The 68052-nt window shown below is 38.3% G+C and overlaps 1 protein-coding gene across 16 annotated transcripts; it reads left to right on the forward strand.

The window, feature by feature from the left end:
* Positions 1 to 18140: 18140 nt before the first annotated feature.
* On the forward strand, positions 18141 to 60679 carry UBE2D3 (ubiquitin conjugating enzyme E2 D3). Of its 16 annotated transcripts, XM_021710164.1 has the most exons (9): positions 23586 to 24014; positions 24807 to 24958; positions 44907 to 44970; positions 45058 to 45089; positions 52229 to 52306; positions 53963 to 54068; positions 55804 to 55897; positions 56554 to 56555; positions 57648 to 60679. In XM_021710164.1, exons 2-9 carry the CDS (start codon positions 24935 to 24937, stop codon positions 57713 to 57715), a joined length of 468 nt encoding a protein of 155 aa, XP_021565839.1. In that variant the 5' UTR covers positions 23586 to 24014; positions 24807 to 24934; the 3' UTR covers positions 57716 to 60679. The 16 variants fall into 16 exon arrangements, with proteins under 16 accessions (XP_021565845.1, XP_008051692.1, XP_021565840.1 ...); XM_021710170.1 differs by lacking the exons at positions 23586 to 24014; positions 56554 to 56555 and adding an exon at positions 18141 to 18155; XM_008053501.1 differs by lacking the exons at positions 23586 to 24014; positions 56554 to 56555 and adding an exon at positions 23260 to 23488.
* The last annotated feature ends 7373 nt before the right edge of the window (positions 60680 to 68052 follow it).

Here is a 68052-nt window from a genome sequence, read left to right on the forward strand (position 1 = left end):
TTCCCTTTAATCTCTGATGGGTCTCCCCCTTGTTCTAAATCAAGTACTCTACCTGTATTTTTTACTGAGAGTCTCAATCTTCTGAAGAAATTGGCTGCATCCATTAATTCCTCTGTCCTAGATTTTGTTGTTGTTGAAGTCTGGGTCTCACTTTGTTGCCCAACCTGGAGTGTAGTGGCACGATCATGGCTCACCACAGCCTCTACTTCCTGGGCTCAGGCGATCCTCCCACCTCATCCTCCTGAGAAGTTGGGACTATAGGCACGTGTCACCATGCCTGGCTAATTAAAAAAATTTTTTTTGTGGAAACAAGGTCTCACTATGTTGCCCAGGCTGGTATTGAATTCCTGGGTTCAAGTGATCCCCTTGCCTTGGTCTCCCAAAGTGTTGAGATTTCAGGCACGAGCCACACTATGCTCGGCCTTCCTCTGCCCTATATCTAATCTCTCTCATGACTCCCTCTGGACTGTAAACTTACTCAAATATCTCCCATTCTTAAAAGATATCCTCCTTTGACTTTAAATTCCTTTAAGCTAACACCCTGGCTTCTAGTTTCTCATCACAGCCATGCTTTCCATGTCCCACCTTTCACTCCCAAACCTACTTAAATTTAAAATGTCAATACCACCTTACTGAAAATCTGAGTTATCAATGACAAAATTTAGTTGACAAAAATCAAGACTTCTTTCTAAGCCTTAGTATATTTAAACTTTTTATTTAAATGTTTTAAAAAATCACCTCTAGCCGGGCTCGGTGGCTCAGCCTGTAAGCCCATGCCTTTGGGAGGCTGAGGTGAGTGGATTGCCTGAGCCCGTGGGTTCGAGACCCGACTGGGCAGTGAGACCTCATCTCTACAATAAATCAAAAAATCAGCCGGGCGTGGTAGTGCATGCCTGTAATTCTGGCTACTCGGAAGGCTGAGGCGGAAGGATCGCCAGAGCCCAGCAGGTGAGGCTATGGTAGCCAGGAGCGGCCACTACACTCCAGTCTGGGCGACAGAGTGAGACTCCAACTCAAAAAAGAAAAAAAAAATCACCTCTAGATTACTTATAATACTTAACACAGTCTAAATGCTATGGAATCATTGTTGAGGGAACAATGACAAGACATAATTTGATATTTTGAGTAGGTCATTTGATGTTCTGAGTAGGTAGTCAAATGGCTTTTGGATGAATAAAGTGGGAATGTGGGAATGTGATGGAGGGAAAAGAGGAAGATGTTCTTAAACTCAAAAGACTCTAATAAATTACAAATAGCTGTTGCAGGCAGAATAATGTCCCCCTCCCTCTACCCTGCCAAAGATGTCCATATCCCAGTCCCCAGAACCTATTACTATGATGCAAGGCAAAGAAGAATTAGGGTTGTTAATAACCAACCCTTGAGCTGGGGAGATTATCCTGGATTATCTGGGTGGACCCAGTGTAATCACAAGGATCCTTAAAAGTGAAAGGAAGATGCAGAAGAGTGTGTTAGAGTGATGAGCCGTGAGGAAGACTCAATCAGCCATTGCAGCCTTTGAAGATGGAAAGGGGTCGCAAGTCAAGGAATGCTGCAGCCTCTAGAAGCTGGAAAGGGCAAAAAAAAAAAGATCCTGTCCTAAAATTTCCAGAAAGAAATGCAGTCCTGCTGACAACTTGAATTCAGCCCACTGAGGCCTATTTTCAGATTTCTGATCTCTAGATCTGTAAGGTAACTGTTGTTTTTAAGCCACTAAATTTTTGCTAATTTGTTACAACATCAAAAAAATGACTATAATAACCATTTCCTATTTTTCTTTATAAAACAGTTGAATCTTTGCCTTTGGGTTAAATTAGTTGAGTCTAATTTGTTAGGCAGTGGGTGACTGGAGGTGGTAGAAGGAAGGAAGAAACCAGGATCAAATGAGAGTTTTTTTTTTAATCCTTTACTCATGCTCTCACTGACCTTTATACAGCTAGCTCCTGCTTATAATCATATATATGCACTAAAGTCCTATTTCCAGAAATATAAACTCTTATGAAAACTTAACAGGCTAAATGCTTTTTTAGGGTCATAAGTATAAAGAAAAGAAGACTCTTGTAAAATTGTCTTTTTCCACAGAAAAGGATAGAAAAAAAGGCTTGCTGGTTCCTGTTAGGAAGCAATTGACAATGGCAGTGAAGAGGAATGTGAATGAACCAATCTGGTACTAAAAAAATAAAAATAAATAAAAAAGGGATCCCAGAGCCAACAAAGAACATATAGTGACACTCAAGAAAGTTAAATATACAAATTCCTTGACCACCATTCTCCAACTTTTCAAAGCTTTCATCCAACCAACTACATATGATTGTATCTTGAGTCAGTTCTTCCCTCTCTGCTTGAGTAATTGCCCTAAACTACAGAAAGTAACTCCTGCTGTTTGAAGTTAAAATTTCTGGCCTCATTTAATGGGTAGAAAGGTAGGTGGGTCCGGTCCTGCTATATCAACCTGGAACTCTATAGAGCATTTTCTCATTGGTGTAGCACATACAGGGAGGTGGATTTGAAAGGGTTTTGTGGGTGGACCTGCAGATATAACTACTTTTCTATAAGAAGTTATGTCCTGAGTTCCAGAATAGGAATGAACCCTAAAATGCACCTAAACTCTTTAAAGCTTTCTTCTTTTACTTCCATTTTAGAATTAGGTTTATTAACTTATCTGTGCTACCTGCCAAGCCTTTATTGACTCTACTCAAGTTACAAGGTCAAACTCAACAAATTCCAGTTTAAGTATGACAAAAGGATTTTTTTTAATCATCTCTATATCAGCCTCAATTCTAAGATTTTTTTCCAATTTGTGATTTCAGTAATCTACAGTAATTATTGTAAGCATAGTCCCAATCACACTGATGTGCATTTATCACTAAGTACTAATATGTGATTTCAGAGACTGAGTTATATTTAGGTTTATGGTCTTGTTAATAACACATAATAGTACTTTGTCTTAGGCAAATTGAAAAGAAACGTAAATTCTTCCTTCTGGCCATGTGAAAACCAAATAACATTAGTCAAAGGATAAACAAATATCTCCCAAAGGTTTCAGAAGAGAAAGATGGAGAGAGAATTGAGACATAAGAAACACAGCAGTTAGTATAGACATGCCAAATTTACAAGAAACTAAATTATGGCAGTTACTTCTATATTTATGTTCCAAGAAGGGATTTAATTTGCAAAGAATAAAGACCATGCAGCACATAGATATTAATTAGTGTATATTCTTCTACATTTAATATGTATACTTTAGTTTCATAGTTCTTTAAGAGTTAAGAACATATGGAGCTCATACCAAGTATTATGTCTTATTTTTATTAAAGTATTATATTTTATTGTAATGTTTTATATGTATAACTTCACTGTAACATTCTAAAAAAAGTAACTGGAAGTGGAATCCTCAAAAAAAATGATTTTTAGATAAGTTCTATCCAGTAAATACAGTAAATGTACTTCTATCTCTTTTCTTTTTTTTCCTGCCTCGGGTTTATTTGTACAAATAGCACAGGGGGACACCAGCCCAATGGAGACAGCAGCCTGGGGGTCAAACCAGTCCTTCTGTCCTCACGTTGGCAGACAGAGGCCTCTACTTTGGAGCCTGTGTGGGGGTCTGGGCACCTTTGGAAGCCTGAGCAGGATTTGGAACTGAAGTTGGAGCTGCAGATGAAGCTGCAGCCTGGGCCTTAGTTTGATCCTTGGCCTTTGGCCAGCAGAGCCTGTGGCCCTTGGCAATATGGGCATGAACACACTTCCCAAGTTTGGGGTGAACAATGTAGGCAGGTTGAGTAAGCTTGTGGCTAGGATGCTTTGGGATCTTGGGCTGAAACTTCCTTGGGCTTTACAAGGGCCTTGATAGCCTCACCATGTGCACTCATGGCCTTGGCATTTTTGGCTTGCATCTTCTTCAGGTCCTTTTTGTTGTGCTTCTTGGCAAAGTGCATGTGCTTCAGGAACTTGGGGTCCATCCCCTTAAGAGACTAATATCTTTGTGATCAAGGTTTCTTGATGCCATTTCTGTGCCATTTTCAGAACTGGTTGTGTGTAGTATGGTTCTTGGACTTGGCCAAGTCTACATCGTAACCCACAGCTCCTGAAGCGGCTGGGACGGGAAGAGCTATTATCTCTTCTAAGTATATCTACCTCAGACCTTTCTCACAATCTCATTTTTCTAGATTACTACATTAGCATCCTAACTGACCTCCTTGCCAGTAGTCTCCATCCCAGTACACACTCTGGATACATGCTCTGACATTGCTATCATAGTTATCTTTTTGGCATTAAAATCTAATCAAGTCTTTTTTTTCCCTTGAATTGGAGTCTCACTCCGTTGCCCAGGATGAAGTGCAGTGGCACGGTCACGGTTCACCACAGCCTCAACCTCCTGGGCTGAGGCAGTCCTGCTTCAGTCTCCCAAGTAGCTGGGACCACAGTAGGTACACCACCACCAAGCCTGGATAATTTTTTTTTAAATTATCTTTTTGTAGAGATGAGGTCTTGTTGTTTCCCGGGCTGGTTTTGAACACCTGGGCTCAAACAGTCCTCCAACCACAGCCTCCCAAAGTGCATGAGCCAGATCAAATTTTTTTTAATGTTAAAAATTCAATACTCCTGTTCCATCCCCTTCAGAATAAATGTCAAGTCCCCCAGTCATATTTTTCAACTATCTTGTCTCTTCTCATCTTTTCTCATGTCTTCCAATTCTCTCCCCATCCTCCTACTTCCCCATCTCTCTCTCTATCTCTCTTATTCACAGGCACACATACAAAATATGCAGCCAAAGTACTTGTAGTTTTCAAAACTTACCAGGTCATCCTCTCTGAGACTGCATGTTGTTCTCTCTGCCTACCCTTCCTCATTTTTCTTTTTCTGACTTTGCCTTGCTTCCTTTTTTTCATTTAACACAACTCTTCTCAGAAAAACTTTCTCTGACTACCCTCAGCTGAGTTAGGTACATAAATATTGTTCTGTTCACATATTTATGTCATTGAACATACTCTATGGTGTTGTCTGATACTTACTGGTCTCCCACTTAAAAGACTCTCTTACAGGTTTCTGAGCTATGGCTGGCCACGTTTTCTTAGATTTGATCCCCTCCTCTACCTTGGGAATTGAATCTCTTCTAATTTGCTTTGTAAATAAACTATATTTTTTCAACCTAAAAAAAAAAGACTCTTATAAATGGCACGTGGGTATTTTATCTATGTCTCTTCACCACCTAGCACAATGCCTAGCATATGATAACCATTCAAAATTTTTAAATAAATGTTTAGGAAATTAGGAGTGATTCTATCAACAGATCTCTACTACATTCTTTGGCCTATATCTGAAAGATCCCAATTAGCCTATTCAGACCTAACATCACTGGTTGACAAACTGAATGTCAGTCTCTTTACCTTGCCTCACCCTACATTAAAACAGTCTCATATTACAAATGGATTTTTAAAAACTGTGTGTATAAATAGGTTTTTTGGAAGACAAAATGTGCTATTATATTACAGTAACTAGATTTCAAGCTAGAAGTATAAAAGAGCCAACTAAGCTTTTTTTTTTTTTAAAGATGTGGGGTATAATTCAGGGTTTGGCACATAAGTGGTCATCCTACAGATGAAGTTTGGGCCTCCCATTGGTCCTCACCTTGCCTGGTTTGGCATCAGGCATCCTTATTAATGTTATGTACCCCCCTTCTCTGGCAGTGATCTGCTAATGCCAATCTCTTTTGTGTAGTATTATGATAAATGTTCAGGATCCACTTATGAGTGATTCCATGTGGTACTCAGTTCTTTGCTTCTGTGATAGATCACTGAGTATGATGGACTCTAAATCCATCCAAGTTGCTGTGAAGTCTTTAATATTTTCCTTCTTTATGAAGAGCCAAGCAAGTTATGTGAAACTGAACCACTATAATGGTGCTACCCTGAACTCTGTACTCTAGGGTAGGAGACCTTTTAGGACTTGAGCAAAGTAGAATATATTATTAAGAATTCTCTAGAGAAACAGAACCAATAAAAGATTATGTATATTTACGTGTGTAAAAACTATAGGAATTGGCTCATGCAATTACAGAGGCCACAAAGTCCCACAATCTGCAAAGTGGAGAACCAGGAAAGAGAGTGGTTTAACCCAGTTCAAGTCCAAAGGCCTGAGAACAAGAGAGAAGAGGGAGTAATGGTGTAAGTCAGGCTGAGAACAAAGGCACAAGAACATGAAGGGCTAATGACAGGAAAAGATGGATGTCCCAGCTCAAACAGGAAGCAAATTCATCCTTCCTCTGGCCTTTTGTTTTATTTAGGCCCACCATGGAATAGATAATGTCCATTTGCATTATTGAGGGCAATCATCCTAATTAAAGGCTAATCTCTTCCAGAAACATCCTCACAGATAACAGAGAAATAATGTTTTACAAGCCATCGTGGTACTCTGTAGTCCAGTCAATTTGACACATTAATATTAACCATCACAAGTCAACCCCTTGTCAACTTGGCACCCATACAAATCTCCTTAAACCATATTTAATCTCCAAATAGAGAAAATAACACGTCTTAATTCCACCTAACATGATACTGTTTTTCACAAACCAAAAACACACTAATTCCTTTGCCAGAAGAGGAGATAAAGTCCTTAGAGTGATGTTTACTGTTCTTCTGATATCCCATAACTTAAACACTACGATGTAAAATTAACAATTCTTAAATACTGATATGAAGTCAACACAGTTTATGTTACATGACAAGGGAATGAGAGAAAAGAAAAGAAATGTAATATATATTTGTAGTATATATACTTGTAGTATATACATACAAGTATTCATAATAAAATGAGGAAATATTCATGACAAGGAAGAAAAAAAAGGTTTCCTCCTCATTCCCAGTTCACAGGACATACCAAGAACAGTTTAAGTTTACCTTTGACATTTTCTTTCCCACTTCTTTCTACACTTCTCTCCATCAGGCTCTGATGTCCTTACCTTGCCTTTTGTCCCTAATTATAGCGTTATCCAAGCCAGGGGTGGACATTTAGCCCTTCCCCTAAAATACTCCAGAAATCATCTCCTATTCTCCATTAGTATAGAACAGTAAGAAGGAAAACAAAGAAAAGCTAAATTCACACAAATCTATGAATGTCTAATAACTTTTGTTTTTTTGTCAAAATTTCTCTCAAAGAGTTGAATCTCAAGCATTGTAAGGTCCAAGGTTCTTTTTGTATGACCAGAAATCTGTATCATACTATTCTCTTACCAGGTATGTATGGGAAAGCCCAATCTCATTATTAATCATTAACTTTGAGATTTGAAATATATTATTTTTTGATGATGGGGTATCTGAAATTGTCACATCTCTTTACCACCAAATGAGCCAAATTCTTTGAATAAGGATTTTTTTAGATGTGGAGGAATGTTTCTCAGTAAATTTCATTCTTTTAGTGCCATGTGTTAAATTACTGCTTCTGTGTTGAAAAAAATCTTCAACAGGTCCTAGAGAATATGTATTAGAAAGTAAATGCCTCACAAAAGTGGCTTAATCAGTTCACTTAAATACCATGTGTTCTTCAGATATCACTATGATCCTTTTGATCATAGATCCATCAACTGATTCTTTTGAGCCACTATGTACAGCACTGCCATAATCACTCCTAATCTGAAGTAATTTAATGGAATAAATTTTAGATTTACCATTATTATATTAAAGAATTATAACAAGATATTTAAATAACCAAATCCAATACTACTAAAATGGTGATCATCTTTGGTATAAATCACACTCTAGCTCCATTTACTTTAGATTTTTTGAAGCAAGAAAGACAATACATATGGTACAAAAGTAATTTTAATTTGAATTTCTCATTTTTAGTTAAGTACCTACATCCCTAAATTTTAGGTGATTTTCTCCACATTTTTAGCCTAATTCCATTTGAAATTTTAAAAAAAATTTGTATTTACAGTATACCAAAATAAGATATATTCTATTTCTGGCCATAACTATGAACATTTATTTCCAATAAAATATATTTTTTTTCTTTTTAAAATAACTCAACTTTTATTTTGTCTCTATATTTATACTCATTTTTAAAACTTTTAAATTTGCATTTTAATTGACACATTGTAATTATAGATATTTATGGGGTACAATTTGGTGTTCTTATACATATATTGAATAATGATTCAATCAGCATAGTTACTGCATCTATCCACTCATATGTTTATTACCTATTCATGGTGAGGACTTTCAAAAGTTTCTTTTCTGGCTATTTTGTAATATACAGTATTTTACTGTTAACCAGTCAGTTTCAGTACTGCAAGGATGCTATATTTCCTTTATCATCAGTAACTTGAAAAGCATTATGAGATATTTAAAACAGTAACTGGCTAAGCATGGTGGCTCTTGCCCATAATCTCAGCACTGGGGAGGCTCAGGTGGGAAGACTGCTTGAGCCAGGAGTTTGAGACCAGCCTGGACAACATAGTGAGACTTCATCCCTACAGAAAATAGGAAAAATCAGCCAGGCAGGAGGATGGCTTGAGCTCAGGAGTAAAGGTTATAGTGAACTGTAACTGTGCCACTCACTGTACTCCAGTCTGGGTGAGAGAACGAGACCCTGTCTCTAAAACTAATAAAAAATTAAAAGTTACTAATACGCTTCTAGACTGATTTCACACTTAGTTAAAAAAATCTATATTGAGATAATTCACATACTATAAAATTAACTATTTTAAAATGTGCAATTCAGTGGGTGTTAGTATATTCACAGAGCCATGCAACCATAACCACCATCTAATTTTAGAAACATTTCATTCCCTCCCCCCCAAAAACCCAATCCTCATTAATAGTCACTCCCCATTTGCCCTGCTCCTTGTTTCTGGCAACCAGTAATCTACATTCTGTCCCTGTGGGTTTGCCTCTAGGGCAATATATAATATATGAAACATATAAATGGAATCTAACAGTACGTAGCCTTTTCTTTCACTTGGCAAAATATTATTTTCAAGCTTCAAGATGTATGTTGTAACATGTGTCAGTAATTTGTTTCTTATTAATACTGTTCCATTATGTAGGTATACCATATTTTGTTTATCCATTCATCCACTGATGGACATTTCAGTTTCTACTTTTTGGCTATTATGAATAACCTGACTCTGAACATTTGTGTATATATATTTTTGATTAGAAAAATGCTCTATTTATTTTTATCTCAAAGATTTGTGCATAACTCATTACATGCTAAAACCCTTACTAATTTATGGTCAAATGATGTTTTTAGCATGGAATACAGTACAGTTCTTAAACCACATCAATATGACTTAACAGGCTGGGTGTGATGCTCATACTAGCACTTTGTAAGGCCAAGGAGTTTGAGACTAGCCTGGGCAAAATAGTGAGACCTCATCTCTAGAAAAAAAAAAAAAATCTAAAAATTAGTTGGATGTCATAGCATATGCCTGTAGTCTCAGTTACTTGGGAGGCTGAGGTAGAAGGGTTGTCTGAGCCCAGGAGGCTGAAGTTGCAGTGAGCTGTGATTATGCCACTGCACTCTAACCTGGGTGACTGAGTAATGCTCTGACTCAAAAAAAAAAAAAAAAAAAAAAAGACATTAAAAGTAAGATTCTGAGCCGGACTCAGTAGCTCAGCCTGTAATACCGTGCCTTGAGAGGCTGAGGTGAGTGGATTGCCTGAGCCCGCGGGTTCGAGACCTCATCTCTACAATAAATCAAAAAAATTAGCCGGGTGTGGTAGCGCACGCCTGTACTTCCAGCTACTTGGAAGGCTGAGGCGGATCACCGGAGCCCCAGCAGGTTGAGCTGCGGTGGCCGGGAGGGGCCACTGCACTCCAGTCTGGGTGACAGAGTGAGACTCCAACTCAAAAAAAAAAAAAAAGTAAGATTCTGAACTGGTAAGCATAAAAACTAATTTTATTTTTATACAAACAATATGACATTTAATTGACCTGGGTTCCAGATGACTTATTCCAGACATAATATGTAAATGTGCATTTTGAATATAAAATCTGGACCATAGCATTTACATTTTAATTAAACTGATAAAATGGTATATACTGTATTAAAGACAGTGTCCTTGGCAAGTTATAAAATTCTATGACAAAGTTACAAAGATAAATAAAATTAGCTGGGCTTGGTGGCTCAGCCTGTAATCCCATGCTTTGGGAGGCTGAGGTAAGTGGATTGCCTGAGCCCGCGGGTTTGAGACCCGCCTGGGCAACTTGGCGAGACCTCATCTCTACAATAAATCAAAAAATTAGCTGGGCATGGTAGCGCGCACCTGTAGTTCTGGCTACTTGGAAGGCTGAGGCGGAACTCAGTAGCTCGAGGCTGCGGTGGCCAGGAGCATGCCACTGCACTCCAGTCTGGGCGACAGAGTGAGACTCCAACTCAAAAATAAAATAAAATAAAATAAAGATAAATAAAATTATAAATACAATACTAATAGCATAAATACTTATACTAATCTATGTTAATTACATATATATGTACATTTTAATTAACCCCGTTCTCAAGTTATTACAATGATATGGTCTCACTGAAGAATCCTCATATTAGGACGTTGGCAAACCATTATTCAGATTAGTAGATTAACTGCCAATTTCACAGCAATTTTCTTGATCTTTTATATTTCCCTCATGTTTTATGCCACTCATGCAAGAAAATCTGGTCTACTATGACTAGAAAGTTTTGGGACTCCAATACAATATTCATTAGGGAAGAAATTATTTTTACTTTTCAACATTTTTTACCTTTATTAATTTCTGAATGTAAATGTTTAATATTTAAAACCAGTCAGCCATGGTGGCTAACATCTGTAATCCCAGTACTTTAGGAAGCCAAGGCAAGAGGATTGCCTGAGTCCAGAGGTTCGAGACCAGCTTGGGCACCTTGGCGCGACCTCGTCTCCACAATAACTCAAAAACTTAGCCAGGTGTGGTGGTGCACACCTGTAGTTCCAGCTACTTGGAAGGCTGAGGTGGAAGGATCGCCTGAGCCCAGCAGGTCGTGGTTGTAGTGGCCATAAGTGTGCCACTGCACTCCAGCGGGAGACAGAGTGGGACTCCTATTCAAAAAAAAAAAAAAAAATTGAAACCAGAATCTTTTTTTTAGCTTATCACAGAACTCAATATAAAAAACATTATTTTCTTTTCTTTTTTCAAATGGAAACATTTCTACTATTGTAATTCAAATAAGTGCATGAAAATATTTTTACTTTATTTGCAATGATAAAGTGGGTTGTCTATATAACACTAGATATATGAATGGTGTCCAAAAGTTTGAGTTAATCCTAGCCTGCTTTTTCCTAAGGTGTCAGAATACTTCTCAGCTATGTTCCTTTCAACTTTGGCAAAATGTGAGTAGAAATATAAGTCTACTAATGTACAACCAAGTACTGTAAACAGAAAGCCTAACCAACTAGCAAATATACTTCAGTATCTAACAATAATGAATTTAGGATTACATAATCACTGCTTTCATAAGAACGGACAATCCAGAACTCCATATAGTAGAATTTATGAGTCATTATTTCTTATATAGAACCTTCACAATGTAACCGAGAATTTCCATTTCAGCTTTTGGTCTTAAGAAAGTTTTAAGGCCTTTTCTCTCTTAGCCTATACTTTGAAGATTTTTTTCCTTCTTTCTAATCTGTACACTTGCTTGAGAAATTCCAGAGGATTAACAGAGTATAAAGATTCCTGTAGCAGAACTGGTGAATCACTGTTTAGAGGTCACCTGAAGGTGATTAATCTACAACCTGGCCACAATCCAACAGCATCTGCCAGCTCTTCAACAATTCAAGATAACCATCAATGCAAGATCTGCTTCCTGTACTGCTCCCAGATACTCCACATTCCATTCTTTCCCTTTAAAATTCCCTATCCTCAGCCTAGTTTTTCTCTCCCTTTTTTGTTTGAGGCATCTGCTGGTTTCAAGTGAAGAGCAGATGAGTTTGCTATCGGCAACAGATTTGGTGGCCCTTACAGAGAGCTGCGTGTTGCAGGTGGCTTAGCCTGTCTGCCTGGCTTCCACCAATGGGGCAAAGGCCACCAGTAAGTGCTAGCTGCTGGTGGTTAGCTAGCCCCATGGCTGGGACTTCAAGCACTTCCCAGTAGCTGCTGAGACAGACACCTTTGTCTCGGGGAACCTCCCTCCTTTCTCACCCTGTGGCACCAGCTGTCCACGATGCTATCCTACCTTAGTGCAAGAAAAGTGATCTCTGAGAAGCTGATGAACTTGAGACTGGGTAAATCAACTGAAAGGTGTACCTGGAAACACTCTGTCTCCTCTGTGATGTCAATTTGGCTCTGCTCCATTTAGTCACCTGGGACATCATCTGGGAATTTATGCTGTCCGCGGTACCACTTGAGCTTTGTTCCATTTAAACTTAGCTGCTTGTGGGGCCATATGTGTTTGAAAGTACGTCTCAAGACTTTTATCCAGTTCCCTAAGTGGGAATCAATCTGAGAGCACCATAAGAATCTGTAACTGTGTTTGTGTCTGTGTTCTCTCTCTTCCTTGAAAATGATTGACATGATCCCTATTCTATTCTATCTGTGACCCTGGAAGGCACGCGAGGTTTTCTGGAACTCCAGGTGGTTACTTATTATGGCCTGTGTGTGTGTGGAGAGAGAGAGAGAGTTGGAGTGTCACTGTCACCCGGGCTGAAGTGCAGGGGCATGCTCCTGGCCACTGCAGCCTTGACCTGCTGGGCTCAGGCAATCCTTCCACATCAGCCTTCCAAGTAACTGGAAGTACAGGTGCGTGCTACCACGCCCAGCTTATTTTTTGATTTATTGTAGAGATGAGGTCTCACCAAGTTGCTCTCGAACCCCTGAGCTCAGGTAATCTTCTTGCCTTGGCCTCACAAAGTGTTGGGATTAAAGGCTCGAGCCACTGTGCTCAGTCTTTGTTCACATTTCAAAGCTGACTGGCAAATTACACCAAGGAAAATCCAGAGCTCAAATGGTTAACTTACAATTATAGAGTTAAGCAGAATCTTCCAAAGCTATTTTTCTCTTTTCTTTTTTGCCTGCTTTGAATCTGGTGCTGTTAAGCTACTAGTGTTAACATAAAATTTATTATTGCAAGGTTACTTGGAAGTTTTTTCTTATACAGTTCAGTCAGTTCTAGCTAAAATGTAAACACTAAAAACTCATTTGAAATTGAAAAAGACAAGAGATAAAATAAGGCCGAGCTTGGTGGTTCTGCCTATAATCCCAGCACTTTGGGAGGTCGAGGAGAGTGGATTGCTTGAGCCTGCAGGTTCGAGACCCACCCAGGCAACTTGGCAAGACCTCATCTCGACAATAAATAAAAAATTAGCCAAGCATGGTTATATGGTGTGTATTGTGTCTAGTCCTATAAACAAATTAGTATACATAGTCTGCCAGCATACATTTTTGTCTGGGTTTACTAATTAAATAAGTTTTATATTTGTCTCTGACATACATTTTAAGGTGTCAGGGTTTGATACAAAGGTTATATGATTTTAAACCTAGCCAAAACCAGAATAACCTTTGTATGAGTTTTCTGACAAATAAAACTAATTTAAGATTGTTCATTCCAGCTGGGCACAGTGGCTCAAGGCTGTAATCCAGCACTTTGGAAGGCCAAGGTAAGGGGATTGCCTGAGCCCATGGGTTCAAGACCAGCCTGGGCTACTTGGTGAGACTTCATCTCTACAATAAATCAAAAAATTAGCCAGGCATGGTAGCGCATTATTTAGAAAGCAGAGGTGGAAGGATTGCTGGAGCCCCAGCAGGTCGATGCTAGGGTGACCATGAGCATGCCATTGCACTCCAGCCTGGGCAAGAGTGAGACTCCAACTCAAAAAAAAAAAAAAAAAATGTTCATTCTATGAAAACAGCTGAATCTTATAAGTTATTGGCAAAATGTCATGTATTTAAGGTTCTTACTTAGATGAACATCTGGTATTCATAGGTTTTGAAAATGGTTAACCAGGAAATAACATAAAATTATGACTAGCTTTGTTGAATACTACAGTTTTCATAAGTAATCTAAGTAAACTGCTAAAAATGCATGGATTGAACAAATATGAAATAAATGCTTATGGGTAAGCTTTTTGTCATTTAAAATCTTGGAATTGGCTGGGCTCGGTGGCTATTATTTTTTGATTTATTGTAGAGATGAGGTCTCACCAAGTTGCTCTCGAACCCCTGAGCTCAGGTAATCTTCTTGCCTTGGCCTTTGGGTAATCCCTGAGCTCAGGTAATCTTCTTGCCTTGGCCTTTGCCAGCACTTTGGGAGGCCGATGTGAGTAGACTGCCTGAGCCTGCTGGTTCGACACCAGCCCGGGCAACTTAGACCTTGTCTCTGCAATTAAAAAAAAAAAAATTAGCTGGGGGTGGTAGTGCATGCCTATAGTTCCAGCTATTTAGAAGGCTGAGGCAGAAGGATTGCCAGAGCTCAGCAGGTTGACACTGGGGTGGCCGTGAGTGTGTCACTGCACTCCAGCCTGGGCGACGGAGAGAGACTCCAACTCAAAAACAAAAAAAAAATTTTGGAATTGTCTTGAATGCTCAATTGATATTTGGGTCACTTTCAATTAGGAAGAATTAAGATATGGAGAAACATGTTTCTAAAAATTATGGAATGGTCTCATATATTAAATACTATTATCCAACATTCAGTTCAAGATATTTTGCTTCATAGGTTTTCACTAAAGTGTATGGTTACTAAGAATTATAATTAACATAATTTTACATATGGACTATGCCAAGATAAAATATAGGTATTGATAAGAAAAAATAATTTTTTATGTAGTCTACTGGTTATTTTAAAAGTTATAAACCAAGGCAGGGTGCGGTGGCTCAAGCCTGTAATCCCAGTACTTTGGGAGGCTGAGGTGAGGGGACTGCCTGAGTCCACGAGTTCGAGAACAGTCTGGGCAACTTGGTGAGACCTCATCTCTACAATAAATCAAAAAATTAGCCGGGTGTGGTAGCGCACACCTGTAGTTCTGGCTACCTGGATGCCTGAGACAGAATTGCTGGAGGCCAGCAGGTCGACGCTGGGGTGGCCTTGAGTATGCTACTTCACTCCAGCCTAGGCAGCAGAGTGGGACTCCTAGCTCAAAAAAAAAAAAAAAGCAAATTTTCCTCCAGTATAACTTGATTCTGTACTCTTGGCATTTCTTGATATGTCTGAATTGTTCCATGTTACCAGAAACTTTTCAAGGTGTTACTAAGAGTCATTTATTTCCCTTCTATACTCATAACCTTGGACACACTCAAATCCTTTGCATCAGGTTTGACTTCCAGGTTATGTAAATGAGCTCTCTGTAAGGAGAAACAACTGCACGGCAGAAGGTCTTTCTTTACCTCTTAGTAAATGACTTGAGTCATATTTTACATTTTTTAAGATAATTTCTGTGTTACTGTTTTGACTGTTCTAGAAATACTGAGCTTTTTGTTTTATTTTAGAAAGCAAGATTTATGGGTAGCCATATACTGACATTTTTAAAGAAATTAGGGTTTAACATCCATGTAACTTTCTGTATTGCTTTAAAGTTTTTGATTACCACTTTGATTAAATTAATAACTATTATTTGACAATGATCTGTAATTGTTTTGATCAAATGTTGTCAGCCTTTTTACATCTTTGATAATTGTCTTATTAACTATTTCTTCTGGTGTTACGTTACAGGGCTTTGGCTCTTGGGTTTGAAAAAGGCAGCAACTTCTGCTAAATCACACCAGTCAAGACCTTGTCTTTAGACTCAGAAGCAAGTGGCAATTAAGATGAACTGACTTTATAAAACACAGGGCCAGAAATTAAAGTTATTAAATCTCTAGACCTGGGGACTACCACAGAAGAGATGGGTGTGTGAGACTGTAAGGGCCAATTTTGGGAGATTCAGAATTTGTCTACAAATTATACATTCATATCAAAAGCACACTGATGCAACATCTGGACACCTGTGTCAGAATAACAGGGTTTTCTTGGAGCACTGGTCTGTTTTCTATTAGAGAATTTTAAGGCTGGGCCCAGTAGCTCACGCTTGTAATCCCAGCACTTTGGGAGGACCAAGCAGGAGGATCACTTGAGCCCAGAAGTTCAAGGCCAGCCTGGTAAACAAAGCAAGACCCCATCTCTACAAAAAAATAAAAAAAGTAGCAAGGTGTGGTGGCACATGCCTGTAATCCCAGCTACTTAGGAGGCTGAGACAGGAGTATTGCTTGAGCCTAGGAGTTGGAGGTTGCAATGAGCTACGATTGTGTCACTGTACTTCAGCATTGGTGACAGAGTAAGACTCTGTCTCTCAAAAAAAAAATTATAAAAAGCTTATAGAAATCTTATTTTATGATCAAAGTAATTAAGTGGATTCATTTACAGTAAAATCAACTTAAGAATACACTATACAGAGATAAAATTTGGTTTTCTCTTCCCAACAAATTTTCATATAATAAGAGATAATAAAAAGCTTTTGTTAACCATTTTGAGTGAACTACAGAAAAAAAAGAGGAGAAAGACAGATTCAGTGAGCCTCAAGTTGTCTCTACTAGGTGCTCTTGTTTAAGAAACTGAGTTTTCTATCAAAGAGTAAAAGTTTTTGCTTTTGTAATCTTTAAATTATCATTTTGGCTAAATGACTATTTTATAGAGACCTATGATTCTATTTTGTGATAAAAAATTTTTAAATATCTTTGATATTTGACAAACTTACCAATATCAGTATTTGTTTCTTAATTGTCATTCTGACCTTTTAAGACTTTTTTAGATATTTGGTTTTCTAAAGTCCAAGACAGACATATTTGGCTTATTTTATATGTTAGAATCGTACAGGAAGTATTAAAAAATATAAAAGAATGTTCAAGTTGTATCTATATGTGTTTTAGTCAAAAATTGTATGAGATCTCTATAATTCTGGTATGTCAAAGTATATGTTATCAGTAATCTTTAATAAAAATAGGATACTAGAAAGAAAATTATGTTTAAAAGGAAACTATAGAATACCTGTTATTAGATTCTTTTCTTCATTATTTTTGAATATTTGCTATTTTCTAAATTTGCACTAAATCTTAAATTCTTTCCAGGCTTAAGTTCATACAGTCTAATGTTGAAATAGAAATCCTGCCGGGCTCGGTGGCTCAGCCTGTAATCCCGCGCCTTTGGGAGGCTGAGGTGAGTAGATTGCCTGAGCCCGTGGGTTCAAGACCCGCCCGGGCAGCGAGACCTCATCTCTACAATAAGTCAAAAAAATCAGCCGGGCGTGGTAGCGTACGCCTGTAATTCTGGCTACTCGGAAGGCTGAGACGGAAGGAATGCCGGAGCCCAGCAGGCGAGGCTGCGGTGGCCGGGAGCGGCCACTGCACTCTAGTCTGGGTGACCAGGTGAGACTCCAACTCAAAAAAAAAAAAAAAAATAGAAATCCTAAGAATTACAGGTCACATTCTATGACAGTAAGAAACAAATTACAAACAGGACCTAAGGTCATGCGAGAAAAAGGGTAAGTACATGTAGCCAACATGTCATCATATCCCCACAACTGACAGCAGAGAACAAATTTAAAAAAGAAAGATTGCCAAATATGTTAAGATCTAAGCAATTATACTAACTTCCATTCATGTGTTTGCTTCTAACAGAATACTTATCCCACAGACCTGGTCCTACATTCTTTTCAAACAGGAAATTGAATCCTTCTAAAGATCTAAAAACAAAAAGACCTGAAATTGCTACTTAAGAAAAACTATGCAAGTAAAAGCCCTAGCTAAACATACTGCTGCCACTTTTAACAACCCTCACCATGCTATCACCCTTCTGACTGGAGAAGGGTGACAAATCAAGCAAGTGGCCCTAAACATTCTCCCCAAAGGTCACTTGTGCACTGATTCAGACTGAATATTGTCTGTATAACCCAGAGTGTTATATTCTCATAATACTGCTCGGGCTATACAAGCATTAGACACCCACATTTGGGCTGTAAAAACCCTGTCTCAAGAACCCTTGATGACATAGTTGGGTCAACTTTCTAATAAATGGAAAACTGAATATACAGAGTGACTGCTATTCTGCTTATTGTCCCTTTCTGTTGCTATAGATTCTATTGTTGCTGTACACTCTGTTTGGAATTACAGGACTGGCTCTCACAGAAGCTCCTGTGTCCTCACATCATAATAAAACCTCCAACAAGTTCCTTCCACAAGTTTAGGTACTTGAGATTATCTCAAACTCCAAGTGGATCAGTTCCATTAACACTCTCTTTATGCAGAAAGCAACTGGATCAATTACTTTGCCCATTTTCCATAGAAATGGAATGGAACTTAACAGTGAGGGGTTGTGACGGGGAATTTCCACTTCACCTCTTGGTTTTAAGGCCTTTTCTCTCTTAGCCTACACTTTAAAGATTTTTTCCCCCTTTCTAATCTAATTGTGTACTTGTTTGAGAAATTCCAGAGAATAACAAACTATAGAGACCCCCCATTACAGAATTCTCCATTGTTTAAAGGTCACCTGAAGGTTATCTATCTACTACCTGGCTACAATTGAGACAGTACTAGCCAACAATTCAAGATAACCATCATAGCAAGATCTGCTCCCTGTGCCGCTCCCAGATACTCCTCATTCCATTCTTTCCCTTTAAAATGCCCTACTCTCAGCCTAAAATTTTGTTTTGAGGCATGAGCCTGGCCATTTCCCCATCTATGGGCTCTTGGAATAGAGTCATTCTCCTTCCATCTTAAGCTTGTTCATTTTGTCCTGCAAGTGACAAGAGGCAGAACTTGCTATTGGCAACAACAGTGGTCAATATTTTTTAAAAGGTTTAGATTTCAGGTGTGAAAGTATGTTTGGAGAGCAGAAAAAGGCATGGGTAAATTTTGTTTTTGAAGCAAAAGTCCATTACAACAAAAATTTCTGTAAAATGAAACTTTTTTAGCCCCAATTGGTGGCCCACTTATTTAAAGGTGGTATTGAATATAACCAATATCACTGTAAAGAATTTAGAAAATTCCTTTTAGTCGCTAAGTAAAATTTTACTTGGACTACTAAAAGCACATTAACATTTTGAGGTAGCAAATATGTGTTGCACTAACAGGAAAATTAATATTGGTTAACAGTTGAAAGACTAATAATCAAACAGCTTAGTGGTCAAGAGTGTGTACTTTAAGGTTAGACTGTCTAGGTTTAAATCCTAGATCTTCTTATTAACTATATAACCTTTAGTGTTTTCAGCTGTATAATGGGGAGTTTACAAGATAATGAATTGAAGGACACAGCATATAACAAGTACTCCAAATAATAATTATTCAAATCTATTTAAAAACCTTTTTTTAAAAATTTTAGTTGGAGTCTCACTCTGTCGCCCAGGCTGGAGTGCAGTGGCACACTCACAGCCACCCCAGCATCGTCCTGCTGGGTTCTGGCGATCCTTCCACCTCAGACTTCCAAGTAGCTACAACTACAGGCATGCTCTACCACGTCTGGCTAATTTTGAATTTTTTTTTTTTTTTTTTTGTAGAGACAAGGTCTCACCAAGATGCCCTGGTTGGTCTCAAATCCATGGGCTTAGGCAATCCACTCGCCTCGGCCTCCCAAAGTGCTGGGATTACAGGCTGAGCCACCGAGCCCGGTCTATTAAAAAATTTAAATATATATCTTAATTTATTTCATACTTGATTATTTTCATTTTGTAATTCTTCCAACACATTTCATTTACAAGGCATGTAATAAGTGTGACAAAATAAAACCTAAGTTATCCAGAGTACTTGGGAAGTGAATCACTCTGGATAATTAAATTTTCCATGGGGTACCTTTATAGGTACTCACAGAAAGAAAAAGAAAAATCAACTAATGGTATAAAACTATTTCCTAAACCTATTACACACTTCCCTGCCTTCATAAGGAGAGTATAGTGGTTGTAATTAAACTTTTTCTTGATGAACCACTATTACATCTTTTTTTTTTTTTACTAATTTCTTACTAAAAATGAGCATTCCTTCAATTATAAATGTATGCAACAAACAGTATTAGCTGTACCTACCTCTGCATTGCCAAAAGAAAGCACAGATTCTTTGTATCACATTACAGTTGCTACAAACTCTGGAAATATCACTGATATTCATCATTATTTCAAAATTTTGGTTGTAATTCAACCTACCACCAGATCTTACTGTGTTAAAGCATATATAATGGGGGGACCCAACCCCCCCCCCGAGTTTTTAAATTAAAAATTGTGTATTTATTCTTACATGTTTAAACTTTAGCCATTTTCAAAACACTCTCCATTTGATGTAATACACCTATCAAGATGCTTTTTCCATTGCTCAAAAAGTTTTTGAACTCATCAATTTTGATGGCTTGTAGTGCTTCTGCCATTTTTTTGTTTTACCTCTTCCACATCAGCAAAACATTTCTCTCTGAGAACTTTTTTCATTCACGGAAATAAACAAACAAAAAAGTGATTCTGAGCAACATTGGGTAAACAAGGAGAGCGGGGCACTGGGGTCATGCTGTTTTCGGTCAAAAAAAGCTGAACACTCAGCGCAGTGTGCACAGATGTGCTTGTAAATCACCCTTCATAAAATGGGCAAACACGTTGAAAGAATCTCCAAAAGAAAATTCACTGAGGCCAAATGCAGCATTTCACAACAATGCTAGCTGGTACACTGATGCCAATGGGTTGCTAGAACACTTACCTGGCAGGGGAAGCCTGTACTACAATTCCAGTTTTTTTGGGGGGCGGGTCCCTCATATATACCTGTCACAAATTTATTTTTTCTTAATATTTTGATAACTGCATTTCAAATGTTTTATAATGCAATGAATTCCATTTTACACATATAAAATATTATTCTGAAAAGGGTCTATGGCATTACCTGACTGCAAAAGTGGTTTGTGGCACAAAAATTTAAGAACTCTGTCCTCAAATTTGTCCCAGTCTACTATGCTCTGTTAATCCACAGCATTAATATTCCAATATACTTTCATACAGAAGCTTATTTAGATAAGGGTAATACAAATTGGCTTCTCTGGGGCTTTTCTTCATGAGCCTCCCTGGATATTTTGAGATCCCCCTTTGGGTATGTAGGAATGTTTCCTACCATCCTTGTTCCTTGGCTTCTGAAAGAACAAAACAAAGAGAGGGAAAAATAAGTAAAATAAAATTAGATTCAGATGGCATTTAAAGTAGAATTTACCAAGAATTATTTGTATCCCCTTAAATTACTGAAATTTAAAAAAGTCAACTTCAAAAATAAAAATAAAGAAGAATTAAACATCCTACTCTTTCTAAATTAAGAGATAAAAATGAAACTCCATTCAGTTAAAACACTGAAGATAACTGCATGGGCTCAAATTCTACTTCTACCACTTTGTAGAGGCGTGTCCTTAGGATAGTAAGTTAACTTGTGCCACAGTTTCTTCATGTGTAAAAGGGAACTAATAAGTATGGTATCTGATACATGACACAATCCACAAACACTATCTATATTTATTATTACTATACCTTTTTTTCACACTATGGCCAGTTAATGTCTGACTGGTTACTTTAATAACTTACATTTATACAGCACTGTAGAGTCTAAAACGTGCTTTAACATACATCATGGCATTTGAACTGTGAGAAAGAACAGTTATTATTACAGTTTAGTAATGAAGAAAGACTAAGAAGGCAATAACCAAACCAATTGTCACAAAAATGGGCAGTAGTAGGCAAGAACTCAAACCGGGTTTCCCCTTTTACCCTCATGCCTAATCCTATTACTCTATCAAATTTGGCTAACTAGAACAGAGAACACAGGAAATGTTATTCAGGGAGGAGGAAGGCAGCAGAGGTGTCCACCAGGTCATGAAGTGAGCACCTCAGTACGTGCTTTGCTCCTCAAAGTGTAGTTCACGTCAGAAAAATCTGTATCACCTGAGAGCTTGCTGGAAATGTAGATTCTCAGGCTCCATCCCAGGCCTACTACTGAACAGAATCACATGTTGACCAAAACCGCAGGTAGTTCCTATAGACACTAGTTTTAGAAGCACAGTTTACCTAACTGCTCTAGTGGCAGTATATGGTCACTCGAACTGTAGACATTAGACCATTTATCGCTGATCTGTGACGTTTTTATTAGGTAACGCTATCTGCAAGAATTTTTAAAAATATGTATGTGTATATATACACATACATACACACATACATATTTTTAAAATATATTTTATTTATTTATTGAGTTGGGAGTCTCACTCCGTTGCCCAGGCTGGAGAGCAGTGACACACTCATGGACACCCAAGCCACCCAAGCCTCGACTTGCTGGGCTCCGGGGATCCTTCCGCCTCAGCTTTCTAAGTAGCTAGAACTACATGCATGCGCTACCGCGCCTGGCTAATTTTTGATTGTGGAGACGAGGGCTCTCCAAGTTGCCCGGGCTAGTCTCGAACCCCCAGCCTCAGGTAATCCACTCCCCTCGGCCTACCAAAGTGCTGGGATTACAAGCTGAGGCACCGAGCCCGGCCAAAGTATATTTTTAAAACAAGTTCACGTTTCCAAGTAATTCTTAAAGACCTCCAACTTCTGTAAGTTAAGGAATGCTAAAAAACCTTAAGCGAGTCAGCGCTTACCCGCCTTTAAATTCCTTTTAAAAACTAAGATCTTACTACTTTTGCCTGAAGGATACACTGAGAGCGAAATCATCTCCCCATACTTTACGGCTCCTATGAAAACTAGCCAATCATATCTTGGATATTTCAGGAAGTACTGTACTGAGTTTTCCTGACCCTAAACTCTGCATGATGTCTTCATTGGGTTTCACCTTTCTGACTCAAAAACTGAGCCAACGGGAGGAAAGAGATAATGTGAACCCTGTTCCCACGCCTAAACCCCGGCGGACGGTGGCGTTGACCACAGAGACGGGTGGACAGTTCCCCTCCCCAGGCCTCCTGTCCTCATCAATTCACAGTCAAGCTTGGTTCAGAGGCTGCTCTAACTCTGGAATTCAATCTAAAGGCCCGCTCTCCTCCGTATCGATTCTTCAGGGTCAGAAAAGCACTCAGCTTCGGCACGTGGGAGCTCCTATCAGCGGCCGGCCGGGTCCATTTCAAATTACTGTACGTACGCATTTCGAGGAGCGCCGCCTCCGCCGGATAACCAGGTACTGGGGAGGCAAGCAAATACGGTTCACCTGCTCCACCGGAAACCTCAAGAACCTTGCTCCGCCTCGACTAAAGGTATCTAGTCCTGAAGCCGTGGTACCTCCCACCGCGCATTCCTGATTGGGCGCGTGAGAGGGCTATCTCGGCGCGCGCACTTACCAGTAGGGAGAATTCCATTTCCTCCTCCACCCACCAGCAGAAGCATTCAGGGGCGGTGCTTCCCGGCGGTGGCCCGCCCCAGTTCGAGCCGGTGCCTCCCTGCATCTCGCGAGAGTTTGTGGACTTGGGGGCGGGTCCCCACCAAGAAGAGCGCACAAAACTGCCCTTAAGTCATTGCAGAGCCGCCTCTCCGGTTAGCCAGCCACGACGGTCTCGCGAGAGTCGCCTCCTCAATACCAAGTGAGGAAACCAGGGGACGCAGTTGGGAGGGGCGTGGGGCTCGACCGCGTAGCTGCCGCTTCTGTTACCTTCCTCTCATGGTCTCCTTCCGGTTCTCGATGCTTCTCTGAGTCTAAGAGTTTCCGCCACTCGTCTACCCTTCCCCCACAGCCCATGACCCGCCTCCGTCCCCCGCCCTCCTGGTCCAACCTCCAGTTTCTTTAGTAAGAAGGCGCTGTTCCGAAAAGGAGAAGGAAGAGGGGTTGGCAGACTGAGAGTCGCTCAGCCCTGGACGTGGGAAGCCAACCGCCTGCCTTCACCCTCAGATTCGTCCTGTGCTCGCGACGGCGGCGTTGGCGGACTGATACGCGGCGGTGAAGAGGCAGGAGGGGGGGGAGGGGCGGAGCGTGGCAGCTGGCAGTAGTTCCGTCAGAGCGGACATCTTGTGGCTGTGTCGTGCGCGTGAGCCCCGTAGGGCCGGGGAGGCACCAGCTGCCGCGCGGGGAGGAGGCCGAGGCCGCAGCTTGAGGGAGGCCCCGGCCCCTCTGTACGCGTGGGTGTGGACGGCTAGGGGAAGGGAAGGAAGGCCGGCCCAGTGGCTGGCCGGGTAAGAGGGGAGATACGGGCCCCGGGTGGCTTGAGCTTCCAGCCTTTGGCTGGGTGGGGTAGGGTGGGAAGGCTGGAGGAGCCGCGGCCCCTTCTGCTGAGGAGGAGGGGGAATGGGCGCGTCCTCGTGCGGGAGCCGGAGCCTCGGGGGCAGCACGGGCGCGTGGTGGTGGCTGGGCGGGCGCGCGCCCGAGAGCGCGCTGGAAGGCGGAGTGTACGGTGGCGTCAGGGGCGACATAGAATAGCTCCGGTTGCGGGGACGGCCTCACACTGCAAGCCCGTCTTCCTTTATTTCCTTCGCTTCCTCGGCCGCACCTTTGAGCTGAAACCGAAAGAAGCCCGGTATCGGGCTCGAGCCTCCCGCCGCCCCCTCCCCCTTGCCTTTCTTTGCCCTAGTGACGCCGGCATAGCGCCGACTAGGCCCCGGCTCCTCCTCTGCTGGGCTCCGGACCCTGCCCCGCACCCACCCCTTTCTCCGACGCCTCTTCCTCTCCCACTCGGGTCTCTTCCTTTCGCGAGGCCGGGGAGTTAAAGTTGTAGCCGCCCCTCGGCTCTTCCCCTCGCCCTCGCCTTCGCCTTCACTCTGGGCCGAGAGCGGGGCCTAGAGGCGGCGGCGAGTGGCTGTGCCGCGCCACCCCACCCACTCCGGACCGCGACCGTGTTTAGGGACCTGGACTCGTCAGGGTCTCTCCGGGGCTGGCGCGAGTGCTGATCTAGTCCGTTTTTGCGAAAGGCGCCTATATCTGGCAGAGCCGCTGTGAGACGAGACAATCCTTCCCCGCCACCCGGATAATCAGGAGTTTGGGCCGGACCTTTGAGCACACACCGAGATAGTGAGGAGCCAGACGAAAAGCACAGACTATGGCGCTGAAACGGATTAATAAGGTAACCCGTGGGGACTGGAGGGAATGGGGATGTGGGAGGAAAGAAAGGCTCAGGCCTGGAGGAAAGCGTGGGGGTGACAGGGAAGTGTAATTTTGGAAATACCTCTTGGGTCGTTCGTTCCCTTGGAGGATGGAGAACGCGAGTATATGAGTAAATGAGGTGTAAAGCTGGGGAACCGAGAACACTTCTGGCAAGTGAGGCATCTTGAGTGTGTATCGGTGGAATCGGCGCAAGTGTGGGATGGGGAAGAGTGACTTGGGGCGCCTCGGTCTGCTGCTTAAAGAAGAGTTCCCTATCGGGTCGGAATTGCGGAGAGACGGTCCAGCAGATGTCATGGCGCTTCCTGCTCGTGGTGCTTGAAAACTTATTTTAGTTATGAGATCAAGGCTCTTGGCCTTGTGGGGGAAAGAAAGGAAACTCGGAGAAGAGAGAAGAAATCTGTCGGTTCGCGAAGTTGACTGGGGGTCGGGATGGAAGTCTCCTTGGCTGCTGAAGGACTGGAAATTAGCCTAGTCGGCAACTTCGACGACTCCAGGCAGGTTAGACGAGAATAAGTGCGGTTGGGAGGAGATGGAGTGACCCAAGGTTGCCACTTCCTATGTCTTGTAGCTGAGCTTTTCACCCGAAGCTGTTTTTCCGAGGCACACTGGGAACTGATGTAAAAGCGTTCTGGAAGCTCCCTTTTTTTCCCGCTAGGGAGGGGGGAAGTGAGGGTTGAGATGGCAGTAAGGGAAAGCTAGAAGTACCTATTTGTGCTTCGTCCTATTTAGTAATACTCTTGGGGAAGATTGTTTCACTACGGAAAATGTGGCTTGATAGTAAACTATCGATTTAATTTGAAAAGCTAAGATTTTTTCGGAGCTCTGGGAGTGAACGGAACCTCCACCTCCAGTGGTTTAGTCTCATTTTCTTGCTCTTAACTTCTATCCCGCATTTTAAGATGGCGGCTGCTTTAACTGGTTTAGGCTCTTTCCGGCATCTCCTTTCGTAATAATTTGAAAAGATATTCTTTGTTAAATGTTAACTTTTACATCAGATTGCACTGCTCTAAGACCCCCCTTCTCAAGACTTACCTAAATCCAAACTCTCAGTCTGTATTTCCTTTTTTGTGACTGGTGTTTGTGTGGTGTATTTGGTTCTTGCACAATCGAGGAGGGTGGAGTATTTACAGCTAGCTTGAAAAAATGTCATGGAGTAAATTCAGCCTTACTAGAAAAATGGCAGGGGGGTGGTAGTTTAGAAACTTTGGTTTTGATAGGTTACTTTTTTAAGGATTCCACTATGGGAAGAATGGCAAGAACTTGCCTTTACCAGAATAGACCTGATGCTGCTTAATCTGCATGTACTTAATTATGACTCGAGTTTATTTGGCGAAACTGATACTTTGTGAAAGATGAAGGTTTAATATATTGATGCTGAAGTTTAATATATGGATGCTGAAGTCTTGAATTTTGTTTAGATCATCATTGCATCATCATTTGTGGGTTATGCGAAATACAAATTTAAATCCCTTGCCTTTGTGAAATGAAGAGGAAGAAAAACTTTGTAGGAGTTAAGAGTTAAAAGTAAAAAGGATTGTTTTCAAAATAACCCCTTTCCATGAACACCTTAAGGACTAGCAACACATTGGAGAAGCATAGTCGTATTTTACAGTGTATTTAATACCAAGAGCATAATATTTAGTACAAATCAAAACCTTTTCTATGGGAATTAGTTTCTTCACTAAGTAGTGGAATAATTCCAAATCCATAGCTTTTTGTTCATGTGGAACAGAACATTTATAAAGGAAGGTCTCATTGATTTCTTTTCTTTTACAGGTGATACCCAGCTGCTGTGACACCACTTTAATGATTTAAAAGCTCTAGAAAGGCAATATAGCATAATGGTTAAAAGTGTGAACATTGCATCAGAATGTTCCTGTTAGAATTCTAGCTCTGGGCAAGTTTATCTGTGTGTCTCTATAAGATGGGTGTTTGTTAAATATCAATAATAAATGATTGCGTACCTAACATGTACCAGGCACTGTTCTAGATGTTGGGGTGGCCACAGTAAACAACAAGTTTTAAGTTCTCAATTTTGTTTTGAAGGTTGAATGGATTAATATGTGGCCTTAAGCAGGCCCTTGGCACAGTACACTCATAGTTATTACTACTATTTTAATACCACAATTTATAATTCTCAAAAACTTTTTTTACTAAAGAACTTTGACTTCTGGTCTAGTATTCGTGGTTAATTCCAGATTATCTCCTGCTGTAAATATTTTGAAGAGTTACATACAGAGACATGATGCACAGATTTTTCCATGTTGGAAAAATCAGTTTATGCGAGACACTACTGATTCAACGTACAGAAATTTTGACGTGTGCATGTGATTTGGTTTTCAGCTGTTGCTGTTAGAATCACGTGAGGCAGCTTTTTAATAACATCCCAGATCCAAACAGTGTTATTGAGTGGACACCTCTGAAGGGGAAATGCTCTTTGTTTTAATCAGTTCTACTCTAGAAGTGTGGTCAAGTAACCACTGAGGCCAGTATGGTATTTTTGTGTCATTTACCTATTTATTTTGAAATTATTTTTGTCTGAAGCCCTCCAATTTTGAATATGAATATTAAGTCTATTCCTCACTAATATTTTATTGAAATGCTTGTTGGAATGCTCCTAATCTTTTGTAGTTCTTTTGATCAAGCTTTTGAATTTATGTCTTATTTTCCTCAGCATTTTTGGGGAGGAGGGGATCTCTCTTGCCCAGGCTGGAGTGCAGTGGCACAGTCACAGCCACCTTAGCCTTGACCTGCTGGGCTCAGGCAGTCCTTCCGTCTCAGCCTTCCAAGTAGCTGGAACTACACACCTGACTCACGAGGCCTCTCCAAGTTTCACCGGCTAGCATCAACCCCTGGGCTCAGGCAGTCCTCCTGCCTCTACCTCCCAAAGTTCATGAGCCGCTATGCCTAGCAGCTTATGTTCTTATAATTTGTTTTTTGGTTGACAGTTTCTTAAGACTAATCAAATAACTTTACTGTTAGTTTTTTATTGTATTCCTTATTTGAACAAGTTTGTAGTGTGGTCTTAAATAGGGCTTATATTAAACAGTAGGAGTCAAAATAAGTGGCCCTCTAAGTTGATTAGTGTTGAAGTCAAATTTAGACAATTTTGCCACTCTTGTTAAACGAAGTGGCCACAGTACATGTGCTTTGGGGACATTTGAAGAGAATTTTACCTAATATCTAATGTGAACCAAGCCTTAAAAAATAACTCATGTTTTCAGTGTTTGTGATGTGCCAGAACTGTTACAAGTAAGCACTTGTATTAATCATTTAATCTCATAACAAACCTAGGAAGTAGGTATGATTTTCTTTATTTTGAAGTTAAAAGACTAAGGCACGGAGAGGTTAAAAGAAGGCTCAAGTTCATGTTGTGACATTGGGATTAGAAACTAGGCAGCCTGGCTCCATACTGTGTACTCTTAACCACTACACTTTTGCATATCCTTTCTTTTGTCATTCAAGCATGTTTTCTTTTGTATGTGTTAATTGCCTGCTACTAACAATAGTTAAGACATTACAGTCTCTGCTGTGTACCAGACACTTCTGACTGGTTTTATCCTCAAGACAACCTTGTGAGACAGATCAGAATTTAATGGCAAACAGGCACAGAGAGGTTATTTGTCTGGTCACAGCTAGTAAGACTGAGGTTGAAATTAGATAGTGTGGCAGCAAGCGCGTTTGCTCGCTCTCTCATACTCACTCAGGGTCTCACTCTGCCACTCAGACTGGAGTGCCATGGCAGGATCATAGCTCACTGTAACCTTGAACTGCTAGGCTCAAGCATTCCTCTGCTTCAGCTGCCCTAGTAGCTAGGACTACAGACTCATGCCAGCATGCTCAGTTTATTATTTTTTAAGTTTTGTAGAGATGCAGTGTCCTTAAGTTGCCCGGACTGGTTTCGAGTTCCTAGCCTCAAGTGATTTGGCCTCCCAAAGTGGCGAAAATTAACCCAGCTTCAAGCTTTTTCTTGAATCATTTCAGTTACTATTTGTTAATGAATGTGGTTTTAGTTTTTGCTATCTGATATAAGCTCTCTCTCCTCCCACTTCACATTTAAATTAAATTTCGCTTTACTCTCCTAGGTTGGAGCTTATTTGTGAATTAATATTTTAGCTAATGTGTTTTGAAAGTAGAAGTTAATTATTTTGGGGTAGTCTTTTCAAGGACTGGAAACTAGTATGTGCCAGTTAAGTGTGTGGGGTATCTTAGAGTGAACAAAGTACACTTCTTGTACCCAACTGGTTTAAAGGCTGTATAAACTGTCTTGCATGCATTTGATTTATGGTCCTCAAGTCTTGTCCTATAGCCAGCTAACTTACTATATAGGACAGTTGTGACTAAAGAAGGCTGATCATATAATGACCTCAATATTTACTTTGAAAATGCGTGACTGACACTGCTTTTCTTTCATCATGCTCATCTACATTGTTAATTCTAGTTTTTGTTATTGGCACAAATATAAAATTGAATGTTCTTGCTGTCACTGGGATAAAGAGTGTTGCATCAGGCTTTATGCATTAACTCACTAAGTTCGGATGCCCCTTGTTGTCCAAGATACGGTCAATTCTTGAGGATTCTCCAAAGCATTTTGCTGTAATCTCTTTCTATTAAAAAACTAGTTTCTTGTTTTTATTTTTTTTATTTGGTTTATTTTTTATTTTGAGTTGGAGTCTTACTCTGTTGCCCAGGCTGGAGTGCAGTGGCACGCTCACAGCCACCACAGCCACAACCAGCTGGGCTCAGGAGATCCTTCCGCCTCAGCCTACCAAGTAACTGGAACTACAGTCACGTGCCACCATGCCTGGCTAATTTTTCAATTCATTGTAGAGATGAGGTCTTACCAAGTTGCCCAGGCTGGCGTCGAATTTGTGACCTCAGGCAATCCTCTCACCTCGGCCTCCCAAAGTGCTGGAATTATAAGCGTGAGCCACCATAGCTGGCAGAAACTAGTTTCTTAACACTGTGATTAAAATATTTGAGATTAAACTCTCAAGTTCTAGATCGGTTTTTGCATTCTTTTTTTATAGCAGTTTTTGCATATTATAGTATGTAGCTTTTGACAAGTTAAATTTCTATACTAGAATATTCAGAATTTTTAAATGCAGCTATGTGAATTTTTAGTCTTACTAAATCATTTTCTCTGGAAACGGGTATAATTTTTTATATGTTTTCTAGATGATTCTGAAGCTACACTGATTAGAACCACAAATACAGGGGGTAATTATTTAATCAGTACTTAACTGAGGTCATAATCTGTTAGACACAGTAGTCTAGTCCCAGAGGATAAAAATGAGCAAGACTGTCATAACCCATGAGAATCTCTGCTTTGAGTGGAGAAAATAAGCATATAAACATGAATAGGTGTTTGTCACTTAGAACAGCTCAGTACTTTCAAGAATATCAAATCTAGTGAGGGAAACATTTACTTATTTATTTTTAAGAAAAGTTTGTGGCTTTTTTTATTTTGTGGAAAACAAAAGCAGAAAAACTGAAACTTCAAACTCCAGAAAAAAATCAAATATTTTTTATTTTCTAAAAAAATAGAATATCTACCCAGTATACTCACCTCATGTTCTCTTAACTGGCACCTTACTTTGTTCTCCCTTGAATTTCAGCAGGCCTTGTACCCACAGTCCCATTTCCCTAGCATGCAAGGTTTATTTAAATGTCCCCTCTGCACTACATTTTATTGTCACAGTGTGGCTTATCTTGTATTTATAACTATTTAATTCCTCTTGCCAAAACAAACCAGTATTTTGAAATCACCAAAATTAAACTTTTCACTCTTAAACTGGAAATTTTGTGGTGTTGCTGTAGTAATTGTTTTAAAATTGAATAGTATAATTAAGAATGAATGCATTTGATAAATATTTTATTAGTAAATTTACGATAATTAAACAAGATTTATTCCCAGAACTAAACCCTTATTAGCCTTGTTATGTGGGGGAGGGAAAAGTTCAGGGAAGTATATTTATACTTTATTCTAACATCTGCTTTTATCTCCCTACTGTACTTTCAACACAGTCTTGTTTTGTATCATTCAGAGATCTACAGCTAAAATTTTGATGACTGAATTTGTTGTGTTTAACCTTTTAGGTTTCTCAATTGTGATTCGCTATTTCTTGGTTACTTCTATCACATGCTTATTCACATTAATCCTGACCTTGGTTTAATTTCATGGTTAATGTATAATTGGATGTTTTTTACCATTGGACTGCTGTTAATTTTTGTTTTTCGTGTCCATAAAAAAATGCCTTATTTGCTTTCATGTCATTGCTCATTTCAGATAATGTCTACAAAAGAACAGCTTTTGAGTAGTCTTAGGTGATTTGAACTTCCAAGGTGATCTAAAGAGAAAAGCATTGTAGTATTGATTCAAGCCATTCTTAGTACCTTGTCTTATGAATAAGTATGCTTGTGTCACCTATAATTACAACTAAACAGGAAGCTTAATACCTTGTCAGTGATGTAATGAGGCACTGAGACACCTACTTGTTAATCCTTAAGATAAAACTTTCAGGATTTCTCAAAAGAAATTACAAATTAAAATGTGTTTGAAAGGGACTGTTTCTTCTGATTCTTAAACTTGGAGTTCTGTGAAATTGTTCAGATCTTAAAAACCTTTGCCAGTCATCCTTCTCTTGAAATAACTGCTGGTAACCGTGCATTTCTGAGTCTTTTTCCTTCATTGACATTTGTATTATTATAGAAATTTTGCAACATTAAAGTTAACAAAGATTTTAAACCTGATTGTTATATGAACAATTATAGTAGTTATTATCTGCCTGATGGCAGCTAATTGATTTCTGTCATTGGTCTGAACCTTTGTGTTTGCTAGGTTGGAAAGCTTCCCCGAGGGTGATTATTTCAAAGTTTCATATAAAGGCACTTATTCCCCTTGCTTTCCCACGCCATTCTCTCATCTCATCGCATCTCATCCAGTCCCCTGGGTTGTGTTTTGTGTTGCTCAGTATAGGTTTGAGGTAAATGGCTGTCTTTATGGTACTAATTCACAGTCATGTAAATCTCATTAAGTCAAATTTAGTTCTGAATAATGGACTCTTGTAAAATACAAGAAAGTACCTTTCGGTGGTGGACTAAGCTTTAAGTTTTCCCGAAAGTGCTGCTAGGAAATGGAACTCATTCAGTCCTCTTTATGATCTTTATGTGATGGTGTACAAATAAATGGCAGAGATTGAGGTAACAAGTGATTTGTGGAATGCAATAGAGATGATTGTTCTTTTAAAAGTGTAATCTATGAAGTTGGCCTTGCCACTGTAACCAGCGGTTTACTTTTTGACAAGCCATGGGGGAGTGATGGAACTTGGGCAAACTAGAATAAGTTATTTATGGAATTATACTTCAGTAGCAGGGTTTATTAGAAACTTTGTTTTCATAAATGCTGCCGTTTTAGTTATGTTGATCTGATAAACAAGTAGTGATTATCATTGAAAGAAAATTCACAGAATGTTAAACTCTGACTTGAGGCTTTGTAACATGACTGCTCTATTGCTGCATTATTCAAAAATATTGTTAGTATTTCCAATTTACAAGCTTTTTGGTGGTAGGGACCATTTCTTACACTTCTCTAACATCCTTTCAGGCCTTTAATGTTAACAATACCTTGACCTCTTGCTTTTTATAGACTTTGTTGGTTGCTTCACTGATAATACCAACCATCATTGAGTGAGGAAGATATAGAGAAGGCAAAAACAATTTAGCAGTATGCTTAGACTTTTATGTCTATGTCAACTTTTTCATATTTTATCTCCCCAACAATCAACTGTCAGAGATGCCGTATCCCATAATGACTGAAGCAGAGGTCTTCCTCAGACTAAACTGTTTGCAGGCTTTCTCTCACAAATCTAATAAAAGGAGTTTTCAAAATAAAAAGTGTAGTGGCCAAACCTATTACTGTTCAATCCTGTGCCTCCAGATTAGAATTATTCACCGCAGGCTGTGCTGGTGGCTCAGCCTGTAATCCCAGCACGTTGGGAGGCTGAGGCTAGTGGATTACCTGAACCCGTGGGTTCAAGACCTACCTGGGCAACTTGGCAAGACCTCATCTCTACAATAAATCAAAAATGAGCCGGACATGGTAGCACACGCCTGTAGTTCCGGCTCCTTGGAAGGCTGAGGCAGAAGGACCATTGGAGCCCAGCAGGTCAAGGCTGAGGTGGCCGGGAGCATGCTATTGCACTCCAGTCTGGGCGATAGAGTGAGACTCCAACTCAAAAAAAAAAAGAATGACTCACTACTGGTTTAAGGTGAACCTGTTCTTGGTTACCTTTTTAGTGATTTTTCATGGTGAACAAATGCCTTGAATCATGCCTTTTTCCTGTGTTTGTTTTGTTTTGTTTTACTATGGTGCCCACCAGGTCTTCAGGAAATAGTTCAGATGTGTAAAGTCTGCTATCCCAAATTTCTCTCTAGTATTTTAACCTGGTGTGGTAAACTAGACAATGAGAGCTTTGAGGATTTCATTTACCTAGAAGGCAGAAATGTCTTATTTTCCTGTAGTTTTTTTTAGGTGTTTAAAGACAAGTATTTTTTAGGGGACAAAGCTGGATTCTCACATTAGCTAGGTGTGCAGAAGTTTCAGGAGAAGCAGTTCAGAAGAAGATTATCCTAGAAAGAGAGCATTTTCCTAAAAGAGCACACCATGGAAAAAAAAGTATCCAACCTTTCATATCCAGTACAGTTTCTTAGAGCTGTACTGGATGTATGTCCTTGATTTATCTTAGTGACCCTTCTAGGTGAGTGGAACCTTTAGCAACTCTTGGTATATGTCATTTTCCCCACCAACTGTTTTCTTGTTTTAGTGGTCTTAATAGTTGAGTAATGTTCTCGGGTGAGTGGTGGTCAGCAGACTATTAACGTTTTACAGGTACTGTGCATGTGCTGTCCTTTCTGTTCCCTGTTGCTAGGAAGCAACAAGCTGACAATTTCAGTTCTTCAAATTTTATAAACTGATTTTGTCTGTGAAGCCTGTGAAACTTAAGCTCAAATTATTTTATAACCTGAGAATTACAACTTTTTAAAATTTTGAGGTATATCATTGGAAATTGATCTCAATTTCAGTGAATAGTTTCTTGCAGTGGAACAGAATTGTTTTCTCACTTGGCTTCCACTTAAAGGCCATATAACTTGAAAAATAGGTAACACTAGACTCATATTAAATATAGTGAGATACAGACTAACTGCATAGTTATGGACGAATTGCATTTACAGAAAACATCGATTTTCCATATCTTGTTCGTTTTGGGACAGTGAGTAATGGAGAGTTGGTTTGAGACAAAGTTTTTTTCTCTAGTTTACCAAATACTATATCCAACTATTTAACTTAAGTACATCTTTGATGCAAGAGCATCCTATTAAGAAAGGAGTGGACCAGGCTTGGTGTGACTCATGACTATAATCCCAACACTTTGGGAGATTGAGGTTGGAAGATTGCTTGGGGCTAGGAGTTCAACATAACAAGACCCTGTCTCTACAAAAAAATCTTTAAAAGGAGCCTTCTTGAAACTTATCTCTAGTTATTTTTTCAAGTTGTCTGGTAGATATGCTACTTTGTTCTGCCTATCCTGAAGCTTAGTGTGTTCCACTCTCAAACTCTTAAAATCATTCTTTTCTCCCCTCTTAAGGAGAGAATGTAAAGTAGAGATGAGCTCTGTTTCCATAAGGTAGTTATAAGGGTAAAATTAAAAGAATCAGTGGTATACTACTGCTAGTACAAGAAATCCCAAATCTGATTTTATTTCTACTTAAAAACTCTCAGTGGATTCCCATTGCTTTTTGAATAGTCTTTGACTAAGTTCAAGGCCTCTAAAAGATCTTGCTCTAATCTATCTTCTAGCCACATCTGCCACATTCTTACTGTACCTTGTGTCTGGTATACCAAACTACAGTACTTGTTCTTGAAGCAGATTTTTATGTGTGTTCTTTCATACCCTGACTTTTGAGTTTCTCTACTTAGAATGTTTCTCTACCCATATTTTCTTTGTGAATGCCTGCTTATGATTCCAAGACCCAGCTCAAATGTCACTGTTTTAAGCCCAACCAAAGTTAGTAGTTACTTTTCCAGGATTCGCATAGTATTTGAATGCCTTTATTTTAAGTATGTAGGTTGGTGAAGTATGTATTTTTTTTGTCTTGTGCCTGCTTTGTTAGCTCAGTCTGTTTGGGCAAGGATTCATATTTGTCTTGGTGTTTTCACACCTAACATGCTTGGCACCAGAAAGTCAGTGCTCATGTGAATGAGTAAAAAAATTTGGTGAAATTTTAGCTAATAGTTTAACATGACATATTCATTTTGAAATTGTTATTGTTTTCTTTTGGTTGGTGGTCTCACTCTTGTCACCCAGGTTCCACCTCAGGCTTCTGAGTAGCTGGATACAAGCTCATGCAGTCATGCCTAGCTAATTTGTTGAGTTTTTGTACAGACAAGGTTTTGCTCTGTTGCCCAGGGTGGTCTCAAACTCCTGGGCTCTAGGGTGTTGGGATTACAGGAGTGAGCCACTGCTCCTGGCCTTGAAATGGATTTAAATTAGCCTCTAGTGTCTTTGATAGATTGAAAGCTAATCTTGTTCCCTCAAATTTAAATTCGAGAGTTTGCTTCGATCTCTTAGGTGTTTTTCAGTAAAATTCAAGCACTAATTTGTATTCTAGTGGGATAAAATCTACATAATTGGAAAAGGGTATGGAGTAGCATTTTTCTTAGTATGAGTATCTCCACAATTTTATGTTTGTTTTTTTTTTTCTTTTGTGTAACCCAGATCAAGTAAGGAATTTGTTAGAAGGAATCTGGGATAGTTAATAATCAAAGGAATATCATAGGAACCAGAAGAAGCTACAAACTCAGAGACTGAAACTGCACATCTGTATCCCAACTCTGTGTTGTCTCTTTTTCTTTGGCTTCTGGCCTCACCATATAATTCCAGGGAATATGCCTGCCAAGAGTTCTGGATCATATTCTTACAGCTCTTGATAATAGAAGAGTATGCTTTCCAGCTTTCATTTCAGAAAGTCTTGGGCAGGGATGGACAAGGGACTAATTAGGTTAGGTCTTGGGCTGAGGAACAAAATTCTATGGTTGTTTACATCCAAATCACGTTTGGAGTAAGGAAGTAAGATGGTTTATTGAGTACACAAAATGTGTACTACAAAGAAGAACATCTGCTGTGAATTATTCTGTTCTCTCTTTTTTTTTTTTGCTAAGGTATTGTGTCTTAATTGCTTATTTTGTGAGCACAATAATGTTATGTAAAGTATTTGTTATCTCAAAGGTAAGTACTGATAGATGGTGTGATTAATATTTAAAGGGTCAGAAAGAAAAGTGGTAAAACCAGAAAAGCATTGTTATCTTTTAAAAAATCTTTTGTTTTGATTTTTTTAAATACCTCGGTCATTTTTCCATATTAAAGTTAAAGTAGATAAATATGTAAGTTTATTAGCCTAAATTTAGATCTTTGATAATTACTAACGCGGTATCGTGTTCATGAAGAACTTGGAAAATAAGGCCATTTAGAAATAATCTGAGAGTAAAAGCCTAAAATTATGGGCATGAAGAGTTGAAATTCACCATTAACTAGATGAAATTATACTTTCACTCTAAAGGGTTAATATATATGTTAGCATTTAGAGATTTATACATATCAGTACTGATAAAAAACTTCATAATTCAGATGTGTGACTTTCAACTTTATAGTTTTCCTATTTTCAGTTTTTTTAACAACAGTCTCAACTCTGTGACCCAGACTGGAGTGCAGCACTGTCCTGGCTTATTGCAAACTTGAGCTCCCATGCTTAAGCAGTTCTCCTGAGTAGCTAGGATTATAGGCGTGTGCCACCATGTTCAGCTAATTTTGTTTTTTAATCTTTTGTACAGCTAGAGTCTCACTATGTTTCCCAGGCTAGTCTTGAACACCTGGCTTCAAGTGGTCCTCCTACCTCAGCCTCCCAAAGCCCCAGGATTACAGGCGTGAGCCACTATGCCTGACCTGACCTTCAGTTTTCTTTTTAATAAATGAAATTATTCCAGCCTTGTTATTGGGTATTTTGTTTAGAGCAACCATCATTGAATTGATTTTTTTTAATTTAAAATAACTGCTAGATGTTTCTCAGACATTTTAACAAGTATTACTAGATTCAAAATGTAACATTTTGTGGTAATTTGGTGTAGATAAATATAAGAAACTTGATTGTGTTGTCAACTTTTTAAACATTCATTTCAGTAGTACTTGTATTCACATGCTTAGCATTTAGGCAGCTGAGCATAAAGATACGTCATATAGGTCAAAAATTTAAATGAACTAGGGCTGTATTATGTGGCCTATGTATGGAGCAGTTTTGCTTTGTTTAATAACATGAATTGAAGCATTACTCAGGAAATCTGGCCTTCAAGGTGGGCAGTATACAAATGGTCTGCTTGTTGAGTATCTGATAGGTTATGTGCCAGGTAGTTTGCCAGAGTACTCTTTCTTTGAACATCTGTAAAAATAGCCATTTCTAGAGATGAGGAAAATAAACCTAGGAAATAATGGTTCTGAGATGAAAAGTGAGACTCCAGACATACCATTATTGGGAAGTGCATTTCCTTGTTTTATAATGCTGTCTTTAATTTAATATGTTAAATTTAAATTTATAAATTTAATGTATATTAATTACATATTAATGTAACAATATGTAAATAAATATTAAATATATAATAAAATATAAATTAATTCAATTCATTTTAATTGCATATGTAAGATTACATTTGGATTTCACTAGCACTTTGGCAGTCAGATCTTTATCCTTAATGTTTTGTGGGGAAAGGGGAGATTGGGTAGTTTTGAGGTCAGTTTTTAACCTTCAAATAGACCTCTTATTCTTTTTTTTTTTTTTTTTTTTTTTGAGTTGGAGTCTCACTCTGTCACCCAGACTGGAGTACAGTGGCCGCTCCTGGTCACCACAACCTCGACCTGCTGGGCTCCAGCGATCCTTCCGCCTCAGCCTTTCAAGTAGCTAGAACTATAGGCGTGCGCTACCACGCCCGGCTAATTTTTGACTTATTGTAGAGATTATGTCTCGTCAAGATGCCCAGACAGGTCTCGAACCCACGGGCTCAGGCAATCCACTCACCTCAGCCTCCTCTTATTCTTTAACTTCTGGTTTATCTTTTTTTTTTGAGTCAGAGTCTCACTCTGTCTCCCAGAATGGAGGGCAGTGGCACACTCATGGCTACCCCAGCGTCGACCTGCTGGGCTCAGGCGATACTTCCGTCTCAGCCTTCCAGGTAGCCAGAACTACAGGTGCATGCTACCACGCCCAGCTAATTTTTTTTTTATTTTTTGTAGAGACAAGGTCTCACCTAGTTGCCTGGGCTAGTCTCGAACCTGCGGGCTCAGGCAATCCACTTGCCTCAACCTCCCACAGTGCTGGGATTACAGGCTGAGCCACCGAGCCCAGCCTCTGGTTTATCTTTCTTTGGTGACCAGTTACAGTAGAACTTGTTAACAAGTTTTGGAATATGAGGAAATTCTCTATATTAGATTGCTTGATTTCTTAACTGCAATAAAGTTTATGTCTCTACATGGTGTTAAAATAGATTGCCACTGTGATAAAAGTTTGGGTGATCATAGAATTGAAAACTAATCTTGAGACTTAATTTGGTTTATGAAAAAGTTATTTGTGGCTGGGTGCGGTGGCTCAAGCCTGTAATCTCAGCACATTGGGAGGCTGAGAGGTAAGAGGATTGCCTGAGCTCAGGGGTTCGAGACCAGCCCGGGCAATTTGGTGAGACCTCACCTCTACAATAAATCAAAAAATTAGCCACGCGTGGTAGTGTGTGTCTGTAGTTCATCTATTCGGAAGGCTGAGGCGGAAGGATCGCCTGAGCCCAGCATTTTGAGGCTGCGATTGCTGTGAGCCTGCCACTGCACTCCAACTAGGTGACAGTGAGGCTCTTAACTCAAAAAAAAAGGAAAGAAAAAAGTTACTTGCTTAATAGTGAATAGCTAATTCAGACAAAAAATATGTGTTTTAAGTATTGATTTGGCTCAGTTATTTAATGTTTCTTCTAATCCAGCTTGTAAGATTTCTATGAAAGCTAAAAACCAGCTGGACTTGGTGGCTCAGTTAGTAATCCCAGCACTTTGGGATACCGAGGCTAGTGGATTGCCTGAGCCCTTGGGTTCAAGACCCGCCCAGGCAACTTGGCAAGACCTCGTCTCTACAATAAATCAAAAATTAGCCGGGTGTGGTAGCCCGTGCCTGTAATCCCCGCTTACTTGGAAGGCTGAGGCAGAAGGATCACGGGAGCCCAGTGGGTAAAGACTGCAGTGGCCGGAAGTGTGCCCCAGTCTGGGCAACAGAGTGGGACTCCCGACTCAAAAAAAAAAAAAAAAAAGAAAGCTAAAAACCACAGCTTTGTTATTGTTTAACTCTGAGATGCATATTTCTTTAATTCCTCCTGATCAGAATCAAAAGTATTTGGAATGAATTTTCTTCCATTTTTTTAGTATGCTGAACATGAGAATATATGCAGTCAAGCATGTAAAGATCTGTTCTGATTTCTCATCTTAAAATTATGAGTTTTGAAATTTCTGGTTTGTTTTGGTAACCTCATAAGCAGTTGGTAATGAGTTTCAAAAGTGAATTGGGTATATCAGGGCAAATTCTTCTCTTCTACTGCCATATTTTTAGTAGAGTTAACCTAGACTCACTATTCCTGAAGAACAGGCCACTTTCTGAAGTGTATTTTGAAAGAAAGGCAAATGTTTGCTGTAGTTATTCTTTCTGTGATGTTACTTAATGTGGCTGTCTTTCTTTCTTGGTCTGTTAGCATTAGATACAGTTGATTACTACTTTTTCCTTAAAGGTCTTTTTCTTCTTCTTCTTCTTCTTCACTTTCAGGGTACCAGCTCTCTTTATTAGCGTTGAATTAGTCTAGGGTTTGTTCCCAGGATCTTTTCTTTTTTAAATAGCAGAGCGCTATTATCGAGTCTCATGACTATAATTATCATCTATATATTAACTATATTTAATATTTGCTCCAAGCCTGTCCTTCCTACCCTAAATTTGCATGTGCACTTTTCTAATCGAGTGTCTACTTGGAGATTTCAATGGTGTTTCTATATCAGCCCACAAGCTTCATCTTCAAGTTGATGATTATAATTAATGCCAATTCCAAGCCTTATTTGCTTAGGCCAAAAATCTTAACATCTTTTATTCTGCCTACACGCAAACAACAGAAATTGAGTTTTATAATTTATAATGGATTTTAAACAAAATGCACAAAACTTAAGAGGACTCACTTATCCCCTTACCCTCCCTGTCAGTGCCAGCATAGGGCCCTTATATTGATATATGTAGTAGTTATATGAACTCTGAAACTTTATTTCTAAAATCCTGATTACAGCAAAAAGACTACTGTCTAGATTTTTTTTTAGCCAGTGTCGCATTTTACATGTTATATAGTATATATTTAAATTTTTGAGTTTAGACAACTGCTGCATTTCTTTTGATTGATTTGACTATAACCAATCCAAGAATGTTTCTGATTCAGAAATAACTTATTTTCCATCCAGATTCATAACAATTTATCTTTGTTTAATTTCTTTTATAATAGATTTCACAATTATCAGGTGGTTTAGGGGCTGGGTGTTGTGCCTCAAGGTCATAATCTTAGTTTTTTGGGTGGTCAAGGCAAGAGGATTGAGACCAGGAGTTAAAGACCAGCCTGGGCAACATAGCAAGGTGTCTCATCTCTTTAAAAAAAAAAAGAAGAAGAAGAAAAGAAGGGGGGATACAATCAGGTGTTTTATGTTTGACATGATGGTCTCAGAAAAAGTTTTGGTTTTATTCTGTGTAGTGAATGAAAAGAATCAAAGCATTATCTATATGAAGTCTCTGAAACTAGTATAAGACCAACATTAAAATTAAACTATTTGTAAAGTTGTTGTTCTGTTGATGGAGTCAATGTAGTGACAGCTATTAATTTTTTCATAAAATCACAAGAGAACTTTCAAATAAAAAGGAATTAATGTAAAACTGTCAACTGTGATGTTATCAGATAATGAAATACACGGTCTGACAAGTTCACAAACTCACCCTAGAAAAAATGCTGCATACCTCTTTGCTGAATTTCATTGCAGTCCTTTTTGAAGTATTCCCCTTGGGAAGCTATACACCAGTGCTAGCGCCTAGTCCACCCATCAAAGCAGTTTTGGAACTCTTTCTGGAATGGCCATCAGAGCTGTCATTGTAAAGGATGTCAGTTTGAATCAGAGCAACATGCAAACATTAAATTTCTTGTTAAACTTACAAGAGTGGAGGTGAAATCAGGGACATGGTAATCCAAGTATATGGGGATAATGCCATGAAGGAAGTGGCAATGTACAAATGGATTAAATGTTTTTCTGAGAGGAGAGAAAGCGTCACTGATGAAGTCAGTCAGGATGACCAGACAGCTGACAAAAACGTTGCAAAAATTCATCAACTGACTGAGAAGCATAGCAGACCAATTAAACATTGATAGAGAACCAGTCAAATCTTAACTGAAAATCTTGGCATGAGAAAGGTATGTACAAAAATAGTCCCAAAGAAACTCTTATATCACAACAATGCTCAGTTCACACAGCACTGCCTGTGAGGGAGTTTTTAGCCATTAAACAAATAACTGTATTGGTGTACCCTCCCTACTCACCTCATCTGGTCCCCAATGACTTTTTTCTTTACCTGAAGATAAAGGAAATATTGAAAGAAGACATTTTGATGACATTCAGGAAATCAAAGGTAATATGACGGCAGCTTTGATGGGTGGACTAGGCGCTGACATCAGTGCATAGTGTCCCAAGAGGAGTACTTAGAAGGTGACCGAAGTGATAATTCAGCAATGAGGTATGCAGTACTTTTTGTAGGATAAGTTCGTGAACTTAATTGTCAGATCTCTTAGTTATACTATGCAAAAGCATTGACTCTTAAGACAGGGCTGCTGAATTATGTGTATAAATTTTTCATGTTTACCCATTACCCTGCCAACTTTGAATCCAGAAACCACTATTATAGCATGCCTGATTGGTACACACTAAGTAGCCAGCAGAAAACAGCAGTGAATATTTTGTTCATCCATGGCTGGAGGAGTTGGTAGGTAAGGCCTTCATATCTAAGTATACTTTGTTATCAGCGAACTCTGTATGCTGACCTTAAAAAGATGTTTATGTTCTGTCTGAAAAGGACCAGAAAGAAGTTTGCTAGTCTCAGATTTGAGCATGTGTTGTAGAGAGAGCTTTGTTCAGTGCACATGCATTTTAGTAGATAAGACCAAGAAAGAATCTGGAAGTATATAAAACAAAGGTCTACTAAACTCATTCTGGCTTATTTTATTGTAGCTAATACTTACCTTAAAAATGTGGAACAAAAGATAAGCCAGATAATATGCCAGGATAATAGGTGAAAACAAGGGCTCTCCCAGAAAACAACCACTGGTTCTTAGCCCTGTGGGAGAATCTTTCAAGTGGAAAAAGGTCAGTGGACTTCAGGAAGAATCCTGTATGGTTCTGGCAGGACACAAGATTTTAAGAGAAATGATGACCTCTGAAGTGGTCTGAAAGTTCAACAAATAACATGAATATTGAATTCTTCCTCATAAGATCATCTTTAGAATATTTTTAAACTCATTAGAATTTCCATTTGGGTTTTTATAAAAGCTATATGACTTTGATGTATGTGTTTACAGAATTTAATTACATACATGATAAAATCTCAAACACTCAAGGGCTGAGAATCTTACCATTTTTGTAACTTTAGTGTCCCATACGTGTTGTTTCAATAAATTCATGATTGGGTGTACAAATGTTTTCAGTCCATATATAGACCACCTGCAGAGTAAGACTGTATTTAGACAGTGGTGTTAAAAGACTGAAAAGTGAGCAGCCCGTTCGGGTCTCCTCCCACTACGGGAGCTTCTTTGTCTTCTCAATAAATCTGCTTTCCAAAAACTATCCAGGTTTTTTTTAGAATCTTGGAGTAGGAGTGTCTGTATTCTAGATAGAATTTGCCACTCTTCTGTGGTGGTCATATAGCTTGCTTTTTTTTTTTTTCCTGTATTAACAAATGCTACAAGATTTTACATTCTTATACAAGGCAGTTACTATTCTGGCGTTTTTTTTCCAAAGAGATAGGATCTCACTGTGTTGCCCAGGTTAAAGTGCAGTGACCGTTCACAATGATGATCATAACATTACTAAAGCCTCAAAATCCCGGGCTCAAGCAATCCTCTTGCTGCTGCAGCATCCTAAGTAGCTGAGACGACAAATGTACACCACCATTAAATAGAGACTTTTAACTCTTTTTTCCTATTCCCTGCATTCTTGGGGTGGGGGAGACTTATAGTGGATATTTTGCATTTTATATCCTTGACTTTGCACTAAAAGCTAAAGATCAGAATTGAGGAAAGAAAGTGAACGTACCAAATTTGGAAACATTTCCACTTTTGAATTCTTGTTATAAGGAATATACTGTTCTGGTAGACTAAATGGAAGAGAAAAATTAATATTTTCGAGTTACATCTTATAGATGCGTTGAGATTGTGGTAGATTGTTGCTGTTGACCAGTGTGGTGTTCTTGTATCTTTTAAATTTAGGTATCCATTCCTCTGCTTTCTAATACTTGGTCTTTTTGTGTTTGAGTGCCTTCAGCTCATTTGGTCTTCTTTTGTTTTCCAAACATTGCCCTTGATCAATTTGGGGTCACTCTGTTGGCCAGACACGCTTACGGCCATTGCAGTCTTGACCTGCTGGGCTCGGGTCATCCTTCCACCTTGGCCTTCCAAGTAACTGGAACTCTAGGCATGCCACCACACCTGGCTAATATTTCTTGATTTATTGTACAGAAGTTGCCCAGGCTAGTCTCGAATCCATGGGCTCAGGCAATCCTCTCACCTCAGCCTCCCAAAGTGCTGGGGTTATAGGCATGAGCCACCACACCCAGTTATTAATTTTTTTTAAAGGAATGGTGCTTACTGACTTATGTCATAGACTGAACTTAAGAGAAACTTAATTTGGAAAGTTTGATGACAGTATATTAATATTGGTTTTGTTTATCTTACTTTAAATTTTTGGTGATTAGACATTTGGCTGCATCATTGGTAAAACGAAACTATACCATCTTAAATTTTTAAAAAAATTCCTAGAAAAGAAACAAGTTATTTTTGTACTAAATTACCCATATCTGTTTTGTACAAGTCATGGAAGGGTTAAGTACATATTTGTTGGAAATAATTAGTTCATACAGAATTGTGGAAACTGCATATTTTGCTAAGAGCAAAACTTCTTTCTAAAGAAGGCTTTTTCAGAATTCAAGAATAGGTGAAAATGGATGCTGAGTTGAGGGAATAAAAGATTTAAAAACTTTTTTTAAAGAGTGCTTATCCTATTGAGAGATTTTTCAAGTGGGAAAGGGTCAGCGCATTTTAGGAAGTGTTGTGTATGGTTTAGGAAGAACAAAAGATTTCAGACTAATGAGGGCATCTGAAGTGGTCTAGAAGTTCAGCAAATAACAAGAATGTTGAACTCTGCCTAGTCTAGGCTCTTAAGCCATGAGGGCATGTGGTTACAGCGATTTCATTTTGTAAGACATCTGCCTTTGCTCATGTAATAAAAATGTTCACATGGGGGGGTATATATATACTTTCATGAACCCTAGCCAAGATGATTGTTTCAGCACGTGTTCATTAGATAATTATGCCTATATTTCAGGAATTGGACTAGTGTTTCCTGTGTTTTCTAGTGGAATATATTATTTACTTGAAATGTCCCTTTAAAAAATTGGATAAAAGTAAAAATTGGAAGCAGTTGACTCTCTGTTGCTTGCGTGTTCTAAAATTAAGGTAATATGACCTATTGTTTTCTGTCTTGGCATAGGAACTTAGTGATTTGGCCCGTGACCCTCCAGCACAGTGTTCTGCAGGTCCAGTTGGGGATGATAGTAAGTAACTTTCAAGTTGATTTTTCAGCCTAAGTTCAAAAAAGCTTGTGCCTTTCTAGATAATAACCAGAATTTTTTTTTTCCTAGTGTTTCACTGGCAAGCCACAATTATGGGGCCTGTAAGTATTAAGAATTTTTATATTTAATTTTAAGTGAAAACCTGGCATTAATATGATTGTAATTTTTAACTTAATTTGTAGGTTTATTTTATTGTATAGTTATTCTGTTTTGGATATGCCATCGCTGTACTGCTGTATCTGTCCCTGTGTTCAGGTTGAAGAAGATAGCATCTCTGTGACCTGTCAAATATCTCTACCTCAATTCAGTTTTTCTTCATAGCAATGTGTAAAGTATTTTTATGGAACTTCCTGTTAGAGACAGTTAAATTGACTGGCTCTGATCCTACCAAGTTATATTACTCAAAATTCTTACCCTATTTACTGTAACTGCCAAGAATCTAGCTTAATTATTTTGACATTCAATTTTATTATTTATTTGTTTGAGTCAGTCTCGCTCTGTCATCCAGGCAGGCCTCAGGCCATCCTTCTGCTTCTGTCTTCCAAATAGCTGGAACTATAGGCATATGCCACCAAAACTAGGAACTTAGTGTTTTGTTTTTTTTAACAATTGTAGAGATGAAGTCTCGCCATGTTGCCCAGACTGATCTTGAACCCCTGGGTTTAAGCAGTCCTTTTCTCCTTCACCTCTCAAATTGCTGGGATCATAGGTGTGAGCCACTGTGCCCAGCTGATAATTAATTCTTTTTTTTTTTTTTTTTTTTTTTGAGTGGAAGTCTCACTCTGTCACCCAGACTGGAGTGCAGTGGCCGCTTCCGGCCACCGCAGCCTCGACCTGCTGGGCTCCGGCGATCCTTCCGCCTCAGCCTTCCAAGTAGCCGGAATTACAGGCATGCGCCACCACGCCCGGCTGATTTTTTGATTTATTGTAGAGATGAGGTCTCGCTGCCCAGGCGGGTCTCGAACCCGCGGGCTCAGGCAATCCACTCACCTCAGCCTCCCAAAGGCGCGGGATTACAGGCTGAGCCACCGAGCCCGGCTGATAATTAATTCTTTATAGAACTTTAGTTTTATGGAAAATCTGAATTTTTTTTTGGCAGAAAGTGGTGCTTTGAGTAGAGCAAAATTCTTTTTTATCCTGGGTAGATAACAAATTATATGCTGGATAATTGAATATTCAGAATTATGGAAACTAAGAATTTCAAAGAATTAGAGCACACTAAAACATCCTGGAGTAAGGTTGTCTTGCATAAATGCTGAACTTTTTTTTTAAACTTGGAGGGCACTTTAGGATTTCTTTTCTAAGTTACATGTGTATCTTACTGAAAATTCTGTTTCCCTTTTTGGTGGTTTTGTTTCAACATGAATGACAGTAGTCATTAAGTAGATGTTTATAATTCTGAAGGGCAAAAATGCCCTTGGAAGTGTCAGCCAGTGAATAGGTTAGATCAGTAAGTATTTATACTGGAATTCTGGTTGTAATAACTTCAGTTATTTTTCTATTTCAAATGTGAACACCTGCTATGTGCCAGGCAATAAGGATAAGGGGAACATAATAGATATCCCTCTCAGTCTTTAGGGAACTTAAACTCTGCTGGAGGAGACAAGTAATTAAAACAAGTGTTAAAGTATGATAAGATGAAAAATAAATGATTAATGAATAAAGTGCTGTATAGGAGAAATTTATGGAAAATCATAACAGGGATATTGAATTAAAGTGTTAACCTAAAGATAGAGAGACTGATTTAAATTAAGACAAATGGGGGAATAGTATAAAGATTAAGTATAAAACTTTGAAATATTGGTTATCTTAACTGCAAAGCCAGGATTGTGCATTTTATCTCGGATTATTTTTACTGTTTTAAATTATCTTTTAACTTTAAAAGGCTTCCTTTCTTCTAATTTGGCAGAAAAATAGTTTTTTTTTTTCAAGCAGCCTTCCTGCTTCAGCCTCCCAAAGTGTTGAGTTTATAGGTGTGAGTCACTGCATACCTGTCCTTGACAGTTCCATTATAAATATTATTTGTCAATACTAAGAAAGCACAGAAGAGCTGGTAATTAAGACTTTTTTGGATGGTGTGCAAAATACACCATTTCCTTAAAACCCGTCTGTTTTTCTACTTGACTTTTGAGACTTCACTGTTTTGAGCAGTACACTATTTTTCCCCCAAAAGGTGTAAGGAACATACCTACAGTAAGGCAAAGGGAAGCATCAGTTAGGAACGTATGCTAGTAATTTTGTAGAGAATAGTGTCACTTATCCTGACAGTTTTTAGCAGTTTATTCAGTTAGGTTTTTTTCCCCCCAGAAAATACTGTTTTATTTACTTTGTATATTTTAGATTATGGCTATTCCTTGCTAAAAATCTTTTCAGTAGCCTTTTCATATGTAGTAATTAGTAGTTTCCTGCTTTTAAAAGCAAACATTTGAAAGCTAAATATTAACCTGATTAATTACAACTGCACGGTTTTGCTTTGGCTGCAGTATTCACTGAAATGCATTTTCAACTGAAAAGGTTAATTCTTACTGTTGGTTGGATAATTTCAGGAAAGAGTCAAAGGTTATAAAAATGCACCCAAAGTACATGTTTTATTGTCTTCTATGTAAACACATAAATAAGATGCCAGCTTTAAATAGTTAACTACATACTTAATATGTGGTGCTTCTATGAAACAACTCATGTTCTTTTGGCTTCTCAGTGCATCTTGTGATGACATCACTATGATAAAACAAATATTAGCTTATTTTGTGGGTATGATTACTCTATGTGACATGAGGTAGGATGCAAAAAAAAAAAAAAAGCCAAGAATTGCAGATTTACTGGGAGAACTGGGTAATAAAGATACTTTTGCTTTGGAGTACTTCTTTTTGTGGGGATTCAGTCTTACTCTGTCACCCAGGCTGGATTGCAGTGGCACACTCATGGCCACCCCAGCGTCGACCTCCTGGGCTCTAGCAATCCTTCTGCTTCAACCTTCCAAGTAGCCAGAATTACAGGCGCACACTACCACACCCAGCTATTTTTTTTTACTTACTGTAGAGATGAGGTCTCGCCAAGTTACCCAAGCTGGTCTCGAACCTGTGGGCTCAGGCAATCCACTCACTTTAGCCTCCCAAAGTGCTGGAATTACAGGCTGACCCACTGAGCCCCGTCACGTTGGAGTACTTCTTGAGCAATTGAAGGGATGCCGGTTCCACAAAAGTACAAATTCCTGTCTTTCTAAGGAATGTAGCCTCCAATTTTCTATAAAGATTAACCATTTAATTGTAGTGTATTTTAGTCTGGAAATGCTCTTGATCATTAGTTATATGATGAAATTGATAATAATCATAGGTGCTGGCTTATTTCTGAAGGTAAACTACCTAGGGAACACAAATGTTGATGAAAAGCTGAGTCTTTGAAATAATTGATAGAGCATTGCTAGTTAAGTAGTTTTGTAACATTTGGTGCTTTTTTTGTATACTAAGGATAGCTTTCATTAAAAATTGACACAAGGAAAATAAACCCACTCCCTTACCTGTTGATTCTGACATTTACTTGACTAATTTTTCTTTACTTGGAAATGAGAGTTGGCAGAAAAAGATACAGATCTGGTGAACCACACTAACTTCCACTTAACTTATGACATAGCTGTAGAAGAAAGTACCCTGTATTATTTTATTGGTTCATAAAGATTATTTTTACATAAAGTACATCAAGTAGTATGTCATTTCCTCAAAGGCTAATGATATGTGAAAACTTTTTTCCCTCTTTATCTTATTCTACAAGGAGCTGTGCACCCTCTTAGAAGAGGGAAATGTCACAAATGTGGATGAGTAATTGCAACTATATACATAGAGGTATAAAAGAAAGGCAACCAGCAGAATGGACTAAAGGGGGGTCTATATTATAAGAAACAATATTTCCAGTAAGGAAAAAAAGTAGAAAAGAGGGGGAAGTATGAAACTTGAGTCATTCCTGTAACACTTATTTTATGTGCAGTAGAGAACACATTCAGAGAAGAGGTAAAAGATGAACTAACTAGATTGGTGGGAACCCATATCATAAAACATCATGTGTGCTTAGATTTTGTATCTTAAAAGATGTCGTAGATTTCAAGCAGTGAAGTAACGATTATCTTTAAAAAGACCACTTCAGCATTAGGATGGGGGAATATCAGTAGTAAGCAGTTGCCATAATCTAGGCAAAGATAGTAAATTGTGAACTAAGAGTAGTAACAGTGGGCATAAAAGAGAATAATTCAAGAAATTTTTAAAAACTTTAACACTTTGCATTCGGATGTCCCCTCTCGGGACATAAAGAGATTGCTGGTGATTATACAGGACACACTTATCACAAGCGCAAATCTTTTTTAAAAGTGTGTTTCTTTCAAGTTTTCCATTCAAAAACAGTGAAAAACCTATGCCTCATTTGAAATTTGTTAAGCTTTTTGATTATTCAGTTGAGAAGTGGTTTTTAGGAATCACGAGTGCATCCTTTCACTTCATCTTCCAACAACAGACTAGGAAGGAAGAAAACAAGACTGCATTGTCTGCTCATGTAGAAAAACATTAGGTGGAAGATGTCAAATTACTATTGTGCAATGTTTGTCAATGAACTTGGAGTGCATGTTGATGACTGTTTCACATGTCACCACATGCTAGAAAAATATAAGATATAAAAGTTTGAATTTTTTTTGTCATAAGTACCTGAATGTCCAAAATTCCATTATAAGCTAAATATCTTTGCAATAAAATGATTGATTACAACACTACCATTTAATGTGAGGTGATTAGTTTTTCCCTAGTTAGTAAAAAAAGTGTGATCAAGTTGCTGGTAGGTAATCCACAAAATGTCTCCAAGTGAAAAGGGTTAAGATTTGGTGACTATCTTGACTCTAAGGAGAAGAGAGAAATAAGAATCAACTATGAGTATCCTGTTTATGGTTTAATTGTTAAACAGGAAAAAAGGTATTGAGACCAGGAGTTTGAATTTTGGACATATGAGTGAGATACCCAAGTTGAATTATTCAGCAGGCATTTGAGTATATATGCTCTGGAGCAAAAAAGTTACATCAGAGAAAAATTGAGTTTGCAAAATATATGAAGGGTAGGAATTAGAAGCATTTAGAATGCCAACAGTGTGTGGTTGCCAGAGAAGAATTATGCTGAGAGGGAGCAGCTTGGACTGATTAGAACTAAACAAGAATAGAAGGTTTCTAAAGAGATCTAGTAAATTTTGAATTTCTAAGATTTGGGTTTATTTGCTCATCACAATATTTTTCCGTTCTGTTTGGGAGTTCTTTTTTTTCTTTGGCAGCCAATCTATAAGTATTTGATATTTATGGGGCCTCAATTTTAAAGATAGCCTTGTTTTGTTAACCTCCACACCTGTAGTTTTTCTTCTTTGGTACAGTGAAATTTTAATGTGAAATCGTAACCTTGAAATAGTTTGCCTCTTAAGAGAACTTTCTTTGAATAAATGAAATGAAATTTGGCTTTGCCTACATCTCATCAGTGGATTGCCTTTATTTAGAAGCAGTCAGATACAGCATTTGATTGTATGAAACTTAGAATGAAAGCTTAAACAGAACTTCAAGAATTGAGTTTTTAAAACTTTAATGTTTGTGGGATTACCCTTAAATTGGTGATTTTATACAGTAAGAACATAGCAGATCATATAAAAGCACATTCTGGCCAGGCTCGGTGGCTCAGCCTGTAATCCCAGCACTTTGGGAGGCTGAGACGAGTGGATTGCCTGAGCCCATGGATTCAAGACTTGCCCAGGCAACTTGGCAAGACCTTGCCTCTACAATAAATAAAAAATTAGCCAGACGTGATAGCATGCGCCTCTAGTTGTAGCTACTTGGAGGACTGAGGTGGAAGAATCACCAGAGCCCAGCAGGTCGAGGCTGCCGTGGCCAGGAGTGCCATTGCACTCCAACCTGGGTGACAGAGTGAGAGAGACTCCAACGCAAAAAAAAAAAAGCATATGCTATTTGAAGTGTCTTTTCTCAGTTAATATAGCTGTATCATTTAATTAAAATGTTAATCTAACAAACTCAGTCAATGCTGGTGCCTTGTTTTTATTTGCTTTTTCCGTAGTTTTATATTTTGTAGAAAATATGAAAAGGAGGGACTTGGGAATTGGAAGAACTCAATTTAAATAGTAGCTCTTGGCTGGGCGCGGTGGCCCAGCCTATAATCCCAGCACTTTGGGAGGCCGAGGCGAGTGGATTGCCTGAGCCCGCACCACGGGTTCAAGACAAGCCCGGGCATCTTGGTGAGCCCTCGTCTCTACAGTAAATGAGAAAAAAAAAATTAGCTGGGCGTAGTAGCGCATGCCCGTAGTTATGACTACTTGGAAGGCTGAGGTGGAAGGATCGCAGGAACCCAGCAGGTCGATGCTGGGGTGGCCGTGAGCATGCCACTGCACTCTAGCCTGGGTGACGGAGTGAGACTCCAACTCAAAAAACAAACAAACAAAAATAATAATAAATAGTAGCTCTTACATTTGCTAGTTGTGTGTGTCTTTGAACCTGATTCATTAATAAATTAACCTTTCTTTGAACTCCATGCATGCCTTATTCATTTTTCATAATACCTATAACATTCCATTGTATTTGCTTTATATGTCTCTCTACCATAGTGTAAGGTCATCAAGATAAAATCGTTCTGAGTCTTCTTATACATATATAGTATATTAGTAGGGAGTTAGATTAATTGAACTAATGTTTGTTTATTTTACGGAATGGTGTGGATTAGATGAGCTTATTAAAGGTAGTTATATGTTACGTGGGATAGTAAACATTTTATTTGCCCAATGGACAGAATGGTCTGTTGAGATGTAAAACTATTTGATATATCTGGCTGTTAGAAGAAATATTCTATACAAGTAAAATTTTATTTTTATAGTTCGATACTGGATTCTGTATGTAGACCTTATTGCAAAGCATACTTTATCCTTTGTGAGAATTGGGATCTCCAACACAGTGTTTCTGTACTTTTTTTCTAAAATTTGTCAGTGACCTGTGTAAAATTGGATCTAAGTAAGTTAGGGTGTGTTACTATATAGTAAGTTTGTGTTTTTTCATTAATACAAAGTGAATTTTCTTGAGATAACTTAGATTCTTTATTGCAGTGTAAACAGTAGGTAATGTTAGTTCATTATTAGAGAAATGCTTAGAAAATAAAAATGTTATGTAGGTTATTGAGCAGTGATATTTTAAATTTCAGAGTTAAGCATGCTTTTCTTTTTACAGAATGACAGCCCGTATCAAGGCGGTGTATTCTTTTTGACAATTCATTTTCCTACAGACTACCCCTTCAAACCACCTAAGGTAATCTCTTAGAGTAGATTTGTGCTTTATTTCAAAGGAATAGAGTATTTCTAGAAATTAGGATTCTGCCTAAATGATGCTGGAATTTTATTTATTGAATTGAGTCACTTGATACATATATAGAGAGAGAGATACTGATTCTTCTGGTCAAAAGAGCTAGACCTCAATTTGGACTTTGTACATGGGGATAATGTTTGCCTTGTTCTTAATATTGTATGACTCAAATATACCATGCAGAAGCCTCCCTTTTTTTAAAAAACCATTATTATTACACAGATTTCGATTGTTGGCTTTATTTTTATTGTCTTGTAATCAGGTGTTTAACCTCAGTATGTATTTGCACATTGCTACGACTTACACTGCGACAACACTATTTGTGTTGCAGTTTAGATGGATTATAATCATTTTTGGTTGGTATTCAACACTGAGGTACCTACCTGATTTATAGGAATTAAAAGCATATGGTTCTTGACTTTTCAGAGTTATGAACGTAAATTCAATCTGTATAAATAACCATAGATTATATACATAGGACATTGTTATGCACTGTAATCATTTTCAGTCATGTCATAGGTGGAATGTGATGGTTCCTTTGGATGAAACACTTATGATTTAAGTTTAAGTCTTATGTACAGTAGAAATGCAGACTTAAATACATACTTGTGTAACTGAATGAAACTTCAGAAGTTTTGTTTTGGTTTTTGGTGTTTTTTTTTTTTAGTTGGGGTCTCACACTGTTATCGCAGGCTAGAGTGCAGTGGCATGCTCAGAGCTCATCATAGCCTGGAGCTCTTGGGCACAGGTGATCCCTCTGCCTCAGCCTCCCAACTAGCTGGGGCTACAGATGCACACCAACATACCTGGCTAATTTCTTGTTTTGTTGTGATGAGGTCTTGGTGTGTTGCCCAGGCTGTGATTGCAGGCTCACACAATCCTCTCACCTCAGCTTTCCAAAATGTTGGGGTTACAGTTGTGAGCCACTGCACCCGGCCCAAAACAACAAACTTTTTTTTTTTTCAGTTGAAGTCTCACTCTTTGCTCAGGCTAGAATGTGGTAGCACACTTACTGCCACCACAGCCTCAACCTGCTGGGCTCCAGGGATCCTTCCACCTCAGCCTTCCGAGTAACTGGAACTATAAGCACTTGCTACCACGCCTGGCTTATTTTTTGATTTATTATAGAGACGAAGTCTCACCAAGTTGCCCAGGCTGGTCTCAAACCCCCGGGCTCAGGCAATCCACTTGCCTCAGCCTTCCAAAGTACTGAGATTACAGGCTGAGCCACCATGCCTGGCCCAACCTTATTTTTTAATGAATGTGTTGAATATTCTTCAAGTTATCCTTTGATATTCATGTTATAGTAGGGCTAGAGAAACTTTGAGGACTTTCTACCATGTCTTCAATAATGAAATGTTTGCTCCAAAATTATATTTTTCATTTTAATTGAAGAGAAGGGTGCCCATGGGGGTAGGTGGTCAGAATGTAAAAACCGGTTTTTGTTGTATTTGATACTTTTATATGTACCTAGTAGATTTTAATGACTTTATTTTTTTAAGCTGAAATTAATTATTTTACCTTTGATTTAAGAGTCTACTTAAGCTTTGGATGCTTGTTTTTATTTGAATAAAATACCTGAACATTTTTTGTTTATTTTAGGTTGCATTTACAACAAGAATTTATCATCCAAATATTAACAGTAACGGCAGCATTTGTCTCGATATTCTAAGATCACAGTGGTCTCCTGCTTTAACTATTTCTAAAGGTAAAATACTTGTAATAGTCTTGAGCTGTTTTGATTTTCTAATAGTTAAGGGAGTTTCATTTTTGGATCTACTTTATCTGGGTCTTTTTGTTAAGCCATCTCTTTGGAAAGAGGTAGGTAAGGAATAAAGTTATTTATATCATTTTTTGCTCTTCAAGCAGTATTGATTGCAGAGTTTTTCTGGGAAGAAGTTTAAAGTTCAAATTGGGGTGTTGAGGAGGCACTGTTTGCCTGATGAGTTGCCTTCATCTCATAATAGCAAAATTTATTTTAATAGAATTCTGTATTTTTTATCCCAGACCACTTGTTCATCTCATACTTTGCATTTTTAACAAAAATGGTATAATATACCTAAACATAATAGAGCTTTTGAATCCCGAAGTTTTCACTGTAGGAAAATTCTGATTTTGCTCTTGCATGTTAATTGTTTGGACAAATCTTTAGCCAGGTGTTATGTAACCATAGTAGGTTGTTTCTATATAATAGCAATCTAAAATTAAAGAATCTTGGAAAGATCTCTAGATCATTTTTGGTCTCCTGCTTTTAATAGGAACCCATTATGTGACATCTCTTAACAGATTGCGTAGTCTCTCTGCATGAATATCCCAGGTGGAGATGGAATTCTCTCCATCACTTTCTTTTGGATTACTGGTGGCTTTTGTGTCACCTTTCACCCCACAAATTGAATTATACACAAAGCTCACCCCACAAATTGAATTATATACAAAACTCCTTAATAGAAAGTCTGCTTTTTAGTTTTCAGTTTTAATATTGGCTTAATATTTCTTAGGTACATGTGACTAGGTTTTTAATGTTTCTAATTATGAATATTTTGGATATTATAGAGTATATATCTAAGCATTCACATTTTCTAGTTCAAGGGCCTTTTCCAAACTCCTTGAAATAACAGTATATTACTAAAAATGTTTTATGATTTTCTGCATTTGGTAAATACAGCTGAAACAGGTGGTTTTTTTTAAAGGCAAGTCATCCTATAAAGCCTTTCATATGCTTATACACTGCATTTTAATCTGGGGGGGGAGGAGGGCTATGTGGTAGTATTTCCCAAACTTTGGTTTAACTAGAATAACTTGTGGGGAAGAAAGAAAAACAATATGGGCACATGTTCCCATTCTTCTTCCAAATGTTTTTAAAATTTTTGACCTGTTTTTCACCCTCTTGTATACTTTCTAATTTATTTTCAAGTCATGCTGTCATATCTAAAAACCTTATTCCAAGTTTTTTACTGTTGTTGAGAGTGCACTATAATACTAAAAACTGTCTGTAAATGCAAATTGACTTGGTGTGGCGGTTTATTTGCTTTTTTGGGAGTCATGTTTTGCTAATTTAAACTAGCAGTCACAACTGAAGTTTCTGCATTTTCTTTTGTGAGTTTACTGTGTAGCCAGATCTCTTTTTATTTTTTAATTTTATATTTGCTCCCCCATATTTGGGTTTGAAATTATATTTGCTGCAGTCAACAAATATTTATGTGAGTTTGGCAGTATTTTTATAGCTAGTGGGCACCGAATTTGATGCCACAAAGCTCTAATTTTGTCTTTTGTCACCAACAGCTTGACTTCTATCAAGTTAAATCTCTTTAAAACTGTCTTATTGAGGTTAAGATGTAAACTAATAAAAGTCTTTTGAGGATTGAGGTTTATAATCTGTTTTTAAATACTCTTGACACTTATCTAAACTCTGATACTGGGTAACAGACATTATTTTCTTGCAGTTCTTTTATCCATTTGTTCACTGCTATGTGATCCAAACCCAGATGACCCCCTAGTGCCAGAGATTGCACGGATCTATAAAACAGACAGAGATAAGTAAGCATTTTTTTAATGTTATTAAAAAGTGGTTTTACTTAATGAGGTAGACTTAAGTTGTAGCAATGCCAAGAAAACTTGATACTTATTCTTGGGAAGATAATGTGCAGAAAGCTAGTGATTGAAGTGTGGTTGTTTAAAATTACTGGGCTTTAGCTTATCTACCAGTGAGTAGCCCCTTTAAAATGTTTTTCCTAACATGTTACATTTTATCACATTATTCCCTGGTGTTGGGGAAGAGAGCAAATATCTCTTCACCCCAAGTATGTTTCTCCAAAAAATATTAGTACTGTTGTAAAGCTTTGGTCTGAGTTTCTGAAATTATTGAATTGTCTTTATATTTGACTTAACATTATAACTTTTGTATGTTATAATTAATGCCAAGTATGCTTGTTCAATTAGGTACAATAGGTTAGCAAGAGAGTGGACAGAGAAATACGCTATGTTGTAGGGTAAGAGGATCTGCACTCTATGGTGCGCTTACGTGGTACTGCCAGCACTTGAGTGCTGCATGCTTTAAGGCACTGTATTAACTAACAAAAGGTAACAGATGTGGCAGTTGTCTGAAAAGTGTACATTTAACTGCTTGATCTCTGTTTAGTGTGAAAGCCTATACCTGGTAATTATTATTGCTTGAAAGTTATTGCATGGCAAAGCAGTTATATCGCACTAGTAAAAAATGGGAATTTAAGTAATATTTCTTTCAAGCTACCATGGTGTTTAAATTTTAGCTTGAGACTTTGTACCAATACCATATGGAATGTGGTGATTTACTTCAAATTTGACCAGGGTAGTAATGTAAGGGAAAACACTTAAACCTAAGCATCTAAACTAAAATGTTCATTACCTGACAAGCATGCATTAGTGCCAGCTATACTTTGTGTCTCCTTGTATGCTAATATTAAAGTGCTGGCTTTTTGAGAGGGTATCCTTAACTGAGATAACAATGAATTGTTAGAAAGAGCTTTTTTATATGTTAGTAGAGAAGTAATTGAACCATGTTTAGGTCTTGGTTTTGAAATAAGGCTAGTTGGTGTTTTTAAAGTTCAAACTGCCAATAAAATGCAAAAGTTATCCTGTGCCTTTTGTATGTTAATTTCTTAAGATTATTACTGTTTTTGTTGGAGTAAGTAGCATATGGCATGAGTGTAGTCTAGGGGGAGATTGATAGTATTTATCAATATGAGTAGTCTTCTTAGTAATAACCTTGCTTGTGTGTGAATTACCTGTTGTTGATCTGGTTGTGCTGGTTGTACTCCTAGGAATTCCTTTCTCCAGGTCTTATTGGGGCTTATTAGTCTCATTTACCACACTTTTAAAATAACATATGTGGGTCTGATTAACAAAGCCACTCACATCCCTTCTTTAAAATTACTGCTTCTTAGCATCTTACCCAGTGTCTTCTTCCTCTTCTGTCTCTAAGTCTCAAAGGCATTTTCTCTTCTGATAATACCCAGGACCAAGTAATTTGTCAAAGCTTAGGATTTTGGTAAAATGATTGGTTCTGGCTTTGATAGAAATTTCTCTAGGTGGCTAAAATGTATATGCTATCCTGACATATATCCATGATAAACTGTAAACATTTTTTAATGTAAACCTGTCAGAATGAATACTAGTTTTTGAGTTTCTAAATTTAGAGAATTAGCTCAGTGGTGGAGAGAAAAGGGCTTTTTTTTGTTGTTAGTCTCCCAATTTCGGTGTCAAGTTTATGTTTATTATTATGTTTAAATAACATCTTTTTTATTTACAGGTACAACAGAATATCTCGGGAATGGACTCAGAAGTATGCCATGTGATGCTACCTTAAAGTCAGAATAACCTGCATTATAGCTGGAATAAACTTTAAATTACTGTTCCTTTTTTGATTTTCTTATCCGGCTGCTCCCCTATCAGACCTCATCTTTTTTAATTTTATTTTTTGTTTACCTCCCTCCATTCATTCACATGCTCATCTGAGAAGACTTAAGTTCTTCCAGCTTTGGACAATAACTGCTTTTAGAAACTGTAAAGTAGTTACAAGAGAACAGTTGCCCAAGACTCAGAATTTTTTTAAAAAATGGAGCATGTGTATTATGTGGCCAATGTCTTCACTCTAACTTGGTTATGAGACTAAAACCATTCCTCACAGCTCTAACATGCTGAAGAAATCATCCGAGGGGGAGGGAGATGGATGCTCTTGTCACATCAAAGGAAACAGCATTATTCTAGCAGCATCCATTCTTGTTTAAGCCTTCCACTGTTAGAGATTTGAGGTTACGTGATATACTTCATGCTCATAACTGATGTGGCTGGAGAATTGGTATTGAATTTATAGCATCAGCAGAACAGAAAATGTGATGTATTTTATGCATGTCAATAAAGGAATGACCTGTTCTTGTTCTACAGAGAATGGAAATTGGAAGTCAAACACCCTTTGTATTCCAAAATAGGGTCTCAAACATTTTGTAATTTTCATTTAAATTGTTAGGAGGCTTGGAGCTATTAGTTAATCTATCTTCCAATACACTGTTTAATATAGCACTGAATAAATGATGCAAGTTGTCAATGGATGAGTGATCAACTAATAGCTCTGCTAGTAATTGATTTATTTTTCTTCAATAAAGTTGCATAAACCAATGAGTTAGCTGCCTGGATTAATCAGTATGGGAAACAATCTTTTGTAAATGCAAAACTGTTTTTTGTATATACTGTTGGGATTTGCTTCATTGTTTGACATCAAATGATGATGTAAAGTTCAAAAGAGTGAAATATTTTGCCATGTTCAGTTAAAGTGCACAGTCTGTTACAGGTTGACACATTGCTTGACCTGATTTATGCAGAATTAATAAGCTATTCAGATAGTGTAGCTTTAATGTGCTGCACGTGATACTGGCAGCCCTTGAGTTCATAGATGGACTTTTGGGACCCAGCAGTTTGGAACATGTATATGGAGTGTAAGAAATTTATTTTCCAGGTGCAGCCCCTGTCTAACTAAAATTTCTTTTCACGTGTACACTTGACAGCTGAAAAAAACATATGGGAGTAATAATGGGTCAAAATTTACAAAATAAAGTACTGTTTTGGTGTGGGAGTTGTCATGAGGCTGTGTTGAAGTGACTTACCTATGTGGGATATTGAGTATCCATTGAGATGGATTTGTTCAGCCATTTACATTAATGAGCAATTAAATGCAACAGATATCATTTCAGGTGACTTAACATGAATGAATAAAAGTCAATGCTATTGGATTATTTTTTGTTTGACAAGTGCTATCTGTGCCACTAATTTATCTTCTATATATAGTAACAAGGGCATTACCATTCTTCACCTTTCTAATTCTGATCCTGTAGTTTTGATTTTCCTATTTTGATTCGCCCATTGCTTTATTTCTTAAAGTTCTAGCACATCTGTGACTTCACTTCTACATTTTTGCACTGCTTACACTTAGGTGCAATCTTATCCTTGTCTGCACACAGATGTGGAAAGCTAGAAATAAACGCTAAAGTTTAATTTTTATAAACTTTTTAATTTGTAGTTTGGACATGATTTGTTGACTTAAGGTTCTTCTCTAAACAAAGTGAAATGCATGCCTTCTGAAGATGTTCTGACTTTGTTGATTTTGTAATAAGCATTTCATTGGGAAATATCTGACTATACAGTTTTTCCAATAGTGATCTTTTTCATTTTGTTTTTTTGCTTAAATAATGACTCCAGGGTAGATGACATGCTCTTTAAACATTTTATAATTTAAATTATGAATGAGAAATAACTGCTCCACAAGGTAAGAAATACTGTTCTTTGGCTCTATTTTCAAAATAATTACTTGAGACTCATGTGCTCTCAATAACAGCTTTAGTAGGCATATCACTTCTTGAAAGCCAAACATGAATAGAACACATTTATGAAACCACGGTGGATCCCTAATTGGCTTTCACATAGACGTTTTTAGCCTTAGACAACCCTTAGGTATTTGCAAGATGACTTCCTAAAACCATTGTCATAGTAATTAGTGAATGTTTCCAGTTCTCTTTATCTTTGACTTGATGCTTTTATACATTTCATTTGTCACTTCTAAGGGAATAAGCCATAGAGGCTTCTCCAGGTTTAAGAGAACAGTATTTTAAAATACCTGGAAAACCAACATTTTTGAATGTATGGGCACTGGACGTGAGATCATCTACAATGAGACCTTCAAAAGAATCCAAGAGATTTCCTTTTCCCCACCCCATCTAGTAATTTGATATTAGTGCCATGTGTAGGACTAAAGTCCCACAGTGAAGTGAAGATTCACAAATTGATTTTGGCTATTCCTACATCTCAATGCATAAACCTATAATTGAGGTCCAGTTGACCTGTCAGAGATAAATTTACATTTTAAGTGACAGTCTTTTTCTTGGGCAAGTTTGCAATGTGATAAACTTTTTTTTAAAAAACTGATTAGTTTGCTTTTTTGTGTGGGTGTACTCACATTTTAAAGTATGAACCACAGTTAACTAGTGGTCTCAGGGGTAGTGAAACACTCACTTTTTTTTAATGGCTTAGTTGAATACTTAGGGTACTGCTCATGCTGTGTTAGTGATGGGGGGGTGGGTAACTCAAACTAGCCATGTTTTGTGTTGGCATAACAAAACTGTTAAATGATTGTTGATTACACTTTTAAGTGAATTTGTCTTCTATTTTATGAGGAACCCAGTGCAAGTCACTAAATATTGTTTAATAGTGACATCTGCATAAGACTTGTAATAGCTAAAAGTTAATGGAGCTTAAAGGAATTGTTATCATTAAAGTCTGTGTTTAAAGACACTTTGGTCTTACTCAGTATTTCTAGCTAACATGAAATCCACACTTAATACTGTGTGCGAGCTTGGTTTTGAGCTTCTTAAGACAGTTACTAAAAGAATTAGGATGATGGTTCTCAAAATGTAACTACTGAAGCCAGGCTTGGTGGCTCAGCCTGTAATCCCGCGCTTTGAGAGGCCAAGGTGAGTGGATTGAGCCCGTGGGTTCAAGACCTGGGCAACTTGGCAAGACCTCATCTCTACAATAAATCAAAAAATTAGGTGTGGTAGCGCGCACCTGTAGTTCCAGCTACTTGGAAGGCCGATGCGGAAGGATCGCCAGAGCCCAGCAGGTCAAGGCTGCGGTTGCCGGGAGCAGCCACTGCCCTCCAGTCTGGGCGACAGAGTGAGACTCCAACTCAAAAAAAAAAGTAACTACTGAGATTAACAGTCTTAGCATCATTTGGGAAATTCCTTAAAATAGTTATCAGACCCCATCTTAGGCCTGAATCAAATTATGGGGTAGAACCCGGTATCCTGTAATAAGAGCTTTCCAAGTGATGATGCATGGTGAAGATTGAATCATGTTTTGGAAGTCTGTCTAGCACTTGTAACCAACTACGACCAGTATCTCTTGACCCTGTGGGTTTTGTTTCGTTTTACAACTCTTGTCTTTTGTGACTATAGAGAATGCCTCGTCTATAAGTGTTATTTCTGATATTGACAAACTCATAACACTTTGAATTGTAAGTAATAATATGGGTTGGTTTCCACATTTACACTTGGAATACTGAGGTACATTAATGCCCTACAGTTAATTTGGGTAACAGCAGTACTGGGGTGTATAATTTAGCCAATGATTAAGTATTTGAAGGTAATCAGATGGGAGGGGGCACATAGCAATAAGGTTTACCTGATCCAAAACTGGCGAAATGAGCATCAGTGTTAGGCCCATAGTCTTTTACTTATATAATGACTACTTGTACATGTACCTAATCCTGAATTGTTGCCCACGTACATCTTTAAAGTTAAATAAACATAATCAGGTACAAAAACCAACCTAACTGTAGTTAGCTAGTTTAAGAAAGATTTGAACCCAGGTCCCCTTCTGACCCTACGCTAGGCAACTTTTTTTGACCCAAGTGAAAATGGTGCATGTTAGTGTTTCAAGATAGCTATTAAAACTTTTACTTGTTTTGGAGTGATGGGAAAATGCATGGTTAAAGGTACTTGGGAGCAGTTTCAAAACATGACCACCGCCCCCCCTTTAAAAAAAATGGAGACACCATGTTAATCAAAATTGAGACTGCTAGAAAGACTAGAAAGATTGGAGATAGTTGAATGAAAGTCCCTCATAACTATTTTGTATCATTTCCTGCTACTCTTGTAACGATGTGCCCTTTCTGGCCTCATTTTTGGAGAATTTTGTATGATTAACTCGGATGCACAAAATTTTCTGATAATTGTTTTCTTAGAATATGGTCCCACTGTAAATTATTCCCAAGCTGTACAGTTTCTGAATGAGATTTTTTAATTTTGAGAAGCCCTATTAACTTTTTTTCTGTATTGTAGAAAGTTTTTATGAAATAGTTTTTACTTTTACCGACTACTGACTGATGATTCTCAATATAACTTCTTGATTCCTTGTTTATCATTAATTTTGAATAGTGTCAAGTAAGGCAGAACAATTAAGTACTTCCATGCCATACTGGCTTGGGAGCACAGTTAAACGTTTGCTGACTTTCCAACCATTTCTCTGCTGCTTTGTAGCTACCAGATATCCACATGACTATCTGGAAGACATTTTTTTAAATGTGTAAAGCTGGCTTTATATCTACACAGACACATATTCCTACCTCTTAGTATCCTCTGTAAACGTATGAGTTACTTTAGTTGCACTGGCCCAGAACTTAAGCACTAACCTTGACTCTTCACACTTCACCTCCAATCAAATTTAACGTCAGCCCTCAGAGTCTGCCCATTCACCATATTGACTGCTGCCACTGTAGACTAAAGTTCTGATAACTCTTATATGGATTACTGCAATAGCCGCCTCAGTAGGTTTCCCTGCTGCTTCTTACCACACGCTTGACACAACCCTTTTGAATCATGTTACATCATGTCATGGTTTTCCTCCAAGCCTCCTAATGGCAAACCAGAGTAAAAGCCATTCAGAGTAAAAGCCAAAGTATCAAAAGTAATCTGCAAGGCTGAAAATGACTTCCCTACTGTTATTTCTGCTTCATCCCTAATCACTCTTGCTGGCCTCACTAACCATCCCAGCTCCCTCAGTTGAGGCACACCCTGGACTCTGCTGAGACTTGAACACAGTGTCCTTTCTCCCACATGGTATTTGGCTGTGTTCGTCCCTTTGCTTAGGATCATCTTATCCCACATACATATGGCTACTGCTTTTCCAACCGTAGGTCTCTGTTAACCTCCAACTGTAAGTCTGTTCAAATATTACCTTTTCAAAGTGGTTTTTCTTGACCATTCCATATGCTATGCCAACAACAACAACACTATAGAGTGCATCATGGCATATTCAGTGTTATTTATCTTACAGATAAACTTACTGTCTCTATTTTAACCTCACCACAGCTCTACATCTTCTGAAGACAGATATTTATTTTGTCTGTTTTGTTCATGAAGGACTAGATGACTGCTTGGCACATGGGTGGTCAAATATTTAATACACAAATGACTTATAAGCCAAATGGTAGTCTTTGCCACAAGTACTCCTTGCTTTTCTTTATTTCTAACTTCAAAAGAAGAAAAACTTATATTTTAAAAGTTATTAATGGAATCTTTTTTACTCTCTGGCCACCATAAATAAAATAAATACTAGATAGTGAGTAAGTAGACATTTCAGTTTCTAACAATATTAGTGATTACCTGACCAATTCTGTGAAACAGTAACTAAATCTGCTGGCGGAGAAACATTTTTAATTTTTATCTTTAATGTGTTTTTCTATTAAGAAATTAAAGAGTACTCTCGGACCAAAGCCAAAATTAAACAGGGAACCAAAAAAGGAAACAACATACTTATAAGCCAGCTTTTATTTTGAGAACACTTGAAGTATTTCAAAATAACTTGACCTTTAATTTTCATGGCCCTGGCAAAGCCTAGGATGCACCCAAGAGTGGTGTCTTGGCCTATCTTGAACCTTGGTGCTTTGTGGTAGGAGAATATTCTGGTAATTTGTAATAATATTTTGACTTTTGTGAAGATTTTCAGCCTTAAATATTACTACCTAGGAGGTCTCAGAAAACTCAAGCAGGGAATTTAGTTCTTAAAGTGGCTCCAAATCAGTAGAGCAACCAGCTGCTAGCAGAAACAAACACTCTTCGGGAATTTCATTAAAGCTCACAGTTTAAAACCAGCAAGAAAAAGTACAAAGGAACATAGCACCATGAGTGGAAGCCATCAATTTGCAAGAAATTCAAACATTAAAAATGTCATCAAAATTGGAAAAGAAGTCAAACTATTCACAGATGACATGATCTTGTATTTGAAAAATTTAAAGAATTCATTAAAAAGCACTTAGAGCTAATAAATGAATTTAGCAAATTTGCAGGATACAAGACCACACAAAAATCAGTTGTATTTATTTATTCATTTTAAAAAATGTATTTTTTGAGTTGGAGTCTCACTCTGCCGCCCAGGCTGGAGTGAAGTGGCATACTCACAGCCATCCCAACATCGGCCAGAGCTCCGGTGATCCTTCTGCCTCAGACTTTCAAGTAGCCAGCACTACAGGCACATGCTACCATGCCCGGCTAATTTTTTGATTTATTGTAAAGACAAGGTCTCACCATGTTGTCCAGGCTGGTCTCGAATTCATGGAATCAGACAATACTCTCACCTCAGCCTCCTACAGTGCTGCAATTACAGGCTTGAGTCACCACATCTGACCAAAAATCAGTTGTATTTAACCAACAACGAACAAACTGTAAATGAAATTAAGAAAATTCCATTTACAACACCATCAAAAAAGAATACTTAGGAAAAAATGTAACTAAGCAAGTGAAAAATTACACACTGAAAATTATAAAGCATTTCTGAAAGAGACATCTTATGTTCATGGGTTAGAAGATTTGATATTGCTGAGATGACAATGACCCTCAAAGCAATCCACAGATTTAATACAATCTCTGTCAAAATCTCCATGACTGTTTTACAGAAATGGAAGATTTAAAAACTATGGAATTGCAAAGGACTGCAAAGAGTCAAGCAATCTTTTAAAAGATCAAAAGTAAAAGACCATACTTCCCTATTTCAAAACTTAATAGCCACAATAATCAAAATAGTATGGTATATATGTTTATAAAGTGGGTTTATAAAGATAAACATATATACCCATGGAATAAAAGTAAGAGTCCAGAAATAGACCCATGCATTTATAGTCAACTGATGTGGAAAAGGAACCTAGGTCATTCCATGGGGGGAAATAATAACCTCTTCAGCAAAATGGTGTGGGGAAAACTGGATATCCATATGCAAAAGAATAAATTTGAACCCCCACTTCACATCATACACAAAAATGATCTCAAAATGATTAAAAGTCACAAATGTAAGAGGTAAAACCATAACACTCTTAGAAGAAAACAAGGGTGCTGGGCTCGGTGGCTCAGCCTGTAATCCTGCGCCTTTGGGAGACTGAGGTGAGTGGACTGCCTAGGACCGCGGGTTCGAGATCCACCTGGGCGGGCGAGACCTCATCTCTACAATAAATCAAAAAAAATTAGCCGGGCGTGGTAGCGTGCGCCTGTAGTTCCAGCTACTTGGAAGGCTGAGGCGGAAGGATCGCCAGAGCCCCAGCAGGTCAAGGCTGCGGTGGCACTCCAGTCTGGGCGACAGTGAGACTCCAACTCAAAAAAAAAGAAAAGAAAACAAGGGTATTTTTTCATGTTCTTGGGCTTAACAATTTTTAGGTATGATACCAAAAGCACAATCAAACTTGAAAAATAGATAAATTGAAGATCATTAAAATTATAAATGTGTCAGCCGGGCTCGGTGTCTCGGCCTGTAATCCCAGCACTTTGGGAAGGCCGAGGTGAACAGATTGCCCAACTTGGCAACTTGGCGAGACCTCTCTCGATGATAAATCAAAAATAACCCAGGCGTGGTAGCGCAGGCCTGCAGTTCCGGCTACTTGGAAGGCTGAGGCGGAAGGATCACCGGAGCCCAGCAGGTGGACGCTGGGGTGGCCATGAGTGTGCCACTGCCCTCCAACCTGGGCGACAGAGTGAAACTCCAACTCAAAAAAATAATAAATAAATAAATAAATAAATAGAAATGTGTCAAAATATGATAAAGTGAAAGAGTAACCTACAGAATGGGAAAAATACTTGCAAATCATATATCTGATAAGGGTCAAATATTCAGAATACAAAAAACAATTCTAAAAGCCAACAAGAAGAAACTCTATTAAAAAATGCAAAAGATTTGAACAAACATCTCCCCAAAGAAGATACACAAATGGCCAACAAATACATGAAAAGATTAGAGAAATGCAAATCAAAACCACAATGAGATATCATCACTTTATACCCATTAGGCTGGGTATAATTTTTTTTAAATAGAAAATAATAAGTGTTGGTGAGGAGTTCGAGAAACTGGAATGCTTGTTGATGGGAATGTAAGTTGGGGCAGCTTCTGTGGAAAGCAGTTCGACAGGTTCTCAAAAAGTTGAATATAGAATTACTATAATAGCAATTCCATTCCTACTCAAAATAATTGAAAACAAGTATTCAAACAAATACTTGGAAATAAATGTTCATAGCAGCACTACTCACAGTAGCGCCAAAATGGGAAATAATGAATGAATAAATTGTGTTATTTCCATACAATGGCATATTATTCAGCCATAGAAAGGAATGCAGTATTGATACATGAGGCAATGTGGGTCGATCTTTAAAACATTATACTAAGTGAAAGAAGCAACATAAAAGGTCACATATTGTATGATTTTATTTATACAAATATCTGGTCTAGTTAAGTCTATAGAAACAGAAAGCAGATTTGTGTGTTCAAGGGACTAGGAAGAGGGAAGGATGGGGAGTGACTGCTTGGTTGGTACGCAATCTCCTTGTGGGTGATGAAAATGTCTTGGAACTAGATAGAGGTGATGGTTGTGCAACACTGTGAACACACTAAATGTCTCAGAACATTTTTAAATGGTTAACTATATGCTATGTACATCTCACCTCAATTTTTAAAAATCAACTACAAAATATAGTAATAATCAAACTTATGTAATACTTTTTAGGTGCCAAGTATCTATGAATTATTTACTTAGATATATAGTAACTCTTAATTCTCATAACAAACTTGTACACTTATTATTCATGTTTATTTGTTTGTTTGTTTATTTATCTGAGTTGGAGTCTCACTCTGTCACCCAGACTGGAGTGCAGTGGCCGCTCCCGGCCACCGCAGCCTCAACCTGCTGGGTTCCAGCAATCCTTCTGCCTCAGCCTTCTGGGTAGCTGGAACTACAGGCACGTGCTACCACGCCCGGCTAATTTTTTGATTTATTGTAGAGATGAGGTCTCACCAAGCTGCCCAGGCGGGTCTCAAACCCGCGGTCTCAGGCAATCCACTCACCTCAGCCTCCCAAAGGCGTGGGATTACAGCTGAGCCACCGAGCCCGGCTTATTTATATGTTATATTATCTCTATAGATGAGGCAACTGAGTAAAAAGAGGTTAATGATTTGCCCAAAGTTACTCATCTAATGGCAGAGATTAGGATTTAAATCTAAATGATTGGGTTGCAGAAGTTACCTTTTAACCATAAATCAAAGAAGTTTAAAATATAAATAAAGAGCAAGAGATTGTTAAAATTATTGGTCAGATTTGAAAAATAACCAAAAAGCAGTTCTTCCAGAAATTAAAAAAAAAAAAAAGACTGATCAAAACTTTAAACCGGGTGCAGTGGCTCACGCCTGTAATCCCAATACTTTGGGAGCTGGAAGCAAGAAGGTTGCCCTGAGCCCAGGGGTTCAAAATCATTCTGGGCAAATTGGCTCCCAGGCTGAAGTGCAGTGGCATGATCATGGCCACCGCAGCGGCATTAAAATTAAAATTACATGAGATATTCAATACCCTGTTATAAATAGACTTTGTGCTGGATAATTTTGCCCAATTGTAAGCGAATGTGAGTGTTCAGAGCACATTTAAGATAGGCTAGGCTAAGCTATGATGTTTGGTAAGATAGGAGTATTAAATGCATTTTTGACTTATAATATTTTCAAATCACATTGAGTTTGTTGGGACAAAACCCCATCATAAGTCAAGGTGATCTGTACTGTATATTTCCTATGATAAACAACTGAATTGCCGGGCTCGGTGGCTCAGCCTGTAATCCCGTGCCTTGGGAGGCTGAGGTGAGTGG

This window comes from Carlito syrichta, unplaced genomic scaffold, assembly GCF_000164805.1.
Source record: "Carlito syrichta isolate Samal-C Ts95f unplaced genomic scaffold, Tarsius_syrichta-2.0.1 Scaffold288211, whole genome shotgun sequence".
Taxonomy (NCBI): Eukaryota; Metazoa; Chordata; class Mammalia; order Primates; family Tarsiidae; genus Carlito; species Carlito syrichta.

Coding starts and splice junctions, on each gene's coding strand:
- UBE2D3 (XM_021710164.1), top strand. CDS start 24,935: ATGGCGCTGAAACGGATTAATAAG. Junction 24,959..44,906: donor CGCTGAAACGGATTAATAAG/GTAACCCGTGGG, acceptor GTCTTGGCATAG/GAACTTAGTGATTTGGCCCG. Junction 54,069..55,803: donor TGCTTTAACTATTTCTAAAG/GTAAAATACTTG, acceptor ATTTTCTTGCAG/TTCTTTTATCCATTTGTTCA.